The following is a 60,948-nucleotide window of genomic DNA, read 5'->3' on the forward strand; positions in this document are numbered from 1 at the left end:
TTTAATCGAAGTAATGAAAATTTGCATTCTGGAATCATTGAATTTTCTGATAGTTTTGAGAAATCAAGGGACTGTTCAGGGAGATTGGGAAAATCTAGCTGTGGGAAAGAAAGTTCAGACTCTAATGACGAATTTAATCAGCCTGATTGGGAGTCAAACGAGTCTGTCTTGAGTATGGATTATCCTTCTTCACGGGTTTCATCCCTTAAGACTGGAGATTACTTTAATAGAAATAATAATGATGAGGATCTTCGTTATAATGGTGATGGTAGAAGAGGGCCGGTTGTTACTTTTCGTGATATTACTTCTGATGATGAGGATGAGGATGATGATATTGGTCAAGAATTTAGTCAGGATGAACCGAGGATCCTGCAGAGAGTTAAGAGAGAACCTGAAACAAAAGGGAAGAAAGGCTCGTGTTATAGGTGTTTTAAGGGGAACCGCTTTACAGAGAAAGAGATTTGTATTGTTTGTGATGCAAAATATTGTAGTAACTGTGTGCTTAGGGCAATGGGGTCAATGCCGGAAGGAAGGAAGTGTGTTACATGCATTGGATTTCCTATTGATGAGGCTAAGCGAGGAAATTTGGGGAAATGTTCTAGAATGCTTAAGCGGTTACTTAATGAGTTGGAAGTTAGACAAATAATGAAGACTGAGAAGTTGTGTGAGGTTAATCAGTTGCCTCCGGGGTATGTTTGTGTGAATGGAAAACCTCTTTGTCATGAGGAGTTGGTTATATTGCAGACGTGTCCAAACCCGCCAAAGAAACTAAAACCTGGAAACTATTGGTACGATAAAGTATCCGGTCTCTGGGGAAAGGTGAATATGGTATATTTAAGACATTTCATTTCTAGAAAGTTAAGAAATCTTTTTGGATATTGATTATTCTTCTAAATTCTGCAGGAAGGACTGAAACCGTCGAAGATAATCAGTCCCCATCTGAATGTTGGTGGTCCAATCAAACCAAATGCTAGCAATGGAAACACACAAGTTTTCATCAATGGTCGAGAGATTACAAAAGTAGAATTAAGGATGTTGCAGGTTGAATTTTATCGACATGTAATTGTTTTATTCTTTTTTTCCCCCCTCAAAATCAATTTCCAGGAATGTTAACGAACCTTTTTTGTTGAATGTCACAGTTGGCAGGAGTTCAATGTGCTGGAAATCCACACTTTTGGGTGAACGAGGATGGATCATATCAAGAGGAGGGACAGAAGAATACTAAAGGGTATATTTGGGGCAAGGTATGGTTTGTGTCAAAATTTTATATTCGTCATTGTGTTTTGTCAATTTGTTTCTTCACATTGGTTACGCGTTTTTGCTGTTACATTTCTTCTCAGGCCAGGACAAAGCTTGTTTCTGCTGTCTTGTCTCTGCCTGTTCCTTCGAAATCTTCAAATCTTGGTGGAGAACAACTGAGCAGTCAGATTAGCAGATCTGTTCCTGATTATATTGAACAGAGAACACTTCAGAAATTGCTTTTAGTTGGATATAATGGATCTGGGACAAGTACGATATTTAAGCAGGTACTTCTTAATGGGGAACTTTAGTTTCTAAATTCATTGTGATTGCAATTTTTTATTTTTTTTCTGTGGGATATCCCTCCTTTTAATCTAATACGGCTTTAGATGAGTGTCATATCCTTATCTATGTTGACTTCCCTGTCTTGTTTTGACAATAAACTTAAATGGATTGACGAAGCTGGTTTTCTTGAATTACATATTGCTAATGAGAGAAGAGCTATAGCAGGCCTCCCCAAAAAAATTGAGCATTATGCCATAGTGATAAAGTAATGTTTGTGGGTACTGTGATAATCATAACATGTTTGCAGGAAGTTTGGTATACTGTGATGTGAATGTCTACTCTTGTTTTCCGTGGGGATTTTAAAGTTCTCTTTATCAGTTTTCTTAAAAGAATTGATTTTGACAAGCCCAGTGAAATTGTAAATAATGATTTCTGTCTAATCCCTGGTGGTTGGAATTAATGGATTTTTTTGAGTTTACTTGATAGTTGCACAACCATAACAGTCATATATGATTTTATGTGCAAATTGGAAAGGGCCAATAATTGAAACTTGTTTTTCCGTGCACCCTAGTATAGGTGGACCTCTGAACCGAAATGTTTTGATTCTGCCATTTTCTTTGATGTCTATAAAGTATTCGTTGACATATTACATGTTAATTTCTGATAATCTTTAACACATTTACTATCTCAAATTATTCAGGCCAAGATTCTTTATAAAGCCGTACCATTTTCGGAGGATGAGCGTGAGAATATCAAGATAAAGATCCAGAGCAATGTGTATGGCTATCTTGGTATACTTCTTGAAGGTCGCGAGCGTTTCGAAGATGAAGTTTTGAGTGAAAGGAGGAAGAAACAATCTTCAGATGAAACCAACCCCATTGGTAAGAATATTATTGGTTGTCTTCTTCTCTCTTCTCTTTGACTTCATGTTTATTGAATACATGCATACATATATATATGCCCATCAAGTGTCTTGTTACATAATTATCAGGTAGGATTGTATTGTTTAAATTATTAACTTCCAACCATGTCAGTTGCTACATTCAGCATGGCTGTATGGTTGTTAATATATTGAGCTTACTTTCTATGGGTCTGAGTTGAGTTTTTCTGGTTTGGTAGAGAGTTCTGATGGCAAAACAATCTATGCTATTGGCCCAAGGCTTAAAGCATTTTCTGATTGGCTTTTGAAGACTATGGTGTCGGGCAATTTGGAAGCCATTTTTCCGGCTGCTAATCGTGAATATGCACCATTGGTTGAAGAGCTGTGGAAGGATGCAGCCATTCAGGCCACTTACAAACGGAAAAATGAATTGGAAATGCTACCTAGCGTTGCTAGTTATTTTCTAGAGCGGGTACAATCTTGCTTGATATTCCTATGCTCTGTTAAATTATGAACACTCATGCTTAAATTGCTTAAATTTATTGTATTGGCATGAAGATTTATTTTCCTATAGTCTATGGTCACTGGCAAATTTAGAAGTGTGAAGCATGTAAAATAAGAGATAATAATTGTGATTTTAAGATGCTGTCGGATCTTGTAAAATACACCGACACTGCCTTCCACATGATTGGTTGTCTGGCCATTTGGCATGAATGTTAATGGTACATGATAACCTAGGCATTGAAAGGGAAGAATTGGAATGACCTTGGACTTACAAAATTTCTTGTTGCAGCAAGCAAAAGAACTCTTAAGATCTGGTTGAAGATCTTCAATAAGACTGCAAGAAGAAACAAGGGTTTTCTTTCTTTTGGTCTTATTTTAAATTAGAAAAAGAAAATAAGAAGCCAGTGAGGTGCTTTGTACTCTACCAGAGGTTCTAATTATAGTCTTACTTGCACTGGGTTGGTGGGACTAAAAACTAAAAAAGAAAGAAGTTGACCCTGCTATGAATAGACATGCCGACAACTTTTCTGGACTTTCAGTTTGTTAGTAGGCAACTATGAATATAGATACAAGTTATGTTGTATTGAATCCTGACTGAATAGTATCAATTAAGTCAACTTCGTTGTGAGCTTAAGACAAATGAAACTCAGTTTGTAGAAGAGACCCTTGTTTCCCTTTTCAAACATTTAAATTGAGTTCTTAATTGCTCTACAGTCTTGTCCCAAAAACAGAAAAAAGAAAAAGAAAGAAAGAAAGAAAAGAAAGTTGCTTTACAGAGCTTGTATTGAAGCTTAGATGATTTAGTTAATAAGATTTCAAGTCATCGCAGAAGTCATGTGTTTAATTGATATGTCTGCATGTAGATTTCAGTAATTGTAATTATGATAAACAGTAAACTGATGCAGGAGAGATCATTTTGATTAGTTTTGCAGCAATTAGTTATTATTCTTTTTATTGTGAATGTCAGCTCTTAGGAACCTTGTATAGATGATTGGATGAAAAGTGGTTGTACTTAAATTTTACACCAGATTTGTTTAGTCTGCAAGGATATTTAGTCTGCAAGGAATACCGAGAAGGTTTTTTTGTGGAAATAAGTTTGCTGCTTAAAGTGATGTTAACTTAAAGGAAAGATGGTAGTTTATCATTTTGGGCTTAATTTTGTATGTGACTGATAAACTTGGAGCTCAGAAAGATGTAATTAAGGTTCAAAAGTTGTCAATATGTCAAGCTCAAGCTGGTATGAATTATATGGTACGGTTAACATCTGTCAGGTTCTCAATGAATCTCAACCAGCATCTTGGTTACATGGCAAAGATACTTGTTTTTCTTTTACTTTGTTCAGGATAGTAACTATGATTACTGTTGTTACTGTTTCTAATATACTCTTTCACTCTTCAGGTAATTGATATATTGAGAACAGACTATGAACCATCAGATTTGGATATCCTATATGCTGAGGGTGTTACTTCATCGAATGGGCTTTCTTGTGTGGACTTCTCATTTCCCTCAGCTTCTGATGAGAACAGTGAGGGTGTTGATCAGAATGATTCTTTGCTTAGGTAGGTGCCATTGCTTAATATCCTGCAGGCAAAAAAAAAAAAAAAAAAAAAAAAAATTCAGCCACCAATATTTTTGTCTAGGGCCCGCCAGGCTGTAGCACCTTGGTAACTTTTGGTGATCTAGTCTCAGTTTCCAGCACAAATTGAATGATGATTCAGATATACAACCTTCAAATTCATCTTTTGTGGACATTTTGATGTTAATTTTGTCCTCTACTGCCTTTTTTTATTATTATATAAATTATGTTTTTCATTATCATTAAGATTCTTTTTTCTGGTGTTGGTTATCAGGTACCAACTAATTAGAGTACAGGCCAGAGGTCTTGGAGAAAACTGCAAGTGGTTAGAGATGTTTGAAGATGTTGGAATGGTCATTTTCTGTGTAGCCTTGAGCGACTATGATCAATTCTCTGTTGATGGGAATGGATCTCTCACTAACAAGATGATACTGAGCAGGAAATTCTTTGAAAGTATTGTTACCCATCCAACCTTCGATCAGATGGAGTTCCTTTTGATATTAAACAAATTTGATCTGTTTGAGGAAAAAATCGAACGGGTACCTTTGCATCAGTGTGATTGGTTTGATGATTTTCATCCGGTCATCAGCCATCACCGCAGCAGTAGCAATAGAAACAGCATCAATAATAACCCCACACCGGGGCAGTTGGCTTTCCACTATATTGCTGTTAAGTTCAAGAGGCTTTATGCGTCTCTCACAGGCAGGAGATTGTATGTTTCAATGGTGAAGGGATTAGAGCCCAATAATGTTGATGCTACTCTGAAGTATGCAAGGGAGATAATGAAGTGGGATGAAGAAAGAGCCAACTACAGCCTGAGTGAGTACTCAATGTATAGCACTGAGGCAAGCTCCTACTCTCATTGATGTTAAACCAGAAAAAGCCTTGTAAATGGGTTCTAGATTGTCAATGTATATATATATCACAGCATGTAAATGAGCACAAGACGATTGTTTCATTCCACAATCAACAGCTGTAAGATTATTGAGACCAGTTTAGGTATTATTTGTACTGTCATGCAGATAGCGAATTTATTGGTGTACGAGCCCCCACGGTGAGAGTGAAACATTAGATTTACATGTCATGTTTTTGCAGTGAACCAATTACTTTAACATTCTGCATTTATATTATGTTTATGTTCCGATGCCATTGGTTATATGTTTTTTGCAATAGAAATGAACAAATATCTGATCTAGTTAAGAGTTAGGCGGTAGCATTCTCTTAACATGATATTCACTAATAACATTTGATTTGGTGAGATGAAAATTGTGGCTGGGAAGTTGCAGTTGTGCTTGTGCAATGTTCTTCGATGCAGGTATCGTGTTTAAACAGGTACATTCCTCCTTTGAAAGACGCAGTAAGGTAACACCTTAAAATTAATCATATTAATTCTTGACCCGTTGTGTTTTGAGTTACTAAAAATAAAAGATTATGGAATGAGGAATTAATAACCAATGTCTTAAAACCCAACCCGTGGTGAAACCTGGCAAAGTGGTTGGGTTCCAAGTTGACCGGTAGGTCAAACATGTGTCCAAAGGTTTGAAATCTAACAAAAAAATACTCCTAAAAACTACTGTAAGTCACTAGAGGTTTGAAATCTAGCAAAAATACCCCAAACAACATTGTTAACATCGGCAAATAGGGCTTGTTTCTAGCCACAACCACACTCTCCATCACTAGGAAAACACTCCCCTTAACCTCTTGACCAAAACCCATCTCACCCCTTCCCCGTTAGCCTCCCCAATCGTCAACGATGGTGATATTTTTCCAACGAAATTATTTTGCAATTTCCGATCAATTCACTCATTGAAAATCGACGTTGTTGCCACCATTGCACTCATTGACAATTTCTCTGCAAAAGCCCTAACATTTCAACCTTCAATTATTCATGGATTGATGTCCTAATTTCTAGAGTTTTGAATGAATAAAAAAATTTGAAACCCGACCCAGTGAAGGCTCTAGGTCCTAATTGAACCGGTTCAACTAGCTGGACCAGGTTTTAAAACAGTGTTCATAGGGTGCGTTTGTTTTCCTATCCTACCCAAAATACACATTTATTTCCCTATTTTGAAAATCCTATTATATTTTATTCAACTATTTTTAAACTCCCTAAGTTTGTTAATTTAACTAAACACCCCTCAAAAAATGTTTAGAAATTGACAAAAATACTCCCATCCACCCACCCACCCACATTTGCCAAATTTCGGCCACCACCGCTAAAAGGTGGTCGGAATTTGGCTTAATGGTGCACTACCGGCTGGATCTGGCCGGTAGTACACCGATCTAGCCTTTTTCGGCTAGATTCACGGCCAAAGATCCTGCCGTTGAGGGCCAGATCTTTGGCCGTAGCTGGTTGTCAACGACAGTCATATCTTTGGTCATCGTTCATGACCAAATCTGACAATCAATGGCCAAATTTGGCCGTAGATCTAGCATTTTCTAACCAGATCTACAATGGATCTGGCTAAAAAAGGTCATATCAGCGTATGACCAGCTAGATCCAACTGATCGTGCGCCATTCGACGACTGTCGACCACTTTCTGACAATGGTGGTCGACTGTCGACATTTAATGGGTAGATGGGGGTATTTTTGTTAATTTTTAATGTTTTATTATAAAGATGTTTAGCTAAATTAACAAACTTAGGAAGGTGTTTTTGTCATTGTTTTAAAACCCGGCCCGACCAGTTTAATCGAGATCTAGAAGCTTCAACGGGTCGGGTTTATGTTTTTCTTATTCACCCAAAACCCTAAATTTGGGAGGATGATCGGCGAACAATTTCCGACCGGGATGTTAGGGTTTTTGAAGAGAAACTGCCGGTGAATGTAATGGTGGTGACGGCGTTGATTTTCGATGAGTAAATCGACTGGAAATCGAACAAAACTGGCAACGGCAACAACCAACTTTTGCCGGCGATTGACAAGGCTAACAAGGGTGGGGTGAGGTGGGTTTTTGTCGAGAGGAAGGGGGAAGTAATTTCTGAGTGCTGGGGAGGGTTGTTGACGTTGGCGTCAATGAGATCTGGCCTGGAATGCCAACGCCAGCGTTGGTGAGATTTGGCCGAAACCGAACATATTTCGACCAGATCTTGAGTATATTTTAAGGGGAATGGGCTCAAGGGACGATTGGGGTTGCATTGGGGTGTTGCCGTCGTCAACCAATCATTGGCCAATTTGTATTTGAGGTGTGTTTGCTAAATTTCAAACCTATAGGGATGTAATTGTTATTTTTAAGGGTGTATTTGTTAAATTTTAAAAGTTTTTATCAATCAGTTTGATCGACAACCGATCAACTCGAGACCCCGCAACTTTGCCAAGTTTCACCCCGGATTGGATTTTAAAACATTAGTTTTTGTTAATTTTCAAATCCTATCTCGAAATAACCACCCAACTCAACTTTTTCAAAAATCTTACCCAAAATAATAAAGCATACACGCTAATAACTATTAAGTATTTTCAATTGTCAGGTGCATATCAAAGATAAGGCACACGGAGAACATGTGGGGCTATAAACGATGAGAAACTGTTTATTTCTTTAAACTTTCCCGTAAGAGAGTTCCTTTTGGTCTTACGAGAAGTACAACGAAGGAATTATGTATGTGACATATACAAATGGAATGTACGCAAATAGAAATGAATTATTAGCTTATGAAATGAAGATGATCCTAGTGGTTGAGAGAAGAAGCAACAAAACAAAAATCCTAACATGTCCCCCAAATTATGCTCAAATTTCAGAGAGACTCCAAAATTCGAAGATTATCCTGGTATTTTCAGTCATCTAAAAAAGTGTATCGGGCCTGCTCCTGAGTATTCAACAGAATGTTTTTGGCAGCCCAACCCAGTGCTGAGATTTGTTCATTTAACATGGACAAGTTCCCTTGGGCACATCGCTTACTGTCCTCAATCAATTTAAACCATTCCTTGTCCTTGAGAATCAAGTCTGAGGCATCAGTAGCTCCGACCATTTTCTCCCACCAACTACTCAATCGGAGAGCCTTGCGGACATAGCATGCCTACACCACAACAATTATGCTTCATTATGTATAAGCTCAATAATAAAGTTGAGAAAATAGAAGAAAAGAAACGCAGTCCATCTGCCCATGGAAATATATCTGTATATGTATCGCTGAGTACAAATCCTTTTACCTGCAACAAGCCCATGATAACATCCGTAACACTAGCACCTTCTCGTAGACAAAGAAGGATACCAAGCTAAAATGTCACCACAGGAGCAAAAAGAAGAAAGAAAAAAAAGACCAGCATTAGCAAGTGAGTGCTATATAATTGTGTTTGACAGCCAAATAAGTTCATTATTGTGATACTCACTTGCTCATTTCCTGTCAAACCTTTGCTGAAAATCTCCATGCACATGAAGTAATAATCTTCGTCGGTTAAAGACTGCATCACTGTCATTGACGACTTGGGTATCTGACACTTAGGATTTAAGCACCCTATTCTGATGGGACACAATTCTTTGCCTGATACAAATCTCACTAGTTAGATTTAACTTTCATCAATAATATGCATTAATTCTAGCTCAATCAAAAGCACCAAAATGCACTTGAGAAACACCAAAACCCACCTTTGCTCCATAGAAAATCAACGCTTTCCTCTTTACTGACTTCTGCTGGAGAAGGCACATGTCCTGATTCAATCCATTTATCGAGTATGATTTCAAGCCTATCCTAGATACATACAATAATGAAAGTGAGATATGAGGCAAATAATTGTTTTTTCCAAACTGAAAACCAATCGCCATAGAATGTATATCAAACCAACATTGCTATGTGAGAGTAGGTGGGGGTGGGATTGCTTGAGGATTCACTTAAGGAAGAAAGTATTTAGAACTAACGCAGATAAATTAATGTATAATGGGTAAGCAGAAAAGAGAACTAAGGAGAGAGTGAACACATACTTATCATTTTTGGGTAGAATGATAAGTAATCAGTTGTCTATTAACTTTTAACATTTTTGGGAAACTTTCTAATGAGCTACCTCTCGTCTATTAGCTGAGGAAATAGATGCCATGAATATGGGAGTAACTTCAAGGGTTAGGCAGAGTGGTTAAAGCCCTTGGTTTCAAATTGTGCAAATCTCTTTGGAACCACCTGCTTGAGATATTATATTGCACAAGTTTCTTGGATACCAAGGTTGTAGAGTTTGAAAGTAGCTTCCAATGAACAAATAGGACAGGTTGATGGAATTTTGGGTACCACAAAAAAAGAAGGGCAGGTGGGGGCAAGCTTATAAACATCAGCTGAGAAGTGGGTTTTGTATTCTTTCAAAGAACAGAAAATTATGGCAAACCATCATTTTAACCTCATATAATTGATTAAAATACAGAGCTAACCAACCTTAGTTATTGTTTGCAGATGGACATGCTTAAGCCCTTGATATATCCCAAAGAGGTCAATTGCAGAGAAAATGGGGTATACTACAAAAGGTAAACCTGCTTGCAATCTTGCACATCAATAACAAATTAGGAAATCACCAAACACTTCAAGAGCAGGCTTAAGAGGCAGAAGACATCATTTCTCCATAATCAAGCCTAACAAACTTCTCAATTCATTTTGATCCATAGAACATTATAAACTTCACCAAGGAACTCAATAACTAATAAAGATCGAAGAAGAAAAAACCTTTGATTGTTCTTCAGCAACATATTAAAAGATGCAGCAATCATGAGCCCAAGATTATCAAAGCACACTGTTTGAATCTGACACACAACAAAACTTAGGTCCATAACATATGAGATATCAGAGACAGGAAATTATGCATGCCAGAAAGAATGAGAACCTGTGCTTTTGCAGAAACTTCACCAAGGTTATCAGCCACTGCAAAGCTTCGATGAACAGCAGACTGTTCATTCAGAGTTATGACATCAATATTCCACTCAAAAAATTGTCAAAACACCTTTAGAATTGTCGGGAAGAAAAATGCATTTTGAAGAAAGTCCCTTTAGAATAAAAAATGGCTAAAGTGGTGTGGGAGGTATACATTCAACATAAGCAGAAAAACTCACAGGCAAGTAAAGCATTAACAAGTGATTGCTGGGCTTTGCAAATATTACAGGCCTATATAAGTCATACAAGCATGAAGCTTTAAATCATTCTGTATAATATAATGATAAGAAAACCAAACAAAAAAAAAAAAAAAAATGCTTGAAGCAAAAAAGAAAAAGAAACTGAAAAAATTAAAGTCATATGATAAAATCATGTATGCCCAACTTTGATACTTTCCTTCATAAAAGAGGTGAAAATATAACAGATTGTGCTACCAGACTGAAAAGGAACTTGAGAGAATGTTAAAAACAGAATCTTACACCAGTTGCCAAGTAGCATGCAAGACTTATTTGTTTAGCGATGTTGGCTATAGAAGCAAGAAGCAAGAAGTACTTGGGAAATACAGGAGTCAGTAGCTCAACTCCAATGCTCAAACTGAACAGGACAGATGTTGAGAACCTAACCCTCTTCATAAAAACAGATAACAAAACATTAGTTAGTTATTTAAGTTCATATAAGATATCTCTACATTTTATTAATTTAAGGTTCTAAGATCTCTAAGAATTGCACTCCACATCACTTTGATTTAGGGTTTTCGGATAAATCTATCCAAACACCAAATGCATTGATGAAGCTGCAGTACTGATGAAGAAGAAGCAAATCTTAAGAGTAAATAAATTAAAACAAGTGACAAGGCAAAGCATACAAATTTCAATAAGTACAATGCCTACCTTCAAATTGGTATCAAAAGCAGATGCTAGGCTAGCAGTGTAGATGCACCTACAAAACCGTCCAAGACCATCCTTTAAAACCCAATTCAAGGCAGCTGCTGCTGGCAATGAACGAGAGTACCCAATTCCTATGGCGCGAAACATTGCCTGATAACAGAAACCAAAAGTTCATCCCAATAATATTTCTTTTCTTTCTACGTTTAAGACTTTAATTTTCTCCAAATTGACCAATACATAACATGCGTAAAATACTGGTACACCTTACAAGTCTAATTCTGTAATTCATACTCGTTAAAAGGTATTAAGTTCAACAACTTCTCTATGTGTAAACCCACTTAATCCCCATTATAACAGTCCTTTAAATTTTACAAAAAATACACAGATCACCAAATGAATTTTATTCTGTCCCAAAAAAAAAAAAAAAAAAAAAAAAGGAAGACCGGTTACCTGAGTGGCAAGAACTTGAAGAGCAGAACTAAACACGCGGTGCAAGAACTTCCACTTAACATAATTCATATAATTCTCACTCACTTGTTTGGGTAAAAAAAAGTCTCTAAAAGCCAAACTACAAATTCTTAGCAATTTCCTAAACCCATCGTCGAAATCCAAACCAAACGACGACGCACCACCATCAACACTGACCAATTGCAAACCCTTCCCGTCCCAGAAGTACCTCGAAACCCGACCTGACCCCCGAACCACCACCGGGAGCTTCTTGAGTCCTACGGGTTTGGGCCCTTTGTTGAGTCCTTCCTCTGGTTCGTAGTTAATTGAGGTTCTAAAAGAGTTGGTGGTTAAAGTTAGGGCTTTTCTGGGAGTGAACTTGGGCGTTTTAGAAATGAATTCGGGCAATTTTGAAAATTCCCATTGGAATTGGAAAGGATGAGTATTGGTAGCCGACTTTAGAGAGGCTTGCATGAGAACCAGGGGAAGTGAAAATAGGATTTTTGGGAGTTAGTTTTCCCGCCAAATTCTGGAGGCTTTGATAATGATAGGGTTTAGGGTTTTAGAGACAATGAAACATTGAAACTGTATTGGTGATGGTGAATCACAGGGGATTGGGCACGTTGTTTGATTTAGAAAAAGTTAGAAGCGTAAACTTAAAATGTGCCGTTCTAAAAGTGGAGGATAAAAAAGTGATTCTCTAGAATGCTTTAACAGCTGTAAATGTAATTGAATTTAAAATCTAAAATAATAGGAGTTTGATGATTTTACAAATTATTAAAAACTTTATGAATTATTTATGACACAGAATCTTTGATCAGAGACATTAATTCCATTAGATAATATTTCTTAATTGTCCATATAACAGTATACAGTTGGATCATTAGTAGTGCGGCCTAAGGGTGCATACGAGCCGAGCCGAGCCGAGCCGAGCCGAGTAGTGGCTGGCTCAAGCTTGGCTCAGATGCAATGGAAGGAGGATCGAGCTCAAGCTCGGCTTGGATGTATTGGAAGGAGGATCGATGGTACATGAGCTGGAGCTCAGCTCGTTTAAGAAAATGAATGGCTCGAGCTCGGCTCGACTCGGTTATTTGTTACACGAGTTGAGCCGAATTCGAGCCAATATTAAAAAAAAAAATTCAGCATGCAGTATCCCTTCTACCTTCTGATCAGATTAAATTGCATTCACCAAAATCGCATGATTCAAAGCTAAAAAGCAAAAAAAATTCAACTTCAATTGAATCAACTTCATCTAAATCTCAGAATTCAAACATGGGAAAATGAAACTTTCATCCAAAAATCAACATTCAAAGTAAAAAATAAGCTCTAAATTCAACAAATATTCATCCAAATAACATCCAAAGCAAAACACAAACTGTAAATTTAGCAATCCTTAATCCAAAAACAACATTCAAAGCAAAACACAAAATAAAAGCAAACATTAAGCATATGGAATTCAATCCATGGGAAACAAAAAACATTCTATTTTCTTCTAACGAATCATATCAACAACAAGACCAACAGTTTCTCTTCTCTTGCATCCACCTGACCCATGAAGCTTCTCTTCTCTTGCATCAACAACAAAACCAGTAGCCAAAGATATTACAGTTCCATTTGGCTACCAAATAAAAAAAAATAATAGAAAAAATTGCGTCAGAGAATGTGATTTATCAAGAGGTTCTTATGTCATAATAAAAGTTCATCCAAAGTGAATACAACTTTTGACTTTCCACAGTTTGGCAGCAGCAAACCAAGTAATGGGAAGATGAAATGGACCCATATTGAAACTTTAATGCTGGTTGAGATTCCTTTAAGTTTATATCACTTTAAGCAGCAAACTTATTTTCACAAAAAACATTCTCGGTATTCCTTGAAGACTAAACAAATCTAGTGTAAAAATAAAGTACAACCATTTTATCCAATCATCTATAGAAGCTTCCTAAGAGCTGACATTCACAATAAAAAGAATAATAACTAATTGCAACAAAACTAATCAAAATGATCTCTCCTACATCAGTTTTCTTTCTTTCTTTTTTCTTTTCAACCCATCTCTTCACTCACCAGACTCCAACAATTGCATGCAACCAATATTAACTAGAACTTAAAATATGATAATGAGACAGCAGCCAAATGTAAACAATTTAAACAAGACAGCTAGATAGGGCCCAAGGGCAGCCAAATATGTAAATCAATTAGACAGAAACCAAATAATTTGAGAAGTATAACATTTACTATCACTAACCTGTCACGATTCCACCAAAACTTCATGGGATCGGAAGCTGAAACTGCTCATTTGTCTTCTCTTTCTAAAAACAAAGAAGAAAACCAATTGTTTTAGTTTGAATAATTTTAATAAACAACCAAATAATGCCATAATTTTAATAAATTGGACTATGGAAGTATGAAACTTACTTTGTAACTTTTCTTGACTCCATAGAGATTGTGACACCAATCACCACCACAAAGTAGCACTTGCACAGTATCGGGAGACAATGATGATCGATAAGTATCAATAACTCGACTCCCAGCACTGAAAGTTGCCTCCGAAGCGATCGTGGTGATTGGAATGTCAAGTATTTCACAAGCCATCATAGATAAAATACGATAGTTCATTTGATTAAGCTTCCACCAGTCTAACGCATCAAACGAGGTATCATCCTCATCCCATAACAAACACTTCTCTTTTAGATAACAACCTAACTCAGATTTCTCATGTTGCACCATTTGAGTTATCTTAACAAACTCACAGAACCATGAACTAGTACGTTTAGGGCGTTGTACATGCACCCCCTGATCCTTACTGATATGTACAGGTGGTTCAATGGTGGAAGATTGACTTTCCGCCTCATATTCCTCATAAATCTCATACAAGGCAGCTCGCACTTTATCAATTTTTTCTTGTGCTTCTTCATTAGGAAACAATTGTGGGTAGGCAAATTGCAACAATCTCATTTTCCACCTCGGATCCAATACAGCTGCAATTGCTATTAAGAAATTGCATTCCCCCTAATACTTGTCAAACTTTCCTTTCATCTTTCCCACCATTGATTGAATGAAATTGTCATCATCAGAGCACTTTTCATCTAGCAACTCTTTTATGTCACAAATTTCTTGCAAAAATAAGTTAGAAGTGGGGTACTCACTCCCTGAGATGACATTAGTTACAGAGTTGAAGGCTTCCAAAATCTCACATACTTTCTCAAGTTTTTCCCAATCTTCATCTATTGAGGCATAAGTAAAGTTATTATCCAATTGAACTAACATTGGAAACATGTCTCAATACTGAATTGCAAGTGCCAACATCTCATGAGTAGAATTCCATCTCGTTTTGAAATCAAGTTTGAGTTTTCGTTGTGGCAATTGCAACATCTGAACAGTCTCTTTAAACATAATCACTCTTGTCTTTGATTGTTTGACATATAAAATACAGTCACGTATATCTTGAATGATGGGCTTAATTTGGGAAAGCCCATCCTGAACCATAAGATTCAATATATGTGTCGCGCACCGCACATGAAACAACTTCCTACTACACGTTAGCTTCTTGTTTCTTCATAAATTCTCCCTCAAAATCTTGATTGCCACATCATCACTTGAAGCATTGTCAACCGAGATACTGAACACCTTGTTCTGAATCCCCATTCTATTAGACACTTATGAATATCAGCAGCAATCTCAACAACAAGTCGAGGAGGAAGTATACGAACAAAATTGAGCACACACTTCTACAACTTCCAATCATTATCTATAAAATGTCTAGTGAGAACCATGTACTCAAGCTTCTGATTAGAAGAATTCCATAGATCAGTTGTTAAACTAATCTTGTTGATACTCTTAAGCAAATTAAACAACTTCTTCTTTTGTATCTCATACACAGTCACACAATGTTATTTCAAAACAGTCTACGTGACCTTCTCCCATAGTGGCATACCATTTCTTTACATCATGTTAAAACCCTCATCCTCTATAATTGTAAATGGATGCTCATGCATGAGCACCCAATTAGCAGCTAGTTCCCGTATCTTGGCCATATCAAACTTGGCATCTGAAAATGCAAGTGCAGATTACATTGAGACTTCATCGATTGAACTGGCTGGCCAGAAAAACAACTGTGTCAGATGTCTTGCAAACTGAGTTGTGCTCTTGGTCTCCGTTATTGCCAACTTTGCCTTACAATGAACACACTCTCCCTTTGTAGAACCATCCGGTAGAACTGCTTCTTTAAATTCATTCCACACCACTGATGTCTTTGGTCTCTTTTTTCTTTGAAAATGATTAATTTGCTCCTTGTCGGTACGAGGGGTAGAAGCATCAACATCAGTAACATTATGAGAAGTAGGTGTCGCTGTGGCATGTTGAATGTCTCCATTGAATATCATGTGATGGTATTAGTGTGGGTGATTATAAGAGGTATGTCACTAAGGCATTAGCATAGATAAACGGTTAGTGAACTGTTTATCGAATACGACCGATTGCGATGAATCACATGGATATGGCCAATGATTCATCGTTGGAACGTGCTAGTGTACCACTGATTCTTAAACCTAAGACATCACGGTTGGATTCAACATAGGATGCATATGGTTCATATGGTGTATAAGCATGAGACTAGTCATGTCTTGTGTAATAAGCCGGTTTGATCATATGTTATTCATGTGCGAGGACAAGTGATGGTCAAGATGGGCTCCGTTAACTCAAAATAGTTCAATCTCGAGTTCCCAGACGAATGTCAATAAACATTGGAAAAGGGAAATCTCTGGCCAAAGTATAATGAATGTCAGATGAAAAGTAGTTCCATGTTGACAAGTTCCATTGTATCGATTGACAATTCGATTAAAGATTAAGTTAAAGGTTTTGACATACCATGAACCATTCTTAATCGGGATTAGATAACGGAGGGATTTGACTATACGGTACGTACGATCAGAATAGGTTCATTGGGGTTTACACTTTATTGTGGTTTAGGGGTTATGAAACATTGCTAGATATCTACCATAATCAGTGGGAGTTTCGATTATAAAGAATTATAATGAAACATATCAAAATCAGATATTGGGCCCACGGCTAGAACACAGTGAACCAAAATGGTCACACATAAAACCAAGCTCAAGGAGAGAGAGTAATACATATCATTAATCAGATTAATGATGTTCGGACGTAAACGATTGCATCTGAATTAATGTATTGGTGAGAAATGATTATCCATGAATAGCTAGCACTTACCAAGGGTAATAAGGATTTATTAAATATTATTATTGAATTGGATTCAATGATAGGGGCAAAAGTGCATTGGTTTTATTCTAAAGGGTTAGAATATTTAATGGAATTAAAATTTGGTCTAATTATGAATTAACCATAAAACCAAGGACTTGACATAAATGTTTATTCTCAAGTTAATTTTAAATTGTTTGAGGCCTTCTTAAAACAATTTAGAATTACTCTTTGTGCCCATGGTATATAAATTAAGTTTCATAACATTTTAATTCAATTGAATCAATTAAAGAAAAATCACTCTCTGATTTTCTCTCTCACTCTCTGAGCTTTCTCTTCCTTGACTTATGCGGATCACATTTTGAGGTTCTTTAAGTTCACTTGAAGAACTAAGATTCCAAGAAAGAAGATTCAAGTGTTGAATAGCAAAGGAGTAGGTAATATTCCATCCTTACCTTGAAATGTTTTTGGCTTATGTGTTATGTTTGTGTTCTACCTTGCATCCATCATCTTGTTCATCCATGTCACACCATTTCTATGTCCAAAATGCATGAATCCCAACATCTTTCGCCATTATATATAAATTTATTTGAATATTCTTTTGCACTTAATGTTTCCATTCTTATGCATTAAGTAATCACAACCGTAAAGTCTTCTCCATCAAAAAGTTATAAAAGAAAGTTCAGAGCCCTCTAGATTACAGTTATGAGCAAAGGAGACACATGAGTCGAAACTTCATACAGTCTCATATCTGAGGGGGAAAAAAAAAACGAGAAACGGAGATCGAGAATCCATGGCTATTGATGCAATCATTTGGCATGGATATATTCTACTTTTCCAACTACTCTAACAGTGGAGACAACATACGGAAAGTTCATGGATAAGCTAGAATTTTTTCTAGAAATCTTGGAAGATACAGAGGATGATAAAGGAAGTGCTCTGACAAAGGAAATTTTCTAAAACATTGTGAAGTTTGGGATGAAAATCAGTACTTGCAAACAACTTTTCATCAGATAAATAATGAAGAAGATATTGTTGGTTTCGATTCTGAAATTAAGAAATGGAAGCTCACTTGAGAATCTGAGTTTGCAACAGCTTCGTCGTCGGATTCTACCTTGCAGCAGCTTCGATTGAAAGGCAAATGAACATTGGACGGTGGTAGCTGAATGAAGGCTGGATGAAGGTTGGACAGCTGTGGCGTCTCAGACTTTGCGATGTCAAGAACCCAACCTCAATGAAGGTCTCAGATTTGCAGTCTGAAGAAGTGTAGACGATAATGGCGGTGGCGAAATAAGTTTGAAGGGTAGGGATTTTGCTACCGTTTGCCTTTGTTTTAGGGTAATAATTATTTACACGAGCTTAAATTCGCAATCGAGGTCACGAGCTGTTGCCACTCAAATGACGACGCGAGCACCATCAAGCCCGTGAGCATATCGAATCGAGCCCAAAACTGCTCGGCAACTTTCACAAGCTTGAAGAAGAACTCGAACTCGAACTCGAACTCGCAAACTACTCGACTTTTCGCGAGTCGAGTCTGAGTTCATCACGAATCGAGCCCGAATAGCTCACGAGCTACTCGGTTCAACTACACCCCTAGTAGTGCCCTTATTTATCTTATTCCATTAAAATAGTTCTTTATATTTTATTTCAAAAGTAGTAGATTTACGACATAATCTCACAATCTTCTCTTACCACTTTAAAATAGTAGTAGAGTTGACACTACTACGTCAATTGACGATTTTGACTAAACATAAACAGTCGTTCCTTAAAGATGAACGGTCGTTCATTAGGGACAAACGATCATTCATTCATAAGCAATAGTCATTGCTTATGAAGGAACGACTGTTTGTGTTTAGTCAAAGTCATTTAGAGTTTTGGTTGTGGTAAAAGTTGACGTGACAGTTGCCAACTTAGCTACCATGCCGATGTTGTAAAATTGAGTTGTGAGCGTAGTATTACTTATTTTATTTTAATAATATTGTCATAAAAAAATAAAATTAACTAAAATGCGTCATAAATAACCCATGGCAACAAGAACTCACGTTAGAAGAGATGTCTTCGAAATCCCTATAACATCTCTTAATTTATAAAATTACAACAAATACAATATTCTTCTTCTTTTTTTGTCAGAATACAATATTCTTTTTAATAGCTGTAAGCCTGTAATTATCACTTTCATCCCAAACCTTATGCAGGTATGAGCCCCATAGGCCCAAATCCAGAAAATTTAAATGAAGAAATTAAAAATTTTAATTTAGGTTTNAAAAAAAAAGTTTTTAATAAATTTACTGTAGATGGGAGAACCGTGGCGGGGCGGGGGCCGTACCCGAATTTTTCGGGGATTCTTCGAATGGGGCGGGTCCCCGACGGGAATTAAAACGAGGGAAGAGCCTTTTCTCGTGTTCCAATAGAGCTTGGGAACGAGCTCGGTCAGCTTGGATACGAGCTTGGTCACGAGCTTTCAATTCAGGTTCCAGGTAGCCCCACCGTAAACGGCATGACTTTGCCGATCGACCGGGAATCCATTCGCTGAGGAAATACCAGTCTCGTTGGCCGTATCTTTGAACCAGCCTAAATAATGCTTCGTCTTCTTCTGGACTCCATGGACCTTTGATCCGATCCACATCCTTTCTGAAAATGAAAACTGCAGCAATTACAGAAAAGACTAGTAGCAGTACTGATGCGGTGTAATTGTTGGCGCTCTTGACACCCAAAACGGCCAGAAATGAAGCAATTAACTGAACCACTGAGAAGCCAATCTCCACCACCCCAAGTTGCTTCTCGGCATGTACTTTGGTTCTTTCCAGGATACAAGTAAAAACGGTCATTACAAAACCAAATACTGATAATAGAAATGCAGCAAGAAGGATTATCCTCCGGCTTTGCCCAAACACATCCAAAACCAATGATATTGTTTCCAACATAACGAAAAACACCGCAAGTGCACGCTGTTTATGTTCACAAAGTAACTCATACCCCTACAGCAATAATTTTGAAAGACTCAAAGTTATCTGATATATTCAAAACCAAAGAACTAAAAAGACCCTCTTATACATTCTTAAAACTGAAAATTTTATGGACACTTTTGTGTATAAACAGAGGAACAAAGAAAGGCAAAGCTAACAATCTCCACAATCCTTCCCATCAAGTATGGAGGATAAATATGGTCTTTAATTTCACAAAAAAGTTTGCTCAGTACTCACCTGGCAGACCAAAGAGCTGATGGATGAAAAGAGATCGGTGAAGAAGCAGCTTATATAACTCCAAAACACGTCCCTTCTTCTTTGGCTACTACGTCTATTTCCTTCAATGTCCATGCTTAATTCTGATCTCTGAGGCTCTGAAACACACTGTCAATTCTCTCTGCTCTGTTGCAATCCAAAGTAGAAACAGAGTGGGAGGGGAAAATAATGAAGGAGAGTTCAAGAAAGCACACCGTCAATTAATCTCTCTCTACTCTTTTACCAGAAACTGTAGGTGTGCGTGTAGACTGGAGGGTCAAGGTAAAGAGGAAGAGATGGTTGAAGCTTTCGGATACACGTTAGTCAAAGGAAAGCGAAAGATGGTTCAAATCAAAGAAATTAGAAGGATAATTCTCAAAATCTATAGTACGTAGATCTTGATGACATAATACTGTATCATCATAAATGATTTGGAAATGACATATTATAACCCGAGATTTAGCGAAATCCTAATTAATTTAATACCTCGTTACCTTTATTCCATATTCTTATCCCTAATCTATGTTAGTAATTTTTAGAAGGTAGAGTTGTCTTTAACAAATAAATTAATGTTTAACCAGCATAATAATTCATAATTGATTAATCATGACACTCATTAAAAACTAACTAATTACAAATGATTAAATCAAGATGGTAAGAGAAAATTGACTAATTACAAATGATTAAGTCAAGATGGTAAGAAAAAAATTACGAGAAAAGATTATAATTCAAATATTTTTTTATTATTTTCTTTTATCTTTTTCGCTTTCGTCATCTTTCTTTCTTTCTCTTCTCCTCTTTCACTTTTCCTTTCTCCTTGTTCTTCTACGGTTCTTCTACGGTTCTGCCCTTGCCGAATCGAGAGGCCACGATCTGGTCACCCGATTTGACAAATGGTGGAGGGAGGCCTAGATCTGGCCAAGATTTGGCTAATATTTAAGAAAAAAAAAAAAAACAAACTTCATTTTTTAGAACCCATATTCGTTTGCTTGCCGTCAAACCATCAGTGGCAATATTTTTGGAGGCATGCTTGTGGTTGATGATATTTTGAGTTTGGCGACATGTTGACTATTTGTTTTGGCCCAAAATTGCATGATGCCGTGACATGGCCGCCGTTTATCGGCTTCCTCCGAAATATGAAAATTATTTATTGGGTTAAATAAATAAATATTTTTTTTATATGTAAAATTAAGAGGTGAAATTATTTTTTTGGTGAAAAAAATTTACAAAGATTAATTATTGGCTAAAAATAATTATTATTTTTATGTGTAAAATTAAGGGATAAGTTTTTTGTTTAGTTGAAAGAAAATTAAAAGATATTAATGAAAAAAAATTGCCAATGGGTTGTCACCGACGGGTGGGCGGTCCAGATACCCGGCCCAATCCCATGGATCCAGAATCAGAATCGTTTAGTTCCTGGGATTTGGGATTGGGACCTGAAACACAGCACACAAGTTTTTTTTTTGGCCCTTCTAGGTACTCGAGAAATATATACAGCCCTATTATTCACAAAAATAACAAATATATCCTACAAAAATAACAATACAACCCCAATTGTGTACATAAATTACAAATACACCTTAAGTACCTATCAATTCCACCCTGGGTACTCAGACCTCAGTTTCAATTCCTGAAGTGATAGAACCAAAACTGGAACTGCACATGTCGTTCCATCATATTTAGAACCGAAATTAACACTTTGGGTATTTATCGGTTTTGGTTCTATCCTAAAAATTTGTACACCCCTATCAAATAGCATAACATAGCACAATAGGTAATTTTCCTTATCTTATATTAACATAAATGTTAAAACATTATAATATCTTCAGAGGGTATAATTGTTCTTTCATTGTTATGACAATTTTATAACAAATGGGGGCTTTACAACGGTCGCGGAAAAAACGTGGGCAAAATTTTGGGGGTTACTGAAATATCCCAATATATATTTAATGCGGATAATTATAAACCACAGAAAGGAGGAGAAAAAAAAAATCAGGTGGAGAAGTGAGGTCAACTGGGACCCAGAGCAAGCCTTCACAACTAATTAGGCTTGATTTATTGGACTTGACTAGGAGCTATTAACTAGTAACTACTTGTACTTAAATCAATATAAATAATAATAATAATAATAATAATAATAATATATTGGTTCATGCATGTTTGAATATGATAATGGTGATGAAATCATCAGCATCAGCTTCAGTTTCTGTAATACATTAAAATCTAAAAATTATACATATTAGTATTTAAAAAAAAAAAAAAATTAAGAGTGAGTCAAACTAGACTAGATCTGTCCCTTGGCTGTAGGTGAGCAGGATTTTCTTGAACCTTCTTGTGCTTCATGCAGTTCAAGCTCAGAAGAATAATCAAACTCAATCTCAAGCAACTACAGCTCCTCACGAAGATCTGCCTCTAAGTTCTATCTTCTTTTCTTTTTAATAATTTAGCTCTGAAAGAATGAAAGAAAGATCCAATGAGCTTGCCATGGAAACAGTTAAAATAGCAAACTATGCTTATGGTTGTTAAAAGAACTGAGAAAATATTCTAAAAAAAAATCTTCATACTGAATTCGTTCTTGATTTCATCATCTTCTCCTGCTTTCCTATAGACTTCTTTCATCAGTCTTTTTTTGGTTTACTATCACCTGTTAATGCTAAAAGATACTGATTTTCTAGCTAATATCTACAAGTTATCATTCTTCTTCTGATAACAGTGAAAGCATTGAACGCATTATATGAGAAATGGGGGACATCGGCAAATCAAAGTCAATGGAATATAAGTGGAGAGCCATGCAGTGGAGCCGCCATTAACTCCTCGATAGCCATTGGTACCGATAGTTACAACCCTTTTATTAAATGTAATTGTTCTTACAGGAAAAAAAACTCTTTGCCACATTGTCGAGATGTAAGTATCATAATTTTGCAAAATTTTATAATTTTGGTACTACATGTTTCTTTTTTCACTGTTCACAAAAGGACCTTTCTTTAATTTTAAACCCTTTTATTACTACTTACTTTTACGTTTTCTTAAAATACAGGCAAGTTTACGCACTGCAAGTTGATGCTGTGATCCCAGATGAACTATGGAGTTTGAATTTCCTGACCAATCTGTATGATTTTGTATATTTGATTAAAACTTATTTCAATTCTATATAACTTTATTGAGTAATAAAATATTTTATTTTATTCTTATTTAATGATCTTTAACTCTCTCCATTATGAAAAGACCAAAAAAAAAAAAAAAAAAAATGTAAAAATGTAGAATAACACAGAGTATCATATCATTTATACTACCATTTGAATTTTTTCTTTATAATCTATATTTGCTTTAATTGTGATTAGTTGTTATTAAATGCAATAACTTGACATGTATGGATTAATTTCTGGTTTCATATAAGTAATACTATGGCAGTAGTATCATGAACATTGTATCCACATCATTAACTATTTGGACTTGGTGTTCTTAAATACTTATCTTACCTGTTCTCTGTTTCTAATAGGAACATGGGAATAAATCTCTTGTTAGGGCCACTGTCTCCATCTGTCAGCAATCTAATTGCAATTAAATATCTGTAAGCAGCTGATATAAATTTTGATTTTGAAACTCATAATATTTTCTCCTTTTCTGATGTTAGTTAATTCTCATTCTGATTAGGAACTTTGGCATTAATACATTATCTGGGCCGCTTCCAAAAAAGCTTGGCATGCTTCCTAAGTTAATAGTATTGTAAGTTCAAAGTTTATCCCCTTCTTAACCTTATAACCTATAATTTATTTAAATGAACTCTATTGTGTAATTACTTTACAATTTATAACTGAAGAACTAAATTCTTGGGGATGTAGAGGTATTGGAACGAAAATTTCTCTGGTTCTATGCCACCTGAGCTTGGTAATTTGTCAAATTTAGAACAACTGTATATGGGAACATTGAGACTCTCTGGTCCTCTACCATCCGAGCTTGGTAATTTGACGAAATTAAAGCTATTGTAAGTTGTTATAGACTTCTCGGTTTCATTTTCAATGCAAATTTTACTTATATTGAGCATATATCCATCCTACTCTATAATGTTCTGCACATGGATGCAGAAGGTGAAAACCTCGGCTGGCTTTGCTCTTAGCTTTAACATAAACAAAAATTCTCAGTTACTTCACATAAGATTATAATATATGATGTGTTCGTTTACTAGGTGATGGCTTTTGTAGGAAACAAGTTACCGAATGTTGAAAAAGGATTCCCATAACTCAAACGCAAAATTAAAGCAAGCAACCAAAAATAAAAGAAAACCAAAACACAAGAATTTTAAAGTGGTTCGGCCCAATCAATTTAGCCTACGTCCACTATCTACTCAAACAATCCACTAAGCAAAAGCTTACAACTGTGCAATTTTTAGAAGAGAAAAATTGCCAAACTCCTTACACTATCCCAAAAAGCTCAATTATACCCTTAATAACAGCCCACAATGACTATTCTTCTGGTGTTTATTTTAGACTTTTTGAGATACTTTAAAAACTCAATCTACTAGTCTATTTAAAGGGGAGAGTCCCCTTGCAACTCCCATTCCCAAGCAATATGGGATTTAAGGCACAATCCCAACAATTCCTCCCTTGACTTGAATCCCCAAACATCATAGTAGCATCTAAAAATCTTACTCGGTTGACAGTCTTCTTTTCTTTCACAACAGGAACTTGAACAACTTTATCTCTTGATTTCTTAAGACACACACCTTCATCAAGCAAATATAGTTGTTTTTCATTCATTTTGCCTTGTAAAATCAGAACATCATCTTTATACACTTCGCATCCATCTCTTTGACCAATGTAGGTATATCCAAGAGAAGCCAACTCACCCAAAGAAATCAAATTGTGACTACAACTTGGCATATATCTCACATGACGAAGCTTCTTGACAACACCATTGTGAAGCTTGAGACAAATGCTGCCAATGCCTTCAATCTTCACTTTCTCATTATTACCGACAACAATATTTCCATAATTTTCATCTTCTTTCAATTCAACAAAACAATCTTTATCATTACAAACATGCGTAGATGCAGCAGAATCTAAAACCCAACCTTTTTCACCCTTTGAAGTTTGAGTTTCATCTTGACATGTTACTAAAAATTCACCTTCATTATCAGCAACCCAAACATCATCCTTCGAATCCTTCATCTGTTGAGCCTTCTTGAAAGCAAGCATATCCTCCCTTAATTTCTTGCAATGTGGTTGGATATATCTCTTCTCTTCACAATAATAACACTCGTTATTACTGTAATCTCTGACTTTTGATTTATCACCTCTCTCTTTAGTCCTCTCTCAATTAGAACCTTCTGTAACTAGTAGATCTCCTCTAAGTGATAAGTTCTCTAATCCCATAAACCTTTCATTCTCACGCAACAAGGCAGTCACATTATCTAATTTTAAAGTAGATCTGCCTACCAACAAAGTTTGAACTAAAGGTCTATAATATTTAGGCAAAGATGACAACAATATCAATGCATTTTCTTCATCCTTTAACTCATCAGAAATAGCCAACAATTAAGATACTAGCATATTAAATTCATTTAATTGGTCATGGAGACTCGTACCTTCATCCATTTTCAGAAGTACAGATCCATCTTCAAACACAGTCTGTTAGTCAACGATTTTGATGCATAAGTACCCTCCAGCTTTTTCCACAAACCCTTTGGTGTAGACTCAGTTAGCACGCTGTACTTTATCTGTGGAGCTAAAGCCAATCTGATTGTACTGATAGCTCTCCTTTGAATTCTATTCCATTCTCTACCAGTCATCTTCTTTGGCTTACTCTCTTCTAATGCCTGATCAAGACCTTGTTGTACCAAAAGGTCTTGTATCGTACTTTGCATAACATAAAATTAATTTTTCCATCATGTAATACCCAAGATGTCAAAGCCATGTTCCCAACTAAAAATAGTCATTTAGATATTAATTTATGTTAAAAAGCATAAAATCTAACAAAGGGAAAAATAGTCAATTCATTTGGAACGGTATGAATCAATTATCCATGAAAGGGCATTAGAGGCAAAATAGTCATTTTGCCTATGGATAAGCATTGCAAAAGTCAAGGACAAGTAGACTTAATTGCATTTAATGGCATTAATTAAGTAATAATTACGTTTAGTGTCAAATGACCAAAATGCCCTTATATGAAGAATTAAGGACTTATGAGTTATACAATTAAAATAATTGGGCCAATGGCATAATTTTGGAAAATTATTGAAATATTTTCCTATAAATGAGAGGAAATTCGTTCAAGCCAAGGGAGATAGCATTTCTTCAACCTTTCTTCCATTTTCTCTCAAATCTTCCATGAAACAAGCTTTCTCTGTCTAAGTTTTAAAGGGTATTACATAATTTTTCAAAGAGAACAAGATAGGAACCTTGGATCTTCAAATTGAAAGGTTTAAGCTAAGGATTAAAAACCCTAGTTTTGATGTGATTTGAAGATTTGAGGTAGATGTTGAGGTATAATGTTATATATGTAGGATTAAGGTGTAAAAGAAGATAAAGGCAAGGGATTTGGTGGGGTAATTCTTTAAAAAGGTAAGGAAGAACCTCCCATGACTTTAGGAATTATGTTAGGGTTTGTAGATTTTAATGAAACCTTAAATTAAGGCTTTAAGACATAGAATTAGTTGACGGCACGTGTAGTTGAACTCATTAATGTTATTTATTGCCTTGAATTTATTATACATGAAGTTATTGCCATTTATGTTTTATAAGTTGTTATATTTAATTGAAGAAAATGAAGTATTGATGTTGATTGTGGCAAAACTTATAGTATTGGAGGCCACAGGTGTTGAATAGTTGCTATTAAAATGTTGATATGTTGTTTGCATTAACTTACAATGTTATAGCAATGATGAATGATTATGGGAGTGAGGTTTTATCCTTCCTTTAAGATGTTAAAGACTACTAAGGGGATGTTTAATTGATCTATAAGTTGAGATATTTGTTAATTGTCAATAGAAGTTGATATGGCATGGTTTAATATGAAAAATTGGGATTTGACAATTTTAGGGGTTATGTTGAACATGCTTCAGTATTTCGACCATAACTTGACTTATAAAAATCAAAATGAGATGATTCTTGAAGCATTAGAAAGTTAAGACATAGCCTATAATTTTTATGTTTATGCCAAGAGCCAATTCATTTGAGAAATGGATGGAAAATGGCCTAAAGTATAAACTTCTGGTTATTAAAGTTTAAGATTTAATATGATCAATTCTTATGATTATGAATTGATTATTAATGTATTGTTGTAATTAAGCCATGTACTAATGTTTACCCATTAGTTAGATGATCTTTGAAAGATATACATGGTAATGGATGCGAATGCATGATTAATGTTATTAAATGGCATGAAGATGCAATGTAATATATGTTTCAAGATGATGAATGTGAGCAAGAGGTAATGTAAATGGATTGATAATCCATGCATGAATCAAAAGTATTAAGCTCACTAAAACATGTATTTACATGCCATAAAATATTAGAGATACATATAGATAGGATGGAAAACGCGTAAGCATATACTCGTATACCGGTTGAAGAAAGATGAATATATGCTTTAGATGCTAAATAACGCGTAAACACGCCTCCCGATGATATAAGCTCTAGAAGAATTTGAGGCTAGATGATAGGAAAGATGAATATATGTTTTAGATGCTAATTAATGCATAAGCATATCCTCGTATTCTGGTTGAGGAATGATGAATATATGTTTTGAGATACTAAATAACGCGTAAGCACGTCTCTTAATGATATAAGCTCTAGATGAATTTGAGGCTAGATGAAAGGTCTTTAGATGCTAAATAACGCATAAGCATGCCTCCCGATGATATGAGCTCTAGATGAATTTGAGACTAGACGATATGAAGTGCTTAAGACACTAAGAAAAGTCTAATCGGTTAGACATTAAATGGTTCATATGCATTTAGTTGCATTAGATGAGTTATGATGTTACTTACATCATGAGATGATTTGTACTCATGTTAGATGATATTTAGATGTTATGTCATGACATGTGATGTCTGCGCACTATGTTTACATACTTATTTGTATGTGTACACTTGATATTTTATATGACCATAGGGAAAATTATGAAAAGTATACGAGTTAATAAAGAAAAAGAACCATACTTAGATGCAAAAGAGGTGTGGTATGTGAATGAATGCGTTTAAATGAATGTCAAATAACATACTTGGTATTAAATAGATCATTCCTTATTGAGCGATTAGCGCTCACCCTTTCATGGTTGAATGTTTTACAGGTAATCCAGAAGCAAAGGATGCTGGAGACAGCAAGGCTATGCGTGAGGATAGATAATCTATTGTCATCCTGATGTTTTATCTTGATGTAAATAATGTAAATGACTAATGTTTTTTAAACACATTTTTAAAGCTTCCACCATATGAATGAAAATGGCATTAATATGTTTTGATTGATTGATGCCCAAATGAATTCAAGTTTTTATTTTTATTTTATTTTTTAAAGTACAAATTTTGATCCTACGGTACATCTTATAATAATGTTTTGGACATTATCATTCTCCTTGCACAGGTTTTCTAAATACAATTGGTTCCCCAGACATGAATTCTCTGGATTCTCATTAAGGGATATTTAGAGGGTACCTGACTGAGAAGGGGTTTTACACATCAAAAGGAACCTCAAACTTAGACATACCTCTAGAAAATTTGAGATGCTTGACAATCATCGATCTACTCTTAAATCCAACCTCCTCTCGAGCTTGCCTTCTCGTTGCTTGCCTTCTCTAAGATCACGAACCGTGGGCTCTGATACCACTTGTTGAAAAAGGATTCCCACAACTCAAACGCAAAATTAAAGCAACCAACCAAAAAAAAAAAGTAAACCAAACACTAAAATTTTAAAGTGGTTCAGCCCAATCAATTTAGTCTTCGTCCACTATCTACTCAAACAATCCACTAAACAAAAGCATACAACTATGCAATTTTTAGAAGAGAAAAATTACAAACTCCTTACACTATCCCAAAAAGCCCAATTACACCCTTAATAACAACCCACAATGACTATTCTTTTGGTATTTATTTTACACCTTTTGAGATACTTTAAAAGCTCAATCTTCTAGTCTATTTAAAGGGGAGAGTCCCCTTGCAACTCTCATTCCCAAGCAATATGGGATTCAAGGCACAATCCCAACATTGAATTGTGATCAAATTTATAAATATTTTTCACCTTGGCAAATATATGGATAGTTCTGGAGTGAGTGGTGAGATTCCTTCGAGCTTTGCTAATCTAAGGAACCTAGAGTCACGTACTATAAGGACTTTTAAATTATGTTAGTTCGCTAATTGGAAGTTTTCCAATATGGATGTACATTCTGCTGATAAAAAAATGGCTTGTAACAGATCTTAACTAAACAATTTCTTTTCCCGTACTCAGGTGGGCTTTTGACGTTGAACTTAAAGGAAGGATCCCTGACTTTATAGGAAATTGGTCAAAACTTCAAGTCTTCTGAGTAAACTTTTCTACTTTTGTTTCTCTCTTTTTTGCTGAAATTTCCTTCAGTTATTTTAACTTCAAGCTTCTTCACTGAGAATTTAATTTTTGTTGTTGTCATACATGTTATTATAGGAGGTTCAAGGAAACTCTTTTGATGGGCAAATACCATCATCCTTTTCCAAGCTAAGAAATTTGACAGAGTTGTAAGTGTTTGCCTGCAACATTTCATTGTTAGAATTTCCCAATAAGCAATGCTAACAATCTCTTGGAAAATGAAAATGTAGGAGAATAAGTGATTTATCCAATGGGAGCTCATCATCGCTGGCATTTCTAACGAATATGAAAAAATTAATTTACTCGTAAGGCAATACTGTCAAAGTTCTAATATCTCATGTTGAATCACCTCATATATACCTTTTGTGTTTTCCTTCCTGTTCTTTCTTTGATCTCGACTGTTGGTTTCATATACTATAGAGAACTAAGGAATAACAAAATTTCCTATTCAATTCCATCTGATGTTAACTACTATTAGATTCCTTAGTATCTGTTAGTTAATTATTCCCTATTCTCTTTTTTATTTTTCCCTCCTTTACTTTTTGGTTGGTAGCTAGTTTCTTCATGTTATAATTTTGTAATCCTTATATTTTTCTTCAGGGATCTTAGTTTCAACAATATAAGTGGACAGATTCCCGGTTGGCTTTTTGGGTCAACTGTGTTGACTCATCTGTAATCTATCATTTCCTCTTTGTTGTGTCATTTACATTCCAGAATAATCTCATTATATTGAAACCTGTATTGCTGCTTTTGTACTCAGGTTTCTAGGAAATAATAGGTTAAGTGGACCCTGCCTGCCTATAAAGATGAGAATCTTGTCAACATGTAAGTAATTTTAAAAGATTCGCTTTGATCTCCGTACTTATTAATATATTAATTTTACAGATAATTTTAATGGGAGCAAGCCAAAAATCAAAATGCTAAACTTGCATTCCAGTTTCTCTGTTTAGTGCTTTCCCATTATGAAATCAAAGATGTAAAACATATTCCTACCATCAATCACCTGCATATTGTTTTGATCCATCCAAATTTTATAGATGGATATTAATAGAAAAATAATTAGATTAACATCCAGATTGGTACTTGTCGATTTTCCTTCTTTTCCAGAAAACATATGCATCCATAATCCCAAATTTTGCTTTTTTTTTTATATTGCATTGTTTCTCTTTGCTAAATGTGGACTAACAATTCTATATAGGCTTGTTAAGTAGACTTGTGGGGTTCTTGTGAAAAATGGGGAAGTTGAACTTTAGGATGGTGTAAGAAGATTACAGTAAAAATCAATGTGACTTGGATAATGCCTGAATATTGACAAGTAGCTGTAGTGTGTAGCTAAAATTTTTCTTTGCTTGTGCTTGCAGAGATGTTTCGTACAATTATTTATCAGTCAGCATTCCTTCTTAGATAAACAGACAAAATTTACAAATGTAAGTCTTGAAATTCTTTTAAATTTAGATTTTTTACTATATTTCTCTTCCTTTTTGTTAAATTCTTTCCTTTTCTCTAGTTTAATATTCTATTTACTTTACAAAGAAATATATTCTGTTAGCTCCTAGGTAACATTTCTTTGAAAACTTTCATTTCTAACAAAGAATTGTATTCTATATATTGGGATGAAACTAACATTGCGATTTTATGAGTGCAATCTGTAGAAATTTAGTGGCCAATAACTTCACTCTTGAAAGTAGCAGCAGGTGATTATCTATTTTCTATGTTTCATTCAAATGCTTGAAACTCTTTATAGCAAATATTAGAAAGCATTGTTGTTTACTTAAGTTGTTGATGGTTCATCATTTGAGGATTCTTTTAGCATGTTAAACTGTCCTCTCAATTTTTTAGACATAAGTTTTATGTGTACAAAAGTAGCCATACTCTTACTAATTTGAAGAAAAGGGTTACTGAGATGTTACTGAGATCAGGTTAACTTTTAATAACGAGGCGTCAAAAGAAATGTTTTCAAGGTGTTAAAAAAACATTTTCTTCGAAAGAGCAGTGATTTTTTTTATCCTCGTTGCATGCCTTCAGGCAATATTTTCTTTGGCCTTCATATACTTTTATTTTTGCTTTTAAACTATGATTCTTGAAAGTTAATTACGTTCCTTTAATAATTATATCAATTGAATATCAAAATCCAATGAATAAACTAGTAGAAATGGGTGCTTTATTGGCAAGTTTTTGTGCTGTCATAATTGATTAAGTTCCTCAAATAAGTGTATTCTTCTTTTCCCCTCAGTATTCTGTCTCCAGCGCAATTTTCCTTGCAATCGAGGTTCTCCAGTCCGTAAGTGCAACTTCATTCTGTGGTTTAAGAGTTAAATGTAGTAACAGTAACTAAGGTCAAAAGAGAAAGGAAGGATCTATTATGGGATAAGCTTAATCTACGAGAAGTACTATAGATGTTATAAATCAAACTTTTGGACATATTCTTGCGTTTGTGGATTGGGATACCTTTTCTGGACTTGCCTAGATAAGTGGCTATATTGGTATGCAGATTCTAGCTTCATGGTTAATTGTGGTGGTCCACAAATTACATCTTCTAATAATATCGTGTATGAGATGCATAATGAGACTCTTAGTCCAGCTACATACTATGTGACTGACACAAACAGATGGGGAATTATTAATGTTGGATATTTTACTGGGACCAATAATCCGTGGTCTACAATTTCTTCTGAGTCTCAATTCACAATACTCTTGACTCAACTTTTCCAGTCAGCACGGTTTCCGCTTCATCTCTAAGATACTATGGTTTAGACCTTGAAAATGGAAACTACACTGTGACTCTCCAGTTTGCAGAAATAGCTTATTTGGATACTACCGGGAGGAGAAGTCTGGGAGGCGTGTTTTCGATATTTATGTTCAGGCATGTCTTCATCTTCAGATTACTTTAGCCAAAAAAGCCTCACCTATGCATCACACAGGTTTACAATGAGGTTAAAGCATGATCAAACGACCTTAAATGTATTATGTTTCCGAATATACTGATTTCAACTGTTACTAGTTTTCTTTCAAAATGAATATGTTTATTCCAGGGAATTCAAGTTGAAAAGGATTTTGACATAACAAGGGTAGCAGACGGAATCCCTAGAAAAGCAGTTCAGAGAAAATATACGGCTCAGTTATCTGAAAACTAATTGGAAATCCACTCTTTTGGGGCTGGGAAAGGGACTTGCTGTATGCCAACGATGGTTCATATGGACCTTTAATTTCTGCTATCAGTGCTGCTCCAGGTTCAAGAAATAGCAATTTTTTTTTTTCCTTTATCCTCTTTTGGTTGATTTCCCTGCATTAGATAAGATATTGATTTAACTACTGAGCTTGATACAGATTTCGAAACTACAGTAAGACCTCCAGGTGGACGAAGTCCTATCACTCAGAAGAATAGAACAGGCTTTTTTGTTGGTGGTGTTGTTGTATTTCTGTTACTTCTTGCAATTTTCTTCATTGTCCGAAGAAGAAGAAGAAGAACGCCACAAATTGATGAAGGTAAATCAAAAGATCTTAGCTATTAGCTATCTCTAACGTCTTATCTATCTATCATATTTCCTAGAGAAAAAGGGAACTGTTGAAGGTTGATGCTGTGCTGGAAATGCAGTCTGCTGGAACCAAAGCTTGAAGGTGTTTTTGATGTAAACAGAAATGGCGTGCATGGTGCTGTTCTGAGTGCAGTAGTTCAGGATAGTTGTCAACTTTTGTATTTTATTTGGCTTAGGTAAACTCAGCTTAATTTGAGGCCTTGTGTCTCCAATATGTAATGTAGTTGTTAGATTTGTGTGGATTAGCTGGGATTTTGTAAAAAGCTTACTGACAGTGGTTGTAACAGTAAGCAAAAGCATGTTATATTCAGGTTTGTGTTGGCTAATGAATTTTGAATCAGTTCTCCTTTTTTTGCACATATGGTATAAGCTTAAATCAACAGGAACAATGGACTTAAAAAATGCTTGTTCAATTTATAACGCAGAGGTCCATTTGTGAGTTCTAAAATGCAGTGCAAGTTAATATGATTCAACACGGATAAGAAATTAAATCTCAGCTATTTTATTTCAATAGCATCTTAAAAGAACCAATATACATCAGTTTATATCCACAAGCAGTTTGGTCAACTACATTTTGCTTAATTGCCATTACTTTTTACCGAATTGCTTTCTGGCCCTTTCATGTCACACAAAAATCTTACTATGCCTCCATTAGACAATTGCAAATGTTCTTTCCAGCTTTTTCTCAGCTTTAATATGACAAAATATTCCCAGAAGTATTTGATTAGACTAACAAATTCACAACAGTAAGCTATGTTAATTGTTGAATTTTCAGAGCTTCTAGGGATAGATGTTAGACCATACACTTTCAGTTATGCTGAACTAAGGACTGCTACAGAAGGCTTCATTCCTGCAAATAAGCTTGGAGAGGGAGGATTTGGACCAGTTTATAAGGTATGTCGTTGTTCTAATCAAATGCCAAACAGGGTGCTATGCACATTTTAGTGCCTTTTGATTAATTGTTTTCCCAGAACAAAATACAGGTTGCAGCATTACTTTTTGTCATATATTCAAAGGAAAACACAATCTTTCGCTTTATCTAGCTAGGAAACTTTTGATTTATGTTCTCTTTGGTCCATGTATTGCTGTATTTGGTTCATGAAGAGAGCCTTCTAATAATTGGAGCATTGAGAAAAATAAATAATAAATACAAAAAGTTGATCAAGTTTTTACTGATTTCTCTAACCAATTAACTTAAACTATTTACTCAATAGGGAACACTTTGTGATGGAAGGGTCACTAATGTGAAGCAATTGTCTGTAGCATCCAACCAAAGGAAGAGCCAGTTTGTTGTAGAAATTGCTACTATATCTGCTGTGCAGCACCCTAACCTAGTAAAACTTCATGAATGTTGTTATGAGGGAACACAACGAATCCTTGTTTACAACTATCTTGAAAACAACAGTCTTGATCAAGCACTATTTGGTATGTGAATAGCATATAAGTCCGTACTATGTTTTTCATGGGAGTCCTAGCATTATTGGGTATGGAAATCACAGTTCAAACTTTATATGACATTTGTAAGTGGGAAAAGGAAGTTTGGATCTTAACTGGTCGATGCGTTATGGTATTTGTTTGGGAGTAGCAAGAGGTTTAGTTTACCTTCATGAAGAGTCAAGGCTTCGAATCATACACAGAATGTGAAGGTCAGTAATATTTTGCTTGATGGTAACCTCATCCCAAAAATATCAGATTTTGGTTTGGCCAGACTTTATGATGATAAGAAGACCCATATAGGCACCCGTGTTGCAAGGACAATGTAAGTTTTTTCTGAAGATTCATATAGTCATTCTTCTTACATTTGTTAATATCACCATCTTTCTTCATTCATTGAGTATATGATACTGAATATTTCTTTTGTTGCATTGACATAGTGGATATCTTTAACTGGAATATGCCATGCGTGGACATCTAAGAGAGAAGACTAATGTGTTTGCCTTTGGAGTTGTGGCTCTTGAGGTTGTTAGTGGGAGGCCAAACTCAAATTCAAGCTTGGAAGAAGAGAAGATGTATCTTCTTGATTGGGTATGAATGACATTTCTATACTATATTGCACATCAGCTCTCTTCTTTTATTGGAGTCCAAAATGATTTCTAGCCTTGTGTTTTGGTTTGCATCATCATGATAACCACACCAATGAATATTTTATTATTGCCCATTCATGAAAGCTCAAGTATATGTTCACTGTGAATTCTAAAGTCCCAGGAAAGAAAATAGAAGAATTCCAGCAGTCTAGATGAGTCTAGTTTGTCACTTTTCTAAGATACAAGTCAAACTTGATGTGTATGCTAATGCCTTTTAACCTCCTGATCCAATCACTCATGACAAAATTCGTATCTTTCCTGTTTCCCAGGCTTGGCACCTATACGAGAACAATCGCCAACTCGAACTAGTGGATTCCAAATTATCAATATTTAGTGAGGAAGAAGTAATAAGCCTAATATGGGGTAGCTCTTTTGTGTACTTAGACATTGCCCTCATCGAGGCTATCGATGTCCATGTGATTGCAATGCTTTGTGGAGATATTGAAGTGAGTGCAGTGAATTCCAAGCCAGGATACTTGACTGAATGGACATTTGATGATGCGGCCTCCTATGTTACCGATGATACAGCTAAGGAATTTGATGATACAGGTGAAGAATGTGATGATACTAGCAATTACATCTCCTCAACAAGCTTAAGTAGAGTGGATAAAACTCCCCAAAGAAGTGCTACTAAAGCCCTTCTCCATTGATTGGCTTTCAGTTTAGATTCCATTTCTGTTTCATATTAGTTCCCCATAAGATAATGCTTAAAAATGTAACATAAATAAACTCAAGTCAAACATATATACATATACATAGGGCATTGATTTTTAATTACTTGTAAAACCCTGCCAGAACTATTCTGATTAGCATTATCAATGTTGAAAACATTGGTTGATCTTTTAGTTTATTTTGAGGAATATAAAAAAAATTGCAGAAACCTCAACGTCAGGATACTTGACTACCTGGAAATTTGATGATGTAACCACATTTGTTTATGCAACTAAAGCGAGTGATTCTTCCAGCCATTATTCTTCTTCTTCAAGTAAAGGGGCTAAAGCTTCCCTATCCACCCCTTGTATATTAATATATATTTCATTCCCCATTCACATGGGTATCGCTCTTTATATATGTTCTTGGACTCCGGAATTTATATTTAAGTAAACGACTTTTTCCCACTCAAGGTCCCTTAATGACACTTTCCTATCTAAAAAGTTTAAAAATACCATTTTCCCACCTAACATTTATATTTCATTAATACCCAATATTAAACAACTCAAGAACAGAGTAAGAAAGAGAAAATAACAAACAAGAAACAGAGTACGTTGAAAATTTTCTGGAATTTAAAAAACGAGAAACTATTATTTTTTTCATTGTACAAAAGACAAAACTCTTTACACTTTATAGGAAAGTTTGTTACAGTCCTTGTCAACTTTAAATCTCAATCGTTCATTAGAATAACAAACAAACACAAAACTTTCTATCTGAACCCTTCGATTCGACAGGAACCTTTTTCTGTTACAGCTCACACTTCCTAAGTTGACGAAGAAGAAGCTCACGTGAAACTGTTACAGCTCACACTTCCTGAGTTGACGAAGAGGAGGCTTACGTGAAACATGTTTTCTGTTACAGCTTACATTTCCTGAGTTGACGAAGAAGAAGCTCACGCACTTCCTGAGTTGATGAAGAAGAAGCTCACATGAAACATGTTTGCTGAGATGAAAAATAAGTGAAAACGACACAGAAGAATGTCATTTCTTGATTGATTCTTTTGAGGCTTGCATGCATGTTAACATCGTCCCTCAAGCCAAAGAAAGAACTCAAGAAAAAAAAAAAACACTTCTCCAAAAAACAAAAAAGAAATCGACGATATTACAGACCTCAAGATTGGTGACTTTAAGTCAGCTCAACCTCATTAGCAAGATTTTCATCCCTCATATAAAAAAAAAACCATTGTTTGTGACAGCTCAGCCTTATCAGCAAGATTTCATACCTCAGATCAAAAACCATTGTTTTCAATCAGTAGTTTCAGTTTCAGTTTCAGTTTCATTTCTTTCACTATTTATTTCATCTTCAGTGCTTCTTGTAATTTTTTATTCGAACCTGGGATTTGATGCTTGTTCTTGAGACACTAATCGTCCCTCAAGCAGAGATTCAGAGGGAGAAGCGAAAATGCAGAGTTGATCACGCAGAAGCTGAAAACGAGAGCTGGACAACGGTTCGGTGAGAATATCAGCAACTTAAAAGGAAGAGGCCACATATTAGACAACCAAGCGCTTGGACTGAACCGTCTCCCGAACAAAATGCACATTAATTTTGATGTGTTTTGTGCGAGCATGGAAAACAAGGTTGGAAGCAAGGGTGCCGGCATTGGTATTATCGCACCAGAGAACTGGAATACCTGGGATAGATATGTGAAGCTCTTGAAATAAGTTTTGGAGCCAAGCAATCTCGGTGGAGGCTTAAGCCAAGGCGCTGTATTCAGCTTTGGTAGATGATAAGGCGACAACCTGTTGTTTTTTGGAGCTCCATTGAGCCAGATTAGAGCTAAGAAAAATGCAATAGCCACTTGTGGACTTGCGATCATAAAGGCTACTGGCCCAGTCAGAATCTGCATAACCTTCAAGCTTCATAGTAGAACCTTGGCAAAAGGTGAGGCCATGATGTAAAGTGCCTTGTATATAATGTAATACATGCTTCCCAATGGTTGATGGTGGGAGCCTTAAGAAACTGACTCGGTTTATTTACAACAAAAGAGAGATCAGGACGAGTCATAGTGAGATATTGTAGTGCACCGATAAGGCTCTGATAGGTGGTGGGTTTTTCAAAAGATGGACTATCATCAAACCATAATTTGGATCCAAGAAACATGGGCGTTGAACAAGGATTACAGTGTTGCATACCAAACTTGAGAAGAATCTCCTAAGCATACTTGCTTTAGTCGAGTTGTAATCCATGAGCAATTTGATTCACGAAAATTCCTAAGAAGTAATGAATAGACCCGAGAATTTTAAGACCAAAAGTGGTGTCTAGGTGAGCAACAACTTGTTACCCTGAGCATACTTGCTCACGTGAAACATGTTTGCTGAGATGAAAAATAAGTGAAAACGACACAGAAGAATGTCATTTCTTACTTGATTCTTTTGAGGCTTGCATGCATATTAACACCCAAAATACACTTCACTTTCTAGCTGATGTTCGGTGAGTTATCAAGAGCCAAGGTAAGAGGATTTTTGTAAAGTGGAGGCCGGTGGATTGAATGGTGGTGATCGATTGAATATTCGTCATCGAAATCAGTCGGAAATCAACTAAGAACAGGAAACCCTAGCTTTACTGTGGTTGACAATTAGAGAGAAATTAGGCGTCAGAATGAGAGGGGTTTATAGAGAGGAGATTGGAGGTTCAAATGATGGTGACAAGTTTTCGCTATTGTAATCGGCTTTGAGTAGTAACATAATATTAAGTTTGGGTGGAAAAGTTGTATTTTGAAACTTTTTGGGTGAAAAGTATCATCATTAAGGAAAACATTGGGTGGGAAAAATTGTTTACTCTTTATAAATTTAAGATTTGGGTTAAGTGAATAATACTTGTCTAATAAAACTCAAAACAATCTTTTGCAATCCCGTGTCCTGGGATGTGACAAAAATATATAATAAGACTAAAAAAATAACATGCCATGTGTTCCATTTGCTAAATTTTTGTTCCCCCTTGAGAGATTGTTCAATTACAATTACCCCTTTTGTTATCAGAAAGTCTCCAAATTAATGCTCCCAACCAGGCTCCAGCTGACTTACGTTTTGCTTAGTTGCCATTACTTTTTATCGAATTGCTTTCTGGCCCTTTCATGTCACACAAAATCTTACTATGCCTCGATTAGACAATCGTAAATGTTCTTTCCAGCTTTTTCTCAGCTCTTAGATGACAAAATATTCCCAAAAATATTTGATTAGACTAATTAGTCATAACAGTTAGCTATGCTAATTGTTGTTGAATTACATCATCAGTCTATCTCTTGAATTATAAATTGATATGGCAGCTATGTTGAATTACAATTATGCAATATCTCTTGAATATACTTGACCTCTTGAGTAATATACCCAAAAATTTTTGTCTAATCATCATTCGATCACCCATGAGTGGTTAGTATGATTTTAATACTTGAAAAGCTGGAATTGAATGAATTTCTAGATGTTGGTCATCTTCCCCATCTCAAAACCTTGGCGATAGAAGCAAAATTATCCTCCATGATGACGATATCCGAGTGCTACTTCACAACTTCAGTCCCTTGAATTCCCATGGATAGTCCTATATCTGCTTCCTTCAGAGCTGGTCTAACTTATGTTTCATTCCCAGTGACGGCGACCACATGACCTCTCTATTTTATGCACTGTAGCTTGAGTAGTTTATGAGAAGGAGAGGATCTCGCCATCAGACAAATCCTGTTAAACTTTCACCATTCTCTCTTGCGGTGTGTAGTTTCTAAATTTGTCCGCTTTTACCATTGCCCTGGTGGACCTATTTTTATTTTTCTCTAAAGATCTTCATGGTATCAAAACCGTAGGAGATATAAATGCTTGCTTTTTTTTTTTTTTTTTAATTCACTTGACCTGTGAATAGTATTTCTATGTAATTAATGAATGAATTATGATCATCTTCTTCTCTCTTTTAAAGATTTTATGATACAGGCATTAATGACAATGTATAGTTTTGATTTTATTTTTTTAATATATGTTTTATTAACCACTAGTCATATATTTATATTTTATTCGGGTAAAAATCATATTACTAACGGTTAGATAACTAACAAAAAATCTTACGAGTCTAACTTGTGAATTATCTCTTGAGATGTAAACTTGATTTCAGATCATGTAACTTTCAACTTTCCATTCATATTAGACACGATCATATGAATTATGTTTTTGGCCCAAGTATTATGTTTTGTATCATTAGCTCGTATTATTTTCCCAAATATTATGTTTTGTATATGGGAAATTTACACATGAATGTGATGGATGTAATTTATCAAGAGTTAGTAGATAGAAGTTAGTATGGAAACCTCAATTGCACACTGAAGGGGATAATCCTTGTTCTTAAACTTATACAAGCCAAAGTTGAAGAATCAATAGCAGGTTTCTCTTGAAATAGACATGTCCCATTCCCATCTCCTTTTTCCTAGTTAGTCTTTCAGCTAAAAATCTTCTCTTCTAACTTTATCGAACTATTGAATGACCTGCACTTGGCTACTACTATACAGGGGACATGATAATTCTGATGGCTAAAAAGGGCTGGCCGACTGGGTAAAAAAATGATTTGCAATAAAACCAGAAACAGATGTTGAATGATGAGCAGCTTAAATAAAAGGAAGTATCCAAGTATTGAATCTCATCGATGAAAAGAACAAGACCGTTGATAAGAAAAACATTTGAAATAAAAATATATGTTTTAATATATCCATCATTTTAAATCAAACGGGTTTAGATCTCTTAGTTATCTTCAATTCATTGGTTTTTTTAATTTCCTTTCCAGAAGAAAAGAAGCCAAAGGAACCACAAGGCAAAATTATTGGCGTTGGATCAAAGATATGATATTGGATACTTGACTCTGATATATGACAAGAAGAGAGCAAAATTAGAAATGTCGAGCATCAACATGTGTTAACTTCAATGAAAAGGATCAATTTGTTTGATGAAAGAATATTGTTTGGCCTAAAGTTTCTGATACTGCAAAAGACCTCGTTCGGAAGCTGCTTGACCCTGATCTGAAGAAACGGGTTACTGATTAACAAGTGCTAGATAACATTTGGTTTAATTGAATAGTGATGCTTTATGTTTACAGCTTTATGCTCTGCAACTTCACTGCTATTTGCAAACATTTTTACTTGAAATATGAGAATTAAATGTTTACTACTGTTTGCTCCTTAAATGCAGAACATCCTTGGTTACAAAATGCCAGCCATTGTTAAGTGTTAAACTGCTAGATTTAAATTTTCTGATGAGTGCCATCCAATGAGCTTCTATATATGCTCATTTGATGAGGTCAATCCCTTTCTATTTGGTTTAACGGAATTGAACTACAGGGAATTGCAGGTTTACTTTTTGTATGGCTTGCAATCAACTTATAGGACAAGAGCCAGGAAACAATGAGGAGATTCAGCAAGTTTATTTGCCCCTCGATATGGCCAATAGTTTTTCTTCCCGCCATACAATCTAGAAGAGTGGTTTTTCCAGCTCCACTAACACCCATTAATGCTGTGTGAACAGCAGGCCTTAATGCACTGGTTACATCAGAAAGTAGTTGGAGTTTCTTCTTCTCCTAAAACCAAAGGGATCTAAAGGAAAGTTAAAGACAAAAAAATGCAGAAAAGAGGGCGTGAAATCTTATGCCTTTAAATATTATGCAATGCAAATAATTGTGAATGCAGATCGGTTAACGAGGAGTACCCAGGGATGTCAACATAGTACTTCACATCCTGAAATGTTACCGATAAGGTGGTTCAAAAAGTAAGACCATCCCACCTGTTAATTAAGATAAGACAGTACAGAAAATACTGTCAAACATTAAACAAATACAACTGGAACAAAAGTGGACAACAATCTGAACTGGAAGTAAGAAATTAAAGTCACCTTTCATGGCAGAATTCTTGGACTTTTCTTCCACAAGTTTACCTTCATTGGAATCTTGACTTCCTTGAATCTTAGCCAACTTTTCTTGCAAAGATGATCCAGGAGCTGCATTTGCATTCAGCTGGGTGAATAAACCAGAGTAGCATTTACTCTTCTTAAGTTAATACATGATAACCAGATGAACTTACGCGTTAAGAAACTTAAGGCCAAGATAAAACCCATGTTAAAGAGTAAAGCAAAACCAAACAAGGCGCCCAGTGCTATCCAGAAATAATATTCATCAAAGTCTAATCCATGACTTTCATGTATTTGTGTCCCTATGGTACTGTTTGTGGGCAGCTTCTACAATAACATTAAGAAGCAGACAGAGGAAATGAGGTACTTTCTCTAGATTTTAACATACCTAAAAGTATCATCTAGCTATCAACACAAGAAATAGTAAAAAGAACTAATAGTTTCATTAAATACAAGATTGTTGCACGATTTTCTTGATTAGAGGAACCAAAAAGTGTTCCTATGAGAGCTCACCTTTTGCCACCGAGGAGTAAGAAATTCATTTACAGAAAGGCCTATCTCTCCATATGAAAGAGGGGAAACCAAAAAGCTCACTTCAACCACCCAGGCATTGGAGGCTGCAACCAATAACAGAAGCATAAGTTTTTTCCTTCAAGATGATGATTCTGAAATCAATTGGAGAAGGGCCAAATAGCCTTACAATGCGTGATAACGAAACCACAAAAAAGTAGGACTATTAATACTGCAAAACCACCGGCTGTCATGGCAGCACCCAGAGTCTGGCAGACTGCTGCTAAAAACTGAAACATAGATGTAGAGGTACGGTGCACGGCGAAAAGTAGAATGAGCTGACGGAAAAACCTAAAATCACAACAATCAATTAAATATCAGAACCTCAGCCACCAGAAAATGAGAAGCTTTCTAAAGCAACAACATATAAATAATTTGAAAAGTGAATTTACGCATATTGTTGAGGAATTTATATCCTGAGTATGTAATCATTTTCTTTTACTTTGCTACACAAGATTAACAAAGCAAATCCTGAGAATTCAGTATACTGTCATTTTGGAGAATGCTTGATGATAAGCTTTAGATATTGGGGCACTGATTGATAAAATAAGATAAAAATAAACAGAAAAAATGCATACTTCAGTAGGAAAGGATACAGTGCATTAATAAACATGGCCTTTGGAATTGAAACTCACCTCTCGGCCTCAAGACTGTACCCAATGACATAATAAGGCATGTCCATGTCACAGATTCAGTTACTAAAAGAGGAATTTTAAAAAGAGATGCTGGAATTGCATAAGCCCAAGCTGGGTAAAAGCACGATTCTTTCTGTTTAAAGAACACTGGAAGTCTTGCTGTAGTCAGAGACAACTTGAGAATACAATCAACAAGAAGTATAATGAGTCCAAAGAATACGGCACCCATGTAGCAAGTTGCATGAAAAACATCAATATCGAAGTCCACAAAAATAGAGTCATGGTAATACTTGCAATGATAATAATCTGTAACAAGTTCCTTTACACGTTTCAAATTTTTGCAAGCCTTTGAACAAGAATTTAAGAATACAAAATATTGAAAAAAAAAAAAAAAAAAACACTGAACAGAAGAAAAAAAAGGAAAGGAAAATTAATAGAATGTTTAGAAGAACCTGGGTTGTTTTGAACACATAGATAAAAGAATTTCTCTTCAAGAGAAGATATTCCCTCGACATGCAAGCTCTAAGTGGTTGCCACTTAGAAAGAGAATACACATTGAAGGAAAGAGCATCCTTTTGGCTTTTGGATTTACCATACGGCAATTAAAGATCCTCATCAAGCTTCTAGCCAAGAGGAGATTCCTTGAATTCTGACAGAAACATAATGGTAAGCATCTTCAGTGCAGTACCACCGTTGTGCTTGATCTTTTCTAGATATTACCTGATAGGAAAAAAAAAAAAAAAAATTGAAGAACTAAGATAAAAGCTGAACCACTAACATTTGAGCACGGAAACAAAATGATTGTAAGCTATAATGTACTTACCTCCTGAAGAAAGTCAGCTACACCTTTTCTTTGAGGACGCCTGAATCCACATTCCTTGAAAAATTCTACAACTTGATCATGTGGTCCTTGATACACAACCTTCCCTTCTGCCATCAAAATGATGTCATCAAAGAGTTCAAAGGTTTCTGGAGCTGGCTGAAGAAGTGAAATCAATAAGGTAGCATCTGTGATATGCACCAGCTGCTGTAGACAAGCAACAATCTGATATGTAGTTGAACTGTCCAAACAATTTGATATTTCATCCATAAATAGGGCTTTTGTGGGAACAACAACCATCTCCCCTACATAATTTAATGAAAAATTGATCTTCTAAGGTTTATAATAGAATCTTCTAGTCTGTTGAATTACTTACTTCATAAACATTACTACCAAGTGATGGCATGAAGCAGATGCATTGTACAGAATGCTAAAACTTTCAACGCTTCCACAAAAAATTACCTGTAGTTAGTCTCCTTTTTTGACCTCTAGAGATGCCTCTTCTTATATCATCTCCCACCATTTCTGTCAGCATAGATATCAATCCAAGGACCTGAGAAGCCACAAAGAAAGTTAACATATAATCTTAAAGCATTTGTACAGATACAAATTAACCAAAAAAAGTATGGTTACAGCTTCAATAAAGAGAAATACCTTTAGAACATGATCTGTTTGAAGGGTTGTTTTTTGTCCTTTTGCAAAAATTGCCTGTTAAAACAACAATTGTCATGAGCATTTCATACATGTACCAACAACATTTAGAACAAAACATCAGACTGAAACTAGACAAATAAGCTAAATATACCTTCATGTAAGTATCTACATCTGGATGTGGAACAATTCCTACCTCCTCTCTTTTACTGACCTCCATCATCATATCTGCATAGGCAGAAGAAAAATACTTTTCTACCCATTAAGTACTTGTGGGAATTGATACAGCCGCTACAACTAAAACTTTGAATTAAATTTAAGGAAGCCTACCACCTATGTTTCCAACACCAAGACATCAGGCAGAAAAATCAAGTGTTTCCCTCACAGTCATTGCTGCTATATGCAGATCTTCTTGGCTTATATAAGCTGACATTTTCTGGGGAACAAACTCATCCAACTCGTAGCCATTGTAGGAAACTTCCCCTGTCATCTTTGAAGAAAAAAGGAAGCAAAACTAAGTACATTAGCATGTCAAACTAAGATAGCACACAATGGAGAAATAAATTAGCTGAAAATATTATTTATTTGCTTTCATCTTGCATCAAGCTAAATGTAAATAAACATATGGCTGGTAATAGACTTGATCCTTCTTGAAAAACTGCCAGGGTAATCTAAAAAAAGTAGGCTGGACTTATAAAGGTGAGGAACCTTTGGTTTGTACTTGCATAAGTTGAAATACAATTTAAACCATACCAGATTTATTTTCGGATAAATATATTCAAGAGCCATTCAATGTATTTGCACTTCATGATCCTTGCTGAACCTCTTCTAAATCGAACACTACCTTTCACGCGATCCTACAAGTAAATAGCAACGAAACACAAAAATCACATTTTCAAACAACATGTCAAGCAAATCACGTTTTAAAACTATAGCTTCATATATTATCACATTGTGTTGACCTGTCGCCTAGAGCCCAGACAAAGACGACGCCAATTTTTAACTTCAAATCTGCTTGAAGCATAACCGACATCATTTCGCTGATCGTTGTGAATAGACTCGAGAACAACTTGGCAATCTCATCTATGAAATTGAAAGATTAACAAATATTAATACATATGTTATATTAGTTTTAATGATAAGTATTTGAAACGATGAAAATGACCTAAATTGCCGGTGGTTGAACTGGCAGGACCATCGATGATTTTGAAAGGGCTAATATTTATTCTTATGAATTATGTTTAAAAAGAAATGCCAACTCATCTAATACCACACACTTACCACATGATTGTGCTGTGTATTGAAGAACATTACGCTTTCTTGTCTAACTAAAACTCTTAAATCTCCTTCTCATGGGAATCTTTCCCATAACTCTGAACAATCTGTGATTAAAGAACAACACATTAATAGTAAGAGCAAAAATTGTAGAGAATGCTATTTTCAAACTCTAAATTGATCATAATTTATCAATTAATCAAGAAAATGAGGAATTTCCTCAACAACTACGTATAAATTAACTTTAAGGAAATATAAATGATAATATTGTAGCTTTTTTATATATACTTGATAGTGTATAATTGATTCACTTAGAGGATTTTAACTAAAGACAAAATCAATAATAAAGATCATTGAGAATTGACTAATTCAATGAAAGAGAATGAAAAAGTGTATAGAAAAAATATATTGTTAAGTAAATGATAGTTACCATTTTGTAACTGTTGTATGATTGTATCAATGTCACTCTTTGAACAATTTTCATAGTTCAGTTCTTGTAACTTTGGCATGCTTAAGCCTCCTCCAAAGAAAGTCTTCATCTTGGAGCATTCACGCACAAGTAATTTTTTCAAGAATGGGAATTTTAAAGTGTAATTCCCACAGTAGAAGCATGCGAGACTTTCTAAATTAAACAAGTACAACTTCTCCAATTTTTCAAAAACAATTTCACCTTTCTCTATATCTCCTTCATTTGCTAATACTTCAATCATCATTTCACAACATGCTATAGACAACTCTTTTAGTCGCACCAGACTTTGGATTGTTGAGAATGACATTAAGTTTTGCATTCCATTGCAATAAACTAAATGTAAAATCCTCAGATTTTCGAAAGACACTAAAGATGGCAATAAAGTAGTCAAATTGTGACAATGTATCACCTTTAGACAATCAAGATTTTGAAGAATTGAGCTCAATCGGGAATCTTGTTTTGAAATGCACTTTAAATTATAAAGTCCCCACAGTTCTAAAACTTTTAATTTTGTAAGTGCTTCAACTTGTTCCTCATCCTCTCTAGATGAAAATATCTCTTCGTATGAACTTATTTTCAATATGAGTTTTTCGAGACTGTTAAATTTGTGAAGAATTTGAATTGGAATGTTTGTATATTCATCCTTAACCAATTCAAGAGTTTTTACTTCACCAAAGCTTTCTTGAAACTCTCCTTCCCAAATCGACATGATGTCTCTTCCACTTAATGTTAATGTCAATTCCTTCAAATCAGATTCAACCTAAAAAAATCATGTCAATCAAATTAAAATTAAATTTCCTTTAAAAACATATAATAATTTTAATATATTTAACAACCACCAAGGAGAAAAATAAAATATGATGAATTAATGATTGTTAGAAATAATTTTATAAAACAATGTAGTTTTAGAAATTTCTTTGAAAAATGTAGACGAAGTTCGTTGTACTGTATGCAAACTAACTTTGTCTAAGATGTGTGCTAGCCACTAGTTCAACAAAAATGCTCAGCATATATGCAAACAAACTTTGTAAAATAATTTATTTATAATTAACGCTAAANCAATTTCTTCAAATCAGATTCAACCTAAAAAAAATCATGTCAATCAAATTAAAATTAAAATTTCCTTTAAAAACATATAATAATTTTAATATATTTAACAACCACCAAGGAGAAAAATAAAATATGATGAATTAATGATTGTTAGAAATAATTTTATAAAACAATGTAGTTTTAGAAATTTCTTTGAAAAATGTAGACGAAGTTCGTTGTACTGTAGTACAAAAGTGAGGTGTCTAAGATGCGTGCTAGCCACTAGTTCAACAAAAATGCTCAGCTTATATGCAAACTAACTTTGTAAAATAATTTATTTATAATTAACGCTAAAAACATAATATTATTAAAAATTTAATATTTAAACTAATTAATTGAATAAATATACCTTTTTTGTGTGTGCTTGTTGTATGGTTGTATTAAGCTCACTCTCCCCATTCTCTAAATCTTTCTTCTCCTGGTCATAATCAATTTTGTGTAACTTTGGTATGCTTAAGATTCCTTGAGAGAAAGTCTTCATATTGGGGCACTTCCATATAGCTAACTCTTCCAAAGATGGGAAATTGAAAGAGTAATTCCCAGAGCAAAAGCATTCTAGATTTTCTAATTCTTCAAGTAACAACTTCTTCAAATTGTTAAAAACAATTTCAGTACTCGTTGTTGTATCTCCCTCATTTTCTACTACTTCTATTATCATTATACAATCTTTTATTCTCATTTCTCTCAGCTGCACCAAACTTCTAGCCATTGAAGGTGTCATTAGATTCATCATCAACCCATTCCAGCTGATTACTTCCAGAATCTTAAGATTCTGGAAAGACGTTGAGGATGGCTCCAGAGTCATCAATTTCTTACACTCATTTACTTGTAGAACTTCAAGATTTGGAAGATCAAGTAGGTACTTAATTTCTTTGTATTGATTATTTTCATATAGTTCAAGCTCTTTCAGATTTTCAAATCTTTGAAGGAGTCCAAATGGAATATTTGCTGACTTATCATGAGCGATCTCAAGATGTTTAGATAAACTCTTCCATGTAATCTTTCTCAACTTATTACGTAATTCCAATTCCTCCAAATCAGAGTTGATCTACAGATCCATTGAAACAAAATCTATTAGCCTTTTATTTTCTTAAAACAAAAGTTTAATTGTTGGCTTACAATTCAGAAGGCAAACACAAATTACAATATATTTTAAAATAAAATCTAATAAATTGTTTTTTTATAACTCAACTACAATATTTTTTAAAACTTGTAAATGACATTTTATTTTTATTTTAAATTTCATATCAATATCAAAATTACATTCAAAAACTATTTTTGAAAGCTATTGATTAAACATAAGTTTAAAAAAAAAAAAAAATTAATTATTCAATTCCAATACCTTCAAATCCAACTCGATCTACAAATCCAGCAAAACAAAATCCAGTTAGTTTGTTATTTTCTTAAAACAAAACTTTAATTATTGGCTTAGAAGTCATAGGCCAAAGACAAATGACCTATTTTGTTAAAAGTTGTTTTAGATTCCAACTTCTATCCGGCTCATTCTAACAATAAGTTGGACTTTGGACAAATTTCATTTTTAATTAAATTTTTTAATGTAATTAAAAGGTGTGATTTATAACCTATAACATTATAGACATATAAGTTGAGATGTTTTCAAATTGAATTCCAAACACACTTGTAATAATTAACGTAATTTTCAAAGACAACTAAATATTTATGATGATAAAATTTGTCACTCAAACATAATATTTAATAAATCTCTTAAACAAAATTTTAAAAAATAAATTTCAAACACCTACTGTAGCTGTATTATAATATTGTAAATACAATGGATTGTATTTTAATATTTAAGAAATTAAATATTAATATTGAATATGCACGAAAATTCTATTTTGATAGATACATAGTTTTTTTTCTAAATTGAGAAAAGATTTAAAAACAGATTGATATATATATAAATGAGGTTTTTGATGAATTTGATGAGAGTTTCAAAAATATTTCTAAAGATTTTAAGGAAGATCTATGATAAATCTTTAAATATTAAAAAAAAAAGTTCCTTGAAAATTAATTTTTTTTTGTTTTTTTTAAAAAGTATTTTAGTAATCTTAATTTCCTTAGAACATATTTTCTATAAATATTATTAACGGGAGAATGACAAAAAGAGAATACTTTTTCATGAATCCCAAGAAAAAGATACATTTTCTTGAAAAAGCCAAAAAGGACACTTAACCTTTAAAATCTATTTAAATTAACAACGAGATGGATAAGTGGTAACTGCATATGATTCTTTAAATTTACCATCATAAGAGACAAACTTGAATCTAAATAAAATCAAATTGGATATCAGACTCCATTTATCCAATTATTTTGTGGCTCTAAATCTATGACTTTGTAAGTAATAAGTATTTTTAACAAATTAGAACTGAGATGTTTGCAATTAGTTCAAAAGGATGAAGGGAAACAATTTGTATGTGTATTGGATCATCAAAGGCCTTCTTTTTATTGGCACTTGATCAGACAAGTTTGATATTTCATTTGCAAGTTAAATACTTTTTTTATCTTTAAAATGTTNTTTTAAATTTCAGATCAATATCAAAATTATATTCAAAAACTATTTTTGAAAGCTATTGATTAAACATAAGTTTAAGAAAAAAATTAATTATTCAATTCCAATACCTTCAAATCCAATTCGATCTACAAATCCAGCAAAACAAAATCCAGTTAGTTTGTTATTTTCTTAAAACAAAACTTTAATTATTGGCTTAGAAGTCATAGGCCAAAGACAGATGACCTATTTCGTTAAAAGTTGTTTTAGATTCCAACTCCTGTTGGGCTCATTCTAACAATAAGATGGACTTTGGACAAATTTCATTTTTAATTAAATTTTTTAATGTTATTAAAAGGTGTGATTTATAACCTGTAACATTATAGACATATAAGTTGAGATGTTTTCAAACTGAATTCCAAACACACTTGTAATAATTAACGTAATTTTCAATGAAAACTAAATATTTATGACGATAAAATTTGCCACTCAAACACAATATTTAATATATCTCTTAAACAAAATTTTAAAAAATAGATTTCAAACACCATACTGTAGCTGTATTATAATTTTGTAAATACAATGGATTGTATTTTAATATTTAAGAAATTAAATATTAATATTGAACATGCACAAAAATTCAATTTTGATAGATACATAATTTTTTTTCTAGATTGAGTAAAGATTTAAAAATAGATTGATATATATAAAAATGAGGTTTTTGATGAGAGTTTCAAAAATATTTCTAAAGATTTTAAGGAAGATTTATGATAAATCTTTAAATATTAAAAAAAAAAAAGTTCGTTGAAAATTAATTATTTTTTGTTAAACTTTTATAGGATTTATTTTTTGGTTTTTTTTTTTTAAAGTTTTTTAGTAATTTTAATTTCCTTAGAACATATTTTCTATAAATATTATTAACAGGAGAATGACAAAAAGAGGATGCTTTTCATGAATCTCAAGAAAAATAAATTATATTATTTTTTCTAATAAATATTTTGATTATTTCTAGAATTATATTGGATGATTTTAAACCTACTTGTTTTGATTATTTCTAATAAATTATATTGATTATTTCTAATAAACAGTGAAATAAGATATTCGTACCTTATCATCCAAGAAGATGGATTTTGGCTCGGAAATATGTTCACCCTCCTCACTATTTTCTTGGAAGCTCATATGTTTTGAAGTGAATTTGTCACAATCTCTCACCATCAACTTTTTCAACTTTGGCCATTTGGAAGTATGTATTTCAGGATAGAAAGCTGTAAGTTCTGGTAGATTGCAAAGCACCAATGAGGTTATATGTGGAAAGACAAAATTGACAACTACATTTGCTCCTCCTTCTTTTGCAACAATCTCCTCTAAAACGTCACAATCACTTATCTCAAGGTGTTGGAGTTGCATGAGGCTTTTGGCAATGAAAGATGGAAATGCATATTTTATATTTCTACAACTCCACAAGGTCAAATGCGTCAAACTGTTGTAAGAGGAAGACATGGATGTTGGAGGTTGGCTGTCCCAAATCTTTCTAGAACAAATACCGATAAGTTGCAAGGCCATCAAATTGGAGAAAACAACCTAAAGTCAAAGATAATTGATGTTTCAATATTTACTCATATGAAAAAAAAAAATAAAAAAAAAAAAAAAAAAAAAAAGAGGAAGTAGTAATTGGTTATTATCGATTTATTGTTGACATGTCTTAGTAATAACAATGTGTCTTTTGTCTCTCTAATAATTTTCTTCATGAAATCAAGCATGAATGAATGAATTCAATTTGACAGAAATTACAATGTATAACTATTGAAAAGAAGTACTTGGTAATGAAATTTAATAGAAAATTTAAATCACCGGAAAAAATGCAAAAAAAGAAGAACAATTAATTCAATATCACAACTATGTGTTAGCAGATGATATAAGCATAAGAAAATATAAAAATATGTAATAAAGAAGTGCAAGAGGTTAACATTAATCAAACCTTTTCATTAAAAAGCGGCAGGAGATTGTTATCATCATTTGAAACTTCAGTTAACTGTAAGATTTCAACATTCTTGTAAATTTGTAATTCTTCTAAGGAGATGTTATCATCATATTTAAGTCCCAATATTCTTGAAGGTTCGTAATTGACCCACTTGTAAGGGTGAAACCATCCAAGTCCAATTGATATGTTATACCTTTTAAGCTCTTTGGAAAAGAAGTCTTTAGGCAACATCTTGTTATCTTCAATATCTATTTCTAAACTGGCCAGTTTAGACAAGTCCTTCAACTCCTTAAGTACTTCAACCTTGCACTGAATATGACATCCGCTTACATACAATTCTTCCAATTGGGATAATTTTGATATCACATTTGGTGCGATAACCTCCAATCCCCTACAATTGCTTAAATCCAATAACCTTAGTTGAGTCAATTGACCCATTTCTGTAGGCAACTCCCTAATATCAGCATTTCGCAAGCTAAGGACTTTTAGCTTCTTCAACTTCCCAATAATGGCAACATCTTTAATTTTGCTATCATATAAACACAAAGTTTGAAGGTTTGCCAAAAGATCAAGTGACTGTGGCAGTGATGATAGTTGTATTCTAAATAAATTCAGAACTTTGAGCTTTGGCATTTTCTTGAATAAGTTCTCATGGATATTGAAAGAATTATTCATATCCATATAGAAAAATTCAAGGTTTGGAAAATCTAATTCTTCATGCCAAAGTTGACATATAACATCATCTCCAAGTAAGCAGATTTTTGTGCATTTTCTAAGCTTGTCTTTATCCTTCCATTCCTTCTCAATGTCATTTCTCTCTGTAAAAACGTGGTGGTCTGTATATGCAATCGTTATGGCAATAGCACGGATCACATCATGCATAGAGAATTGTTTGCTTCTTGAACCTTCAAGTAACAAACAAAGGTCTTTGAGTTCACGGACTAGTTTATTTAGTCTATTTCGAGCTTTTTCCATTGTGAGGTTTGCTCCTTCAAGTATATCCAAACTGACAACATGTTTGAACAAGTTTGAAATGGAAGTATCATTTCCCATTAGACTAGAAATCAAAAAAGTCTTCCTCAATTCGTCACTTCTTAAATATTTGTAACTCAATGCAATCTTCTGGTAATCCTCTTCCAATAATCCTACAAACTTTGTCGGTGAAGGTGCTCTCAATTCACCCAAGGCATCTTCCCAATTAAATGGATCTCTCTTGTTCCTTAATGCTTTTGCTATAGTACAAATGACAATAGGCAAACCACCACATTCCTTGCATACATCTTGTGGCAAAGAATTCAATCCAGGTGTTTGAATTACATCACCTGCACAGGAAGTTAGGATTATACTAATTACATTTCTAGCTATTATCTTATTGGACTATTTTATAAATAAAACAATCAACTTTTTCTGTATTTTAAATATCTTAAGTAATATTTCTCATTTTTATTTTTCTTTCCCATCTTCATCTCTAAAACCATTGAAATACATTGGTCTTATCAAGAGCTTTAAGATAGTATTTATAGAAAAGAAAAATAAGCTGATGAAAAATGAGGAAATGTAAAATGAAGCTGCCAAGTCAATTGTCATTATTGTGAATTTATAGGAGTCTTACACTAACCACTATAATTAACTAACGACATCTAATTCCAATATTAAGAATTAGTTTAAACCATGCATCTTAATGAATATACTTTAAATTCCATCTTCATCATCATAAAAGAAGTGTAACAAAATTCAAAATAGAAGATTGAAGATGTAGAAATTGAAATTGAAATTAAGAAGATCTAAGGTGTAACAAATTTTGTCGAAGGATCAATAAAATTGTATTTATGTAAAAATTTATAATTGGAGGCTAGCAAGATAAAGATAAGTGGTCACCTAGTGTCACTCAAAGTTTTTGAATAACATTGTAAACACAAAATACTACCATTTATTAGTACACGAAATTTGTATATTCAAGTTAAAAATTTACACTATTAAATTTATTGATTAGTAGAAAATTATATTTATGTTGTATACATAACTATAGCAAAATAACATTAATATATATATATATAGATATAGAGAGAGAGAGAGAGAGAGAGAGAGAGAGAGGAGGTTAGGAAAGGAAAAATAAAAGGTTATTGGGACTATGTTCCAAAAGAATCAGATTAAAAAAATGAATAAAAAGAGAGAAAAAATAGTCTACGAATTTAAAAGAAAAAATTACAGTTATTAAATTATTTTTATGATCATATTAAAAATAAGAAAAAAATAAAAGAGAAAAAAATTCGGTTATTACATGTTAAAAAAATTAAAAATTAAAAATAAACAGATTAAAATATAAATGAGTTACATTTAAAAGATAAAAAAAGATTTAATATCTGAAATTACCTTTCTAGCCCTTAATATTTTATATAAAAAGGGCAATTAAGTCTTTCCCTTTTATGCCACATTTTCCATTGCTATATCATTGTTAGGTGTCAAAAGTTATAATGGCTAACTAAGGTCAGGGTTGTTTTGTTTTTTATAACATCATAGTGGGGATTTCTGTAATTAGATTTAATCTTAGAAATATTAGAAAAAATTAAAAAGATTGCACACCCCACTTTCCCCAGCCAAACCCCACCAGCAGCCCCAACACCAAATGATTGTGTATGATAACCTTTTATTTTCTTTCAATTTTTTTCCTCAAATTTCTTTAAAAAAAAAAAAAAAAAAAAAAAAAAAAAAAAAAAAAAAAAAAAAAAAAAAAAAAAAAAAAAAAAAAAAAAAAAAAAAAAAAAAAACTTATTTTCCTAAGGAAAAAGTATGGTGTTTGTTAAGAGTTTGGTTAGAAAGAACAGTTTAAATAAAATTAGACTAGCTTGTAATTAGACAATAACCCTAAGTTAGAATTGTTTCTGCATATTAGAATTAAACATAAAACTTTGATTTTCAAGATATTTAATTAGAGAATAAACAAACTTTGCAATTGACGACTAAATGTGGTCATATCTAGTCGTAGATTTGATATTTTCCGACCATATCCATCGTGGATCTGGCCAGAAAATGTCATATTGACGCACGACCGGCTAGATCTAGCCGGTCGTGCGTCGATACGATGACTCCGACCACCCTCTGACGATGGTGGCCGGCTGTCGGTATTTAATAGGTGGGTATGAGTGTTTTTGTTAATTTTTAATATTTTATTATAAGAGTGTTCAATAAATAAACAAACCTATGAAGTATTTTTATTAATTTTCAAATCCTACAAACCAAATGCACCCTATAGTATTTAGTATTTGAAATTATTGTTCTTAAATGTCAATAGACTCGAACCACAAGGAAGAAAGGAATTATCTCGACTACCGTTTGAGTTTAAAATGTTATTGTTTCAAGCTATAAATCTGAATGTTACTTAAGTGTTCTATTTATTCACATCAAACCATAACTCAGATTTTGTAGAAGGGCCATGACTGTAGTACGAGTAAAAAGAAATTATTAAAATCAATAAAATATAATTGATGAAAAGTGAAAATTCTGTAACTTAAATTACCTGCCATCTTCTGGAATAGGTTCCAAGCTTCTTCTTCGTTTAAAGTACCCATCGTGAAATTATTGGTAGAACCCATCCTATCCAACACATCACGGACTCTGGTTGTGAGCAGTAATTTACATCCACCACGATCATCTCCGGAAGGAATTCCCACAGTCGCTAAATCAAGATCTTTCCAGATATTATCTAGAATCAAAAGAATCTTCACAGGCCTCATATCCTTCTCATCCTTCTTACCCTTCTCACCCTTCTCATCCTTCTTACTCATCTTCAATCTGGCATATAACTTATTTGCCTTATCTGCTACTTCACTCTCCTTACCCAATTCGAGACCTAATTTTTTAGCAATTTTCAGTTGAATGGTCTCTATATTTGGAGTTTCTGTTACTTCTATGAAAACCATGTCATCAAAGAGTCGTTCTTCCATGGCTTTCCTACCAACTTCCTGCACAAGCGTGGTCTTGCCGAGACCTCCCATCCCATAAACACCGATCATGTAGATATTGTCATCATTCAATGCATCCCGAACATTCTTCAAAGTGGAAGTTCTGGATTCCAAAGCCACGTAATCTTTGTTAGATCTAAGCCATATCTCTGGTGGATTAGTAGGATAAGAAACTTCATTGAATTCCTTATCTAGGAGTTGACTGATATCACTCTCCTTTAACTTGAATGCTTTCTTGCTACGTTTGTAGTGGACGATCCAGTTGGGGCACAATCCCTTGAAACAATGCGGGTTGTTTGCTTTCTCCTGAATCAACTGCTCTGCTTCACCAATGATGGAATCGACATCCTTCTGCCACTTCTCCACAGTCTCTTCAATCTCTTCCACGTTGTTTATAGCAGCATCAACCTTACGCTGTACTTTGACTCTTGCATCCTTCAGCTTATCAACTTCTTTTTCGAGATTTATGAAGTTGGTGTTGTAATTCCACAAGTACTTAAATGGACGCCCAATCGGAGCAGCCAAGCACCTGACAAGATCCAGAACAAAACTCCCGGCACCCGCGGTACTCCCAATAATTTCTACAGCCATTTTAAGTTTGAAAAATATGAAAAATAAGTAAAAAATAAAACAGAGATAATAACAGGTGCAAAATCAAATAACAGAACAAGAATAGAGGAAAAGTATTTTAAGTGGTATCTGCAGGGGTGAGAGAGGTTTGAGTGAGAGTGTTTTTGAGTGGTTTCTGAAAATTGAAGAAGAAGAAGAAGAGAGATTACAATAAACATCAATCTTTTGATTTATAAATTTAATGTGAATAATTGATTACAGTGGAGACCCACCACGTGAACAGGAATAAAAGTAAAAGTAAAAGAAGATTGAAGGGAGGAAGAAAAGACGAAGAAAGCACTTGAGTACTTGCTAATTCCAGGTGGATCCAAAGTCGTTTCTATAAAGTTTCCAAGTACGAAAACGGCAAAACGTGTTTGTAAAAGCATTTTCTCCTATTCCCAATTTTATTTTCCATAAAAGTGGAAACCTACTGCTTGGGCATCAATAATTGATCTGCATATGATATGATACATAAAAGTAATTTCATCTTTAAACTTTTTTACTTATTCTAATATAAAATAAAATTAAAATTAAAGTTTAAACTAAAGACCACGTGTCTAAAAAGAAAATAATTACACAAAACATCAATCCATTGATTTTAAGATGGAGACCCACCACTTGAGCCATCAACAAAAGATGGAGAAATCGAGACTATGATAAGATGTTGTTCAGACAGAAACCTGTTTTTCTTTAAAATGTGCCAATTGTTGTAAAAATTATGCCTTGATTATTAAAGTCTAAGACCTTATTGGGTGGGTCTAACTCCTCACCCAATAAAGTCTTGGTGAATGGAATGATTATCCTCTTTTATAAACCAGTAGGCTTGAGCATGTCTAGTCGGTGTGGGATTCCAACAGAGTCACCCAATGGTGATTATTATCCATGAAATTCTGTGGTGGAAATTCAATGAGGTGGAAAAAAAAAAAGTTGAGAGATAATTCAAAGTATTAGAATGTTTGACAATAATTAATTGAATTTACGAGATTCTCGTTTGATTAATACATATTTATGAAATAATTATTAATCTCGAGACTACTTGCACAATATAAAATATATTTACATGACATGAAATGGTGTAATATAAGTGAAATTTTAATATTTATACCTCTACTAACTTGACGTATAAAAATAATAGTTAATGGTTAAGGTTGATTTGACATAACAGGAACTAGATACCCCAAATTTAATTAAGTTTTGTATAATTTGTTGGCAGAAAAAGAAGTTTGATGACCATTCATCTAATTACTGAAAGCCTTTCATTTCTTTCTTGTACATAAACAAATTAATATTTTATATTTTTGATGTTTTGTAGATTAGCTATCTTTTGTTTTGGTTTGGTATATATTCAATTTTATTTGAAATTTCATAGCTTTGAGGAAGTTAATTGATTGAGAATAATTTTAAAAGATTAGAAGAAGATAAGATTAATTCTTGAAGATGATGTGCATATTACTTTATTTAATGAATTTTATTTAATATGTGGTTTTTTTTTTTTTTATTTCAAAACAACAAACACCCGCAATGAAAACCGGTTAGTTAAAGTCAGGCCCATCAGGAGGATAATATGGGCCTCACAAGGCTTGGTCCTTGATTACAAGCATCTTTGGGATAATGCATTGGTATATCATAGTATTACACTTACTAAAGCATCTCTTTAGCATGACTTTGTTTATAAATCTTGATCATATAGCATGATTCACGCTGCACAACTGTTCTGAGCTCTTTAAGGAAATATTATTTATGTCTCAATACTCATTGTAATTCTGAGTGTTTCAGAATGCGAGGCTAGGTTTTCATTTACAATTCATAAAAGTCAATTAATATGGAAGCAAAATAAATCTAACCTCAATAATTTTAATATTTGGGTTAAACATTAGAGTACTTTTTCAAAGATTATTATCACCATTATTTTACTATTTACGAAAAAGAAGTTCAAGCATGTAGGGTAATTCTATCCTACCTACAAATATAAGATCGTTGGATCATTTAAATAGTAAAAAAATCGATGATACTTAGAATGATTTGATTATCTATAAACCATAATAACAAAATATGTATATCTTTTATTAAAGATGTCATATAAGTTTTATCTAAATTAAAACATCAACTGTCTAAATGAAAGAGAAATGCTCTTTTAAATTTGAGAAGGATTTGAATTGGAATATTTGCATATTCATCCTTAATCAATTGAAGAATTTTTACTTTGCCAAATCTCTCTTGAAAATCTCCTTCCCAAATCAACATGATGTCCCTTCCTCTTAATGTCAATTCTTTCAAATAGGAGTCAACCCAAAGAATAATCATGTCAATCAAAATTAAAATTAATATTTCCCTTAAAAACATATAATAATTTTATACATATTTAACAGGAACCAAGGAGAAATATAAAATATGATGAAATAATGGTCGCTAGAAATTTATAAAACAGTGAAGTTTTAGAAGTTTCTTAAAAAAATTTAGTCGAAGTTTGGTGTATTCTAGTAGTGAAGTGAGGTGTTTGCTGACCACTAGTTCAACAATAATGCTCAGTCTATACACAAACTAACTTTGAATTAAAGCAATTAATTGAATACATGTTTTTCTTTTTGGATGCTTGTATTGAGGTCACTCTCCTGATTCTCTACATACATTTTCTCCAATTCCCATCCATCCCACCTCTAAAAAATGACTATGGGTGACTTTGGTGTGCTTAAGATTCCTTGAGAGGAAGTCTTCATATTGAGACATTCTCTTATAATTAATTCTTCCAAAGACGGGAAATTGAAAGAGTAATTCCCTGAGTAAAAGTATGTAAGACTTTCTAGCTCTGCAAGTGACAACTCCTTCAAATTGTTAAAAACAATTTCAGTACGCGTTGTTGCATCTTCCACATTTTCTATAATTTCTATCATCGTTTCACAATTCTCTGTGCTCATTTCTCTCAACTGCACCAAGCTTCTAGCTATTGAAGGTGTTATTAACTTCATCAACTCATTACAACTATAATTTTTCAGAACTTAAAGATTCTGAAAAGAAGCTACCGATGGCGCTAGACTCATCAATCTATAACAGGAACTTACATCTAGTATTTGAAGATTTGAAAGATCAGATAGGCACTTAAATTCTTTGTATTGATCACAGAAAAATAGTTGGAGCTCTTTCAGATTTTCAAATGTTTGCTGACATGTCATGCCAGATTATAAGAACTATAAGGTGACTCCACCATGCAATCCTTCTGTTCTTATTCTCTAATTTCATTTTCTCCAAATCATAGCTGATTTGCATATCCATCAAAACAGAATCAAATTAGCTAGATTTTTATAATCTTAAAACAAAAGTTAATTGTTAGCTCAGAAGTCATAGGCTTGATATATACATGAAAATATATACAAAATCAAATCTCACAAGAAGATAAGTGATAGCATGGATAAGTGACAATTATCCATCCCTCAAGGACTTCTGAAAAACTAACTTTAGTAGAGCCTATCATTCGAAGTTCAGCATAGCCTCTGTTCGATTTCAAGAAGCTTCCTGTGGCTGAATGAGCTAAGAATCTCTGTGGCATTTTTTGGCCGTAATGGGCAATGTCATAAACCAGTAATGTTTTCTCTCCCAAGGTAAGTCAGCTGCATTTGTCAGGATCAAATACAAATCCCGAAAAAAAGAAATCAATATATTAGTTGCCAAAGTTTGAACTTCAGCCACCTATGGGGACATATAGTAAAGTTGAACATTGACTAAATAAGGTTTGTTCAAAAGAATCCATGTAGGACCAAGGTGATAAAGTTCAAAGATCTCTTGAACTACAAACTTCAATTAGTGACTCATGGCACGCAAGAAACATAAAAAAGTAGCTACCAGAACCCCAGAGACTTATACTAAGATGACTAAGAGATAAGCATATTAATTGATTTACATATTTCTTCTGAATCAAGCACTTGCAGCGTATTTAAGCGCGCCATTACATGTACCCTGAAGTTATGATTTTCTCACTTCTACCCTTCATATTTTTATCTATTGTATTCTATTAATTTTTAAACAATTTTTACCCATAGCACCTTATTGCCACTGTTGAGACGTATGACCAAAATGAAGAAAAAAGCTGCACAAAATTACTTCTTGGCGATAATCCAAAATTTACAATCATGCCATTGCTCCCCTGCAACATCTTCACCCCGACTACACTTAAGTAGTCAATTCACAAACTTGCAGTTTCTTAATAACCAAAAACTCTGCTTTGATCCTTAAACTTAAAAACTGTTTGAAACAGTTCTCCAAAAGAATTGTTTCAAACATCTAATTCAAAGAGCTTTCTAGTAGTTATAATTGTTTTCAAAGAGCTTTACAGAAACAGCAGGTAGTGAACTTGGAAAACTGAAACTCGAAGTTGAATTTACAAGATTAATACCAAGATTCGCCAAATTTTCAACTTTTTGCTCTAATCTTCATTCGATCTGTGGTAAATCAGATTGCTTGTAGACAAAACGCTGCCGTTTCAAGAAACAAAACTCACGGACTCAGACTCATTTCCAGTTAATATGAATAGAAAACGG

At 34.0% G+C, this 60,948-nt stretch overlaps 4 protein-coding genes and 1 pseudogene across 13 annotated transcripts in view; 2 read left to right on the forward strand and 3 right to left on the reverse strand.

Moving 5' to 3' along the window:
* LOC116112292 (extra-large guanine nucleotide-binding protein 1-like) overlaps positions 1 to 5,568 on the forward strand; it is a 6,211-nt gene extending 643 nt beyond the window's left edge. The window contains exons 1-8 of the mRNA XM_031398448.1: positions 1 to 819; positions 904 to 1,041; positions 1,140 to 1,244; positions 1,341 to 1,526; positions 2,225 to 2,405; positions 2,644 to 2,876; positions 4,307 to 4,467; positions 4,759 to 5,568. The exon at positions 1 to 819 is cut by the window's left edge and continues 643 nt beyond it. Coding sequence (XP_031254308.1) covers positions 1 to 819; positions 904 to 1,041; positions 1,140 to 1,244; positions 1,341 to 1,526; positions 2,225 to 2,405; positions 2,644 to 2,876; positions 4,307 to 4,467; positions 4,759 to 5,350 — 2,415 coding nt within the window. The 3' untranslated portion in view covers positions 5,351 to 5,568. The remainder of the gene's footprint in view (positions 820 to 903; positions 1,042 to 1,139; positions 1,245 to 1,340; positions 1,527 to 2,224; positions 2,406 to 2,643; positions 2,877 to 4,306; positions 4,468 to 4,758) is intronic.
* A 2,464-nt stretch (positions 5,569 to 8,032) lies between these two features.
* On the reverse strand, positions 8,033 to 12,133 carry LOC116112293 (protein root UVB sensitive 4-like). The gene is made up of 10 exons (XM_031398449.1): positions 11,663 to 12,133; positions 11,216 to 11,362; positions 10,805 to 10,951; positions 10,279 to 10,341; positions 10,122 to 10,198; positions 9,837 to 9,942; positions 9,065 to 9,167; positions 8,809 to 8,960; positions 8,629 to 8,694; positions 8,033 to 8,495 (listed from the first exon to the last, which is right to left on the reverse strand). Exons 1-10 carry the CDS (start codon positions 12,131 to 12,133, stop codon positions 8,253 to 8,255), a joined length of 1,575 nt encoding a protein of 524 aa, XP_031254309.1. The 3' UTR covers positions 8,033 to 8,252.
* A 10,415-nt stretch (positions 12,134 to 22,548) lies between these two features.
* LOC116112281 lies at positions 22,549 to 35,915 on the forward strand (annotated as a pseudogene).
* A 4,990-nt stretch (positions 35,916 to 40,905) lies between these two features.
* LOC116112300 (pleiotropic drug resistance protein 3-like) lies at positions 40,906 to 51,436 on the reverse strand. 10 transcript variants are annotated; one of them, XR_004125216.1, is made up of 11 exons: positions 50,969 to 51,436; positions 47,702 to 48,400; positions 46,225 to 47,023; positions 45,801 to 45,901; positions 45,482 to 45,602; positions 45,273 to 45,376; positions 44,853 to 45,009; positions 44,674 to 44,747; positions 44,523 to 44,576; positions 44,331 to 44,421; positions 43,952 to 44,075 (listed from the first exon to the last, which is right to left on the reverse strand). XR_004125216.1 is itself a non-coding variant. In XM_031398459.1 (10 exons), the coding sequence occupies exons 5-9, from the start codon at positions 44,743 to 44,745 to the stop codon at positions 43,664 to 43,666; spliced, it is 624 nt and encodes a 207-aa protein (XP_031254319.1). In that variant the 5' UTR covers positions 44,746 to 44,747; positions 44,853 to 45,009; positions 45,273 to 45,376; positions 45,482 to 45,602; positions 45,801 to 46,007; the 3' UTR covers positions 42,755 to 43,223; positions 43,641 to 43,663. The 10 variants fall into 10 exon arrangements, 4 of the variants coding, with proteins under 4 accessions (XP_031254320.1, XP_031254319.1, XP_031254317.1 ...); XR_004125217.1 differs by having other exon boundaries at positions 43,970 to 44,109; positions 44,853 to 45,002; XR_004125214.1 differs by having other exon boundaries at positions 43,970 to 44,109.
* A 397-nt stretch (positions 51,437 to 51,833) lies between these two features.
* LOC116112282 (disease resistance protein At4g27190-like) lies at positions 51,834 to 56,395 on the reverse strand. Its single transcript, XM_031398439.1, has 2 exons — positions 55,360 to 56,395; positions 51,834 to 53,164 (listed from the first exon to the last, which is right to left on the reverse strand). Exons 1-2 carry the CDS (start codon positions 56,393 to 56,395, stop codon positions 51,834 to 51,836), a joined length of 2,367 nt encoding a protein of 788 aa, XP_031254299.1.
* Between the last annotated feature and the right edge of the window lie 4,553 nt (positions 56,396 to 60,948).

Source organism: Pistacia vera, unplaced genomic scaffold (genome assembly GCF_008641045.1).
Source record: "Pistacia vera cultivar Batoury unplaced genomic scaffold, PisVer_v2 Contig66, whole genome shotgun sequence".
Lineage (NCBI taxonomy): Eukaryota > Viridiplantae > Streptophyta > Magnoliopsida > Sapindales > Anacardiaceae > Pistacia > Pistacia vera.

Excerpts from the sequence above, each read along its gene's own strand:
- LOC116112282 (XM_031398439.1), bottom strand. The coding sequence starts at position 56,395 with ATGGCTGTAGAAATTATTGGGAGTACCGCGGGTGCCGGGAGTTTTGTT. Across the intron at positions 53,165-55,359 it reads CCTATTCCAGAAGATGGCAG|GTGATGTAATTCAAACACCT; the intron begins GTAATTTAAGTT and ends CTTCCTGTGCAG.
- LOC116112293 (XM_031398449.1), bottom strand. The coding sequence starts at position 12,133 with ATGCAAGCCTCTCTAAAGTCGGCTACCAATACTCATCCTTTCCAATTC. Across the intron at positions 8,695-8,808 it reads GTTTGACAGGAAATGAGCAA|CTTGGTATCCTTCTTTGTCT; the intron begins GTGAGTATCACA and ends GTGACATTTTAG. Across the intron at positions 8,496-8,628 it reads TTATCATGGGCTTGTTGCAG|GCATGCTATGTCCGCAAGGC; the intron begins GTAAAAGGATTT and ends GTTGTGGTGTAG.
- LOC116112300 (XM_031398459.1), bottom strand. The coding sequence starts at position 44,745 with ATGATGATGGAGGTCAGTAAAAGAGAGGAGGTAGGAATTGTTCCACAT. Across the intron at positions 44,422-44,522 it reads AAACAGATCATGTTCTAAAG|GTCCTTGGATTGATATCTAT; the intron begins GTATTTCTCTTT and ends GTGGCTTCTCAG. Across the intron at positions 44,174-44,330 it reads AAAAAGGAGACTAACTACAG|GGGAGATGGTTGTTGTTCCC; the intron begins GTAATTTTTTGT and ends TAAATTATGTAG.